The 63,574-nt window shown below is 40.9% G+C and overlaps 3 protein-coding genes across 7 annotated transcripts; all 3 read left to right on the forward strand.

The window, feature by feature from the left end:
- Nucleotides 1-6,608: 6,608 nt before the first annotated feature.
- RB195_008252 (uncharacterized protein) lies at nucleotides 6,609-12,688 on the forward strand (the record flags this gene model as incomplete). The annotated part of the gene is made up of 3 exons (XM_013437968.2): nucleotides 6,609-6,689; nucleotides 9,524-9,603; nucleotides 12,610-12,688. 3 exons carry the CDS (start codon nucleotides 6,609-6,611, stop codon nucleotides 12,686-12,688), a joined length of 240 nt encoding a protein of 79 aa, XP_013293422.2.
- A 183-nt stretch (nucleotides 12,689-12,871) lies between these two features.
- Nucleotides 12,872-31,836, forward strand: RB195_008253 (uncharacterized protein; the record flags this gene model as incomplete). Of its 2 annotated transcripts, XM_064194666.1 has the most annotated exons (11): nucleotides 12,872-12,886; nucleotides 15,076-15,182; nucleotides 24,240-24,351; nucleotides 26,640-26,790; nucleotides 26,846-26,951; nucleotides 27,443-27,539; nucleotides 28,406-28,528; nucleotides 29,644-29,767; nucleotides 29,863-29,950; nucleotides 31,602-31,668; nucleotides 31,735-31,836. In XM_064194666.1, 11 exons carry the CDS (start codon nucleotides 12,872-12,874, stop codon nucleotides 31,834-31,836), a joined length of 1,092 nt encoding a protein of 363 aa, XP_064045811.1. The 2 variants fall into 2 exon arrangements, with proteins under 2 accessions (XP_064045811.1, XP_064045812.1); XM_064194667.1 differs by lacking the exons at nucleotides 12,872-12,886; nucleotides 15,076-15,182 and having other exon boundaries at nucleotides 24,244-24,351.
- A 2,732-nt stretch (nucleotides 31,837-34,568) lies between these two features.
- RB195_008254 (uncharacterized protein) lies at nucleotides 34,569-51,584 on the forward strand (the record flags this gene model as incomplete). Of its 4 annotated transcripts, XM_064194670.1 has the most annotated exons (24): nucleotides 34,569-34,580; nucleotides 34,696-34,752; nucleotides 34,825-34,893; nucleotides 34,997-35,104; nucleotides 37,589-37,641; nucleotides 37,774-37,879; nucleotides 38,040-38,082; nucleotides 38,238-38,281; nucleotides 41,494-41,648; nucleotides 41,954-41,969; nucleotides 42,026-42,065; nucleotides 42,152-42,215; nucleotides 44,152-44,244; nucleotides 46,369-46,375; nucleotides 48,432-48,482; nucleotides 49,101-49,171; nucleotides 49,243-49,349; nucleotides 49,411-49,529; nucleotides 49,866-49,958; nucleotides 50,019-50,304; nucleotides 50,918-51,027; nucleotides 51,083-51,247; nucleotides 51,299-51,397; nucleotides 51,468-51,584. In XM_064194670.1, the coding sequence occupies 24 exons, from the start codon at nucleotides 34,569-34,571 to the stop codon at nucleotides 51,582-51,584; spliced, it is 2,085 nt and encodes a 694-aa protein (XP_064045813.1). The 4 variants fall into 4 exon arrangements, with proteins under 4 accessions (XP_064045813.1, XP_064045814.1, XP_064045815.1 ...); XM_064194671.1 differs by lacking the exons at nucleotides 46,369-46,375; nucleotides 48,432-48,482; nucleotides 49,101-49,171; ... (6 more) ...; nucleotides 51,299-51,397; nucleotides 51,468-51,584 and adding an exon at nucleotides 46,802-46,926 and having other exon boundaries at nucleotides 44,152-44,231; XM_064194669.1 differs by lacking the exons at nucleotides 34,569-34,580; nucleotides 34,696-34,752; nucleotides 34,825-34,893; ... (9 more) ...; nucleotides 44,152-44,244; nucleotides 46,369-46,375 and adding an exon at nucleotides 47,581-47,640.
- Between the last annotated feature and the right edge of the window lie 11,990 nt (nucleotides 51,585-63,574).

Raw genomic sequence — 63,574 nt, forward strand, 5'->3', positions numbered from 1 at the left:
GGGGAATAGATTGTTCCGATACTCTCCGATCTCACCCACCGATCCAGTCAGTGTAGGTTGTGAGGCGTTAGGAAATCCCTCATAGATGCTGCTAAGACTCGAAATTCTCCTGTTTGAATTGGTGTGTGATGTAATCGATGTTCATGTATTGCAGTTAAATCTAAGGGGCTCGAATTAGCGGCAGAGGATATCGATGTTTTTTGAGGAACCCGTATGTTGTATACGAGGTATTTTTGGGGGCAACCACCTTATCCTGGCATCAATCTATAAAATTCGTTGTTTTACACTGCTCGCTTTGTTGTGTTACCTTGTATGGATTTTTTTCGGACAATACAATGTTTGTTACATAGAGCTACTCGATACATTGTTTTACTCACACAAATTCATTCACATGCTATTCTTGGATGAGAGTTGAGACCAACGAATCACCACTACCTGTTGCGAACAATTGCTATATAATCAGCGAGAACACTGTAGATTGACATGGGATCCACAATGTCCATTCTATTCCTACGGGTGTTTTTTTCTTGTTAATGCTATTGTTTACCATTTGATAGGGTGTGAATTGTGGATGTGGCTGCCGATGACAACAATTTCATTTAAAATCGTTTTTGGCGTGGATGTCAGGCTGTAAAATTTTTATGGTGTTGATTTCAGACTATTTGTGTCTCAGTAGCACTGAATATGGTAGCTGTTGCAGAATCCTCTGATTCTGATCCCCAATACCGCAGTGTTGGTCCTTGGAAAGATGATTTAAATTACTTTGATTATGTTACAGCTTATTTGATTGATGTAGTCTCTATATATAAATACAGTTCTGCAGTTTTTGAAGCGGAAGACATTCACAGTAGTGCTCGGCGTTTTTATTATAACATTTGTTGTCAGTTGTGACAACCGACAACAATAGAAAGACGACAACGGTTGTCATAATTATCAAAATCTATGCGGAAAAAATAGCAAAAATCTAGAACTGCTCGAAGAGTTTGTACTATTGTTTCTAGCTATCAGGTTTCATCCGGCATCCACCAAAATGAAAAGTCCTGCACTTTGTTGGTAGTAAGATGTAATAGAGTAATAGAACGAGAGTTAAGTTAGTCGGAGCCCCGAAAGCTAAGCATTAGTGTTCGACGCGTAGAGGCTAAAGCTACTAAGAGAAAAGAGGAAGATAGAACTGGAATTACTAAAGCTTTGACATTACCAAACAAGCTTACTGGAAGTGTATAACTAAGTCGGGACACAAAAACCTAAGCATTAATCTTAGAAGATCTGTGACATCGAGGCTAAAGCTACTAAGAGAAAAAATAAGATAGAGCTGGATAGCTACTAATGGTTTGACTTTTTTTGCGCACCAAGTACAATTTAATTGAAGCAGGGTTGAGTGCTCCTCCCAACTACTTTCATACCTATGCTCGAGTAGTACAACCTCAGTCAACCGGCTGAATATTCAAGATATAGTGTGTGGAAACAAACAAGTTCAACCACAGTATTTTATTTTGCTCTCCTCATACCCAACACTATCTCGCCGAAGCGGTACTGTCTTCGGTTAGTGTTGACTTACACGTTTCAGGCGTAACAATATGTAACATTCCATGAGTCTGGCGTGGTCACTTAAATAGGGCAGTGAGAAGACACTAGTGATCTTTGACCGCTCGCGCCAGGGCGCGGCGCGTGTACGAGGGTGGCGCGTTTTAAGTGAAATCGTCGTGAAGAACGCAAGTTCCGTTTTTTACGACGATTAAGGTGAGATGAGAGGAACTCTCGCTTGCCCCGCAATCTACAACCCCAACTATAGATTTTCCCAAAAATTTCTTCAACACTTCAGACTCGTGGTATGCTCCCTTTAAGGGCCGATTTTGGGCTCCTATCACAACAAAAGCCAATCATGCACAATTATTCACGTGACAGGAATTGAATCTAATACTAATTAATGCCTTGGGGGTGGGTGGGGGTGCAAAAGAGCAAAACAAACGATAAAACTAAAGAAAAAGGACTCTGCTAAGGCTACGAAGTCGTATTCGTGACTATTGTACAAAATAAGAGTGAAAAACTGGTAGTTTTGTACTACTAGGCGCCTTGTATTCTGTGTGCTATCTTATGAGCTCTTCCTCGCCAATGTCTTCATAGTTTAATAAAAGGTGAAAGTGGTGAAAGTCGAAGTGGTGGTAGCAGTCATTGCAGAGTAGTCTCTGTCAAATTGTCTTTTTTTTTCGAAAAATTTTATACCTTGATGAGTAAAGCTTTCAAAAAGCGAAGAATCCAGTACTCGGTGAGCACAATCGCACGAATTCTTTCTGTCTACTGGATCACGGGATTTAATGTGGATTTGTCTGTTTTATTTTTGCTTTCCTTGATGTTCCTCTATTGCTCAACTACTTGGAATGTAAAAGCTAAAAGAATTGCATCTAATTCGCCCTTTCACTAGTGTTTCAACTAGGGCTTAATTTGCTGCTTGAGTCCTTTATTTTCTCCTTGTTCTTTTTCCATCTCACTGGAGCCGGTTTCCCTCTTTATTTTTTTTTACCATTCTTCCAGCAAAGGAATTTGCTCAGGATTGTCAGGTTGTCGATATATTATGCGCGTTAGAATCTATCATATTTTTTGAGTCATGAGCAAGTACGAAGAGTCACGCAATCCTGACCGCGTGTCGTTTTTGGTTACATGTATACAGATCATCAGTCAAGGTTATGGTGATATACCAGCATGAGTCTACTTGTTTAAAAACACTGGAGCCGCGTATACAAGTCTGATTGTTACCTGCAAGAGGTGGCTCTGCCTTTACTGATTGCAATCAGGCACTTGCGTATACGCATTGGGAACGTACGAGCTATATAACCTGCACTGTTATGTGGAAGAAGTTCTCATACAATGCAAAAAGGTGCTGTCTTCAGGCACATCGGCAAAGCCCATAATCTGAAAGTTCCACTGCCTGAAGGGAGCATAGAATCTTTGGCAGCAAACATTCGTTTCGTCACACTGAACTGCCGAGCACTGTCGAGTCTCGTAATATAGAACTGCCGGTGAACTCCAGAGCTCTGTCTAGACTTCAGCGAGTGCCTTCTGCATGCACCGTTTGCTGCTTTGCAGAAAACACGCATAAGGGATCCCCCTCTCATCAGTATCGAGAACTACATCATCTACTGTGGAAAGGAATGGAAAGGAAAAAAGAAAAAGAAAACAGAAATGAAAGAGAAGGAGGCTGCCCAATAGCTGTTAGGAACGATTACAGCAACCTGGTCGAGGAGTTTGATTCAACGTTGTCAAGATGCGATGATTCAACGTTGTCAAGATCCTTATACGATTGCGGGATCGCAGAGGACTCAAACTCTAAATCGTAAGTGTTCACTCACCTACGGAGACCGCAGAGGATTAGAACAAGGACGCGTTTTATGATGAACTCAGTAAGTTTATATCCAAGATACGAAGCCAGCAGGCGGTAATTGTCGGAATTAACGCGAATGCAAAGATGGGACTGCAGCAACAGTCCGATATGCTTGAAAAATGGTTCTACCCCATAAAACAAACAGCGGACAACAGAAGTCAACTGATAGGCCTTTACGAGTAGACGAAACTCATCGTTGCATCCACGTTTAAGAGGAATCATCGACACCATTAGCTTACGTGGCAAAGGACAACCCATTAATGCCAGAAGAACAGCGAAAACAGAAGATCCTGATTCTTTAACTTTAGCTCGATTACGTTCTGAGAAACCAATTCTGGTACCAATTTATCGATGAAAGGTTTGATGAGCACTAGGGCGGATTCGAACCTCCGATCGATCGTGCAGCGGAACCTCTAACCGCTACAGTGCACCCGTCCACGATATCTATTCGATAGATAGTAAGGAAAATCATCTTTCAAAGTACAGAAGGGGACTGCAGCACAGAATTGCAGTTGCGACTTCGTTACATACAAACCTTAGAAATTTTAAAGCAGCATAGATGAATGTTTGAGCGTCAAATTCAGAGCCAGCAGAAGCTCGCAACATTCTTCTTGCCTTTAAAAGTTTGATTATAAGTTATGCGGCTATGTACCAGATCCTGTCTTGCATTCGAGAACGCAATACAGGTGAGTAGAATGGGATAAATGAGAAGAAATGGATGCCGACGTTATCCTGTAAGCAAAGGGTGTTTGCCCGGTATCTACGGACGTGCTTGGACAGTAGAGCGATACTAGGCTTTTTCAGCTACGCACATCCCACAGACCAATTTTTATGCTCTGAATGTTTGTGCTGAACACCATGTTGCTTTGTCAGTCGCAGCAGTTACCAGACCTGGATCCGTAACAAGCCATTTCGCCCGTTGGTTGTATGCAGCGCGCCGCCAGTTTAGTCAAAATGTGAGACATGGCGATTTGGAGAATCCTCGTAGTGATAATCGATTTGCAACATCCGGTGGCGGCTCTTCACCCTTTTCGCGAACGCATCAGATGGAGGGTTACGTTGCAACTTGATCACATACAACTCGATCTATTCTCCCTCGTACACAAAGTATGTAAGTTGACACTAAAACGAGATTAGATCGCTTAGGTTAGAGGCTATGTGATGTGAGGACAGCGAAATAAGTTTCCATGGAGGAACTTACCTTGCTTTGCGCTCCTCCACACACTGTTTCGCCGAAAATCTGGGAATTATCGACAGCGACAGTCGAGTTAATTCATACTCCACCATACGGACAACTTCGCAGTCTTAAATGTAAGGTCACTGCCTAGGATCGATTTAAGTCGGGATTCAAAGTTAAATCTGCGACGACGGAAAACGTATATGAAGGTGCGGTATAGAGTCATTAAGAGAATGTTGGGAACTGAATCTGATGTTGTTGATATCATGAATTTAATTGTTATTGAAATCATTACCTTTCATCACATTCGTCAAATTTCCTCAACCATTCGAGGATTGCAAAGTTAGGACTGATAAGTAGGAAGAAGTTATTTCCGCGACATCATTCAGCGATTAGTGGGGTAATAAACTGGATTATGACGGTGGACCAGGACTCTTAGTATTATACAAGTATTTCTAGGAAAGTAAAGTACTATTTGCATATTTACCACGCCGTGGTGTGCAATGGAGCGCACTACGCTGGAAACTGCTTGTCCAGTCCAGTTATGCACTTCAATATGCAGAAGAAAGAAAGTGGTGCCTTCGAGAAGTCACACTATGGCACTTAATCTGAACCTGATAAGTGCCAATGTGTTCACTCTGAGAAGACGCATAGTTTCTTCTAAACTGGAAAAGCTGAGGATTTGAAATCCCCAAAACGCTAGTTTTTTCATGTTATTGTTACCGTAATAACAACCATTCGCTGTAACTTTTTGTACATACTCAATGGGAGCTATTTATTTTAAACTTGATGTAACATAGCTTGACTGTGAAGTTCAAAAGAGCTTCAAGATGTCCGGAACTGGGATCCAGGAATTCCTACTTCCTGGAACCCATTTTCGGACATGGCTCCCATTCCTCCCGTTTGAATCCATGATCCTGAACGTCGGTCATATTCTGAACCACACTGTCTTATTCAGTTCACTTTCGCCACTCACTGGTGCTCCTTCTGGATCGGCATCGTTGGATGGTCACTATGAAAAACTACAGACTCCTAACATTTTGCTCTGATTCGGAGCCTACGTTCTTTGTTAATAGCCATAGCAAGATTCTTTTCATATTCTGCATATATGGAAAGATAATCCTAGGATGTTTCTGTGGGCATCATATAAAAATCCTTTTTATATGATGCCCACAGAAAATAACCAGTTTCGTCTTTCATTATGGCTCGAAAAGTTCACTGAGTATGTACAGTACTTACTTAATCTGACTTATGGTCGGGTCAAAACGACTTAACATTCGGTGCAATTGCTTAAGATGCACTCGAAGCGGCGCCGTGGAACGAGCAGTTGGAATCGTGCTGAGACTATCACTAGCATCAGTCGGACTGCAGTGGTGAGTTGAACAAGCCAGGAATCCACCACGGTTACACCCGCTCCTCCAAGCTTCGCTTTTGAGCGCAACCCCTTAAACAATCGCACCGAGCTCGAAATCATTCTGACCCGACTATGTGTATTAAGTAAACCATACTCTATGCAGTTAATGCTTCATGTAATAAGAACTTACATGTAAAAATTCATTAAAATGAAGAAAAAGAAGTTGTACGGCATTTCTCTGAGTGGTTCCTGCACATCTCATCTCATCTGCACACACCGGGGTTTTTTTTCCCCACAAACTTCCACAATTCGAAAAGAACTAAGTACTTTGTTCCACCTCATCATTTCCGTCATCAGCCACACTTTTATAGTGACACTTGGGTTTGTTTCCTTGTATCCTCAAATGGTAGTCGCGTCAACCAGAGTAAAAAATGTCTGAACCCTGATGTTTGATTGTGTTCTCGAACAAATAACTGCATCATCCTACTTCACGTTTAAAAATGCGGAAATTTTTCTATTTGTCGTGTATACTGTATATTTATTGGATCTTATTAAACACTAACGGGGTTATCTAGGAGTAGTGTCAAAAATTGGGCGGAACCAAGGGGCGTTGCGAGCCAATACTCGTGTGCTGTAGGGAGGCGTGGAAGAGAAACCGCTGTGGTAGAAGTCAGTCGAACTCAGTCTCTCTGACTGCTATGCAACGCTTATTGTTGGTCATCGCAACTATATTTTCGGTTTTGGCGAATTGCCAAGGAGAGCAGCAACATTCCGTGGAGGTACGGTATTAAGGTGTTTAAGCAACTCAATCCACTTTTCTATACATTTGGAATTTGACAACAACAAATTCTATATTTATAGAAGGATGTAGGAAGGAGAAACTAGCTTAGTTGGCTAAGCATAGAAGATAACTCAACTAAGCTAGTTTTTCTTACTTTCTCCACGCTTGCGCTGTACTTTCTACACATACAGTAGCTGAATACTTTTTAGTATAATAAGCGAGGTTCATAGCTAATAAGCCGTTGCTTACGACTCCAAAATTTTAGGAAAATTTAGTTAACCGAGCAAAATACTTGGGATCACTGTTCCACAGGATGCTTTTCCTCAAATACATGCATGACGGATAAATGTTTTTCTTTCGTATTGAACAACAATCAAAATCCAATAACAGTCATTGTTGTGACATTTCAATGGGCTCGTTAGCGTCTCCGTTTTGCTGCTTTTCTCGTCTTTTCGGAAGATTTTATTCATTGAAACTGTCTGACTTTCACTTGAGGGATTGATTAAAAGATGCAGCGGTATGTCAAGAAATTGTCCTTGATAAAGATGCTTAGGCAGTAAAATCCCTTTCGCTCGTCTTTTTATCGCTAAAGGATAAAGGATAGAGCGCTTCGTGTTGTCCAGTGCTTTGCTATCATCGCATTCACGATCAAATCGGAATCGTTTGAGGTTTATATCACACACAGTGACTCGCGGGAGCAGTTTATATTTCAAATCAGTGTTTTTAGCTTCCCATTTGATTGAACTCGAAAGAATAGCTTGGTTACCAGACTACTGCGGGGTAGTACGTTTATCGCAATATTTAGAATACCCTTTTGGGGTAATGTTTAGAATCGCAGTCCTTCCACTGCGTAATACCCGCCCATTTTCCTTTGGCGTAATATTAGACTTCTTTCATTAGATTTCTTTCAACAGCTGGCTTTGCACAACTGTAGTAAGAAATACTGGAACGAATATTACTGCTCCCTACGAACGAAGCCCTTTGCGAATGAAGCCCGTGAAGTTGTTGCCCATAACAATGATTTCGTAGTAGGAAGTAAAGTGAAGGATTTAAGTTGTAATTCTTTTAAAGATAGGACTGGTTTCAAAGCTGGAATCCCTCCAGAAGTGGAGAAAGGGACTGGGACGTAGCTCATAATTACATATTACAGTGAAAACGTGCAACTTGCTTTCACATCTAGAAAAAAGAGTGACTTAAATAGCGGATACGTATAACACTATCAATGTGGGGACTACCTATAAGTTTCTTGGATTTTGAAGGTTGTGCTTCTACTTCATACTTGAGGAACTAAGTCCCATCTCTGCCTAAAGGTCTGCTCCACGAGAAATCGCGTACTTAAGTAAACGAAGGACGTTCTCTCGCCCAACGTGGATATTACTGAAGGTTCCTCTACTCTGTAATTTTGGTTATTTTTGCGTAGCACGTCACGTCCCTCTTTTACTCCACCACTTCGCATTAATCCTCCTCGAGTAGCAATTCTCTTCTACTTTACACCCAATTATTGTATCTTCCTCACAGCAAATTGTAGATTCAACCTTCTTTGACTCGTGACATACAGATTTAAAGTCTTCCTAATCATTTCCTAACAATTGTTATCAACATCCAAAGTTGCTTTTTGTTGAATACAACGACTACATCGACAGTTTCCCCTTTATCAACCTGATCTGAAAGGATTTGTAAGAGAGGCGTATTCATTTTAATCCTTCGAACGTATAAGGTAGAGTAAAAGTTCTGTAGAACGTACCATGTGTCATTCATTTGTTTGTTGTTTCTCCTATATTCGAAAATGTAATGTAGATATCTTTTGAGGAGAACTTAAAGAATTAGTCTATTCCTTTTTTCCGACTTATTTGTCGCTTGTACTAGACTCGTAATAAGAAATTGTGTGGACCTACAAACACTAGTGTTACGGTATTCTTAAAATGTCCTATCCATCAATATGATTGGCACATGGTATGTTCTACAGAACTTCTACTCTACTTTATACGTTCGAAGGATTAAATTGAGTTCGCCTCCCTCCATCAGTTCCTACACAACGTGATGTTGTCCATCGTTTTAGTGAATTGCACTGCGCGCGACAATGATAATAAAATAAAAGTTTCCTTAAGTGTTATGCTCGCAAGCGTAACGCTTAATCCCGCTCGATGTCGCTCGCAAGCGTGTAATGTACAATAGTATGAAATAATGAATGTGTATTTGGTGGGCGGAAGAAAAGTGTTCGTAGGGCCGGTAGTGGTAGGTTTGGTCCAACACTTATGAATAATGCGCTATGCAATTTCGATAATTGGAAATGGTAGAGTAAAGCATTGGTCCGTAAACGCAACATAAACAATGAAAGCAATAAATCACAATGAATAAGTGTGATAAGTTCACAAAGACAGCTTTTCATCGTGAACTTATCACACTGAACACAAGCTTTCTTGATAGATAAAGGCTTTTTGATGTTTTGATTGGAAATTTCAGGAACAATCTTCTGGTAGATCTTTAATAATCTTCAATGAATATAGGAAATTTGTATGCTTTCCAGCGAAATAACGTCTTTGGACTATGAACCCAATAATGGTCTTCTTGCTTGAAAGTGATATTCACAAGTTTTTTTTCTCTGACAGTTGGTTAGTTCTGCAGCAGAAATACAAAAAAAAATTTATGGAGAGTATGAGTAGAAAAGAAAGAGAAAAATGTCTATGGCCTTCAGATCACAAATGTAAATGCAGACATGCTTTATGCCTAAGGAAAATAAGAACTTCTGTTTGTAGAAAAAAAAACTTTCATCTCACTAGACTGTCGCTGTACACTGCATTGCAACTCTGATCGATCATTTTCTGATTTCAGAACCGATACTTCACTGATGATGGGATAACCGGTGACTACATCCCCTACGATATGAAAGGATTTGTCACAAAGAGAAAACAGTAAGTGAACAGAAGGTATGCGAGCTGTGCTAGAAGAATACGAGACTTCTTTGCTCCAGAAAGGGAGCAATGTTGGGTAGACGATGACAAAATGTAATTGGTTAGTCCATCAAAAACGCAGAATAAAATTGAGAAGAATCCCACATACAACTAGGTTATTTACAACCTTCTGTAAGTGCTTAGAAAGATTTAAAAAAAAAGTTATTGGTGTTTATCAATTCCTTTTGTTTGTTTAATTCCAACTCAGAAGACTCAGAAAATGTAAGTTGTGTTGCTGTTTCACGCAAAATTAGATCGTAAAAAGGAGCAGCTGTTCTCAAAGGTGAACAAGATTCGGAAAACGAAGAGGAAAATCTAACAATTCTCAGGCAAGAGCTGATTTTGTGAACGAAGGCTTTGCTATACAGAAGCGGAAAGAGTTGTTAACCTTGTTTTTTTTTTGATAAGATCGTTTTATTCAAAAAAGAACCGGAGATTGAATGTCTTTATTCTTCATTTTGGGAAAAGTTCAAAAATGTTCCCTTTGAAGTTTGGATGTTCCAACATAAAATTACTGTGGTTGTTCAAAATATTTAAGGCATTCAACAGCCTATGGAGATTCGAATTTCGCGCGAAAATTACATGACAGTCGTTACTTAACCACCGCAGCTTTAATGTCAACCACAAACAAGCTGAAACTTTAAGTCACATACACATGAGTCTTACAGTATGCTTCTAATATGTAGCAAGAAACATTGTTTGGAAACCTATCTAGTGCATGTCCTTTTCTAGCGGCTTATTTTTTCGAAGGAACAAAGAAATCTTTGCATTTGGGACAGCTTTTTTTTTACTACAGGAGAGCTCTCCATCCAAAAAAAAAACATACATAGTCGAGTCAAAAGGACATGAAGCACGGTGTAGTTGCGGAAGCGGGTGCGCACGAAGCAGTGACGACAGCGGTTGGAATCGAGGTGGGACCATCGCGAACTGCAATGAAAATGTGGTGCCAGTAAGGGTTCCAATACGCGAGCGCACCCTCCTTCACAAATGCGCAGAACTTCATGTCGTTTTGATCCTGCTATACAATATATGTATGTACATCCTGGATGTCAGAAAGGAAAAGAATCAATCCTACGTATTGACTTAATTGAAGCGAGATCGAAAGTTATGAGAAACGACAACAGATAACGTCATTGAATTTCCTTTTTATTGACGTAACTTGTCGGTAATAAATGTGAAGCAAGAGCCAAGAGTGTCTACACTCTTTATTGCAGCCAACCTTTGGCGTCAGAGCCTGCAAAGTCATTGTATTTGTAACATATCTTCTCAAATGAACGAAAGAATTCAGAACAAGTTATCATCTTCAAAAGATCATATCCTAACAAAAACAAAAACAAGATCATATCCTAACAAACAAAAGGGCCGAAATCTTTTTCGTTACCTAACTAGCCGAATTGCCGCAATGCACCAAGTGATAGAATAGCTCCGCAAATACTGACGAACTAACTACCACCCGCAAATGACACCGTAGATCAAAATGCGCAAAGAGTCAGTTGCTTTGTCTCAGTTATTCACACTCGATTACAAATTAAAGGCATCACCCCACGAATCCGGGGTGGTGCGGGTTTCAGGTGGGTTTTTCTTAAACGGGGTAAAATTATAAAAAAAGGAGAGCCCCCCTTTTCTCTTTTTTTTTTAAAAAAAAAAAAAAAAAAAAAAAAATTCCCCCCCAAAAAAAAAAAAAAAACCCCCCCCCCCCCCCCCCCCAACAACCCCCGCAGGCACACAAAAAAAAAAAAAAACCCTTCCCAACACAACCCAATACTAAATTTTAAAAACCCCCCAAAACAAAAAAACACCCCACCCCAAAACCCCCCAAAAAAAAAACCAAAAAAAAAATCTACTATATGTCGTTTTCGAATTATAAGGTTCCTCCGTGCTCTTCCATAATCTACTTGAGAAACATGCTTAACCATCAAAAATAGGTCGTAAAGAATGAAGGATGAAGTGGGCGGTACAGATCAGTTCCTATAAGAACGCGGGTTTTGGACCATCGATTGATCGTGCAGTCACTGCCAAAACTCTTACCGACTGTGCTACATTTGCCAGAAAAAAAAGGTAGTAAATGAAAATTGGACTGAGAACTATTCGAGAGGTCTACCCATTATGGAGACATTCAGAGACTTAAAAAGGAAAGAAAATATGGTTAAAATAGACGACATAGTTCAATTCAAAGAAATTGTCTAAGGATAGAAGAAAGAAAGGATTAAAGGCAAAACGCGAAAAAATTCTCCTGCTACGGATCTCTCCACCTTCGAGAAGGTAGGTAGGGATTGTGTAAAAACCTTCCATCAGAATTACTTTAGCGCTCTCAAAAAAAATCATTATTCATATTATCATCATAACTCGTATTTGTCATTTAATCGCTTTTGCTGCCTCCAGAGAAAAAAATCGAAATTAAGCAATAGGTGGTCTGTAGTGCTACGTTATCCTGAGCCTGGTTTCGTCGGAAAAATGACAAATTACGTAAGTTGCTAGAACGTTTGTTCGTTTTTGATGCAAGTGGATTTTAAACCGTGTTGCAAGCCGCAGCTAAAAGTTGCATCTAACTCTGCAATCCGTCTGAGTGGTTTTGATTTAAGTAGGAGGCGCAGCGAAAGGTGGCAAGACGTCTTTGACACTCGATGTTTCATCTTTTCCAATTATTTCTTCAATATTTAGTCTAGCCTTGAATTAAATATCATACTATAATTCGCAGAATTTCATACACTCACCTGAGATCTCTCTGACAGAACATCATAACATGGGATCTCCTTTCATTTTAATATCCAAATCTCCAAATTTTGTCCCTGAGATACATTCCGTTGGGTACTCGCGGAACTTTTATGACTTATGTAAGAAAAAATTGAGAAGGCAAGCGAATACACACAGGAACACAGAAAGGAAGAAGAGTGTACGGAAACTTATACAGAGACAGAGGAAGTGCTAAGGAAAGTGTGTAGAAACAACAGAGAAACTTCATTTCAGATTCTATGCATGGGCTGGGAAACGCAGCGTGCCAGTGATCGATAAACGAAAGCAATTCTACGCTTGGGCCGGCAAGTAGATCACACAGATATCAATCAAATCGATACCAGCAGCATACCGACTGATAGACCGAATTCATCTGCGAATAACTCTTCTCTGCTATGTTCAGTGGTTAATGTTAAATTTTAGTTCCGTATATAGATCCTTGTGCAAATATTGGGTATCGTTATATCGAAGAGTTCCATCTGATGTATTGTTCGATATGGAAGTAAGCGTCGTATAAAGTACTTGTTGTAATTCAAGAAAAATTCAAGTTTTTGTGCGAACCTTCGCATTCATTTCAATGAGTTGAAAGAAATTACCCGGTAACCTGGGTTTGAACGTTTTGCGTTGAATTTGTTGCTTCTTGTTTGCTGACGAATGGAACAAAAATTTTGCGGCTGAGATCGCCGTCCTCTGACACACGCAAACTCCGTCCTCGCCCCGGTACATTCTGAAAACGTTATGGATCTAAGGATAGCATTTGAGTAGAACAAGTAATTTGTTAGTTCATATAGAAAATAATAATAATAAGGGGCGGGTGTGGTGTAACGGTTAGAGGTCCCGCTTCCTGCACGATCGATCGGAGGTTCGAATCCGCCCTAGTGCTCACCAAGCCCTTCATCCCTCCGGGGTCGATAAATTGGTACCACACTTTTCTGGGGTAAAACATGACTTGACTGCTGCCACCGAAGTCTTGTATAGGCAGATACACGTTCGTAAACCCAAACGATTCTAATTGAGGAACGTGGGGCATTGACTGCAGACCCTTTATCCTTTAACTTTATAGAAAATAAACAGTTACAGATGTAAAGTAAATGGCTTTTTTAATGTAGACGTGACACATAGAGAGAGTATATGGGTAAAATTTAATACTGAGTCAGTGTAAGGATGGTTCTGAAACGTATTTCAAAATTATCTTTTCAGTGCTTCGATTTGAAAGATTTTTCTTCTATAGGATACGAATGGTTCGCCCCATATTAAAAAAAAATGCACTACACGCTGTTAAGCTCAGCTTTTCCGGGAACTTGAAATTCGACAGCGTAGTTTCACTTCAATGAACTTACGGAAATGTTCCGTGCGATAATTTAATCATGAACAGTCCGCTGCTCCTGATCCATCTGTTTTCTGGATTCTTGTTTCACGTCCTTGCTGTGATACCTATTTCAATTGCGCTTTCTATTTACGGTGTTTCTATAAACTCAACCAAGGATACTTATAAAGTAGAAGGTGAGGTGAAATGTACCAGTGGATGTAGATTTTGGCAGATGGTTGCATAAAGCCACCTTCTTCTTTCTTCCTCCTGGATTACTGTTCTAGTCTTTCGTTGTTTTTCGAATGTTGCATTTTTCCCAACTTATTTCAGGAGATACCACGACGACGGTTTACCTGGCAGAAGTTTTTTGGGCGCATTTTTTCGAATGAAATGCTTCGGTAGTATCAAACGCTTACTGTGTTTTTTCACAAGTCGCTTATCTCGCCCTCCCCTCATGGCCTACCTCATGGCCTCTACCTTATGGCTCTCCCAACTCCCAGTTAAGTCATTGCAGTAAATTACGTGTAAAAATTCTTTTAGAGGCTTGACGGTGGAACTAGTGTACACGTTGTTTTGCTCCAAAATATCGAAGGATTTAGTTACTGTATTGTTACTCTAACTTTACTGAACCAGTAGTGTACAAAGCTAGAATGTATCAGCTGATAGATTATCTGTGTGAGATCATCAGTCAGGTCCAATAGACATGAATTCCTGATGTTCAATGTTTTTTTTTCCAATACTGCATCCTCCTCCAAGATCTAATCGTTTCTGAATTTTTCTACTAGGTTCTAGTAGACTGTTGATTGTTAAATGCGGTAACAGGAAGGTTGAAACGGAAATCGACGCGGTGGCCAATTTCTTGCAGGTTCATGTAGGTCTATGGTTGAATAGTCAGAACCTGCCCACTATTAGATTAATGTGTACGCTTGAATTGAAGGTATCACTCCACGAATCTGAGGTGGTACTGATTTCAGGTGGAGTATTCGTATACGGGGTAGTAGATTATAAAGAAAGGGGTGATTCCGTCCATTTCTTCCTAATTGCCGTAAGAAACGGGCCGGAAGATGCGGCTTCGAGCGTTCCATCGCCCCATTTTCTAAAAGGAGTCCGATTGGAGCTCGCCAGCCCTGTGCGGCGCCGTATCTTCCGGGCCGTTTTTTACGGCAATTAGGAAGAAATGGACGGAATCACCCCCTCTCAATAATCTACTATCCCGTATACGAATTTTTCACCTGAGATCCGTACCACCTCAGACTCGTGGGGTGATGCCTATAATAATCGGAGGTGACGTATGCGGATCAAACATAGGTGCCGCAATTGTATCACCAGTTTTGAATGTGAGATTGGTTATCGTATACTAGAACAAGGATCCTGTTATCTTCGTGTCGTAGATAGCGCTCCTTGTGTACCGTCGTGATCAACTGATCTACACCCGCGAGCCACTTGAAGAACGACCACAACTCCCGCGATCGAACATGAGCGTGGATGGATTCGATCAGTGCGATCATTTCTCAGAAATTGTCATACATCTATTCATTTTTTAGTTCATCCCTTTCTTGTTGTATCCATGTTCTTAGTCATCCTTTCGCTTGTTCATCTGCTCGTTCTACTTATTTAGCTATTTGTTATTCATTCATTCATTCATTCACTAGCTCGTCCTTCCACTCACTGTTCCCTTCACGTTCATTCATCTGTTCGTTTAATCGATTATGCCTTTTTTTCCGTTCATTCAGTAATTGTTGATCCCCATACTCGCTAGTCTTCTCTACCCTCATTCAGTTATCATTCGTTTGCTCATTCCGTTCAGTCCGCTCGTTCCTTTTCAGTCAGTTCCTCTTCAATTCATTCTTTCATTCTTATTACCACAGCATTTACTCTAAATTTACTGATTAACTATTAATTTATTAAGTTAAGTAAGTTCCAAGTTCGACCTTCTTTGAATCTTGGCATCGTAGATCAGCATTAATTTATTTATTCATCTAATCGGAGCGCTCAACTCGTCCTGCCATAGTGTGGCGGATTGTGTGTAGACTTTCGCTCGCGATATTTGTACTTGTTTGTGCTGCCATGGGAAAACCAATTCTTGTGTCTCATGCGTCCGTACAAATTGAGAACGCTAGTATTCTCCTCCGAGGTGATTATGCTCATATAAAGCTGACTAAGCGGTGTGTAAGCGATGTAGCCCTCGACAATCCAAAACTTTCCAATGGATGGCTTAAAGGCATCAACCCACGAATCTGAGGTGATGCAGATCCCAGGTGGAGTATTCTTATAAGGGATAGTAGATTATGGAGAAGAGGATGATTCCGTCCATTTCTTCCTAATTCCCGTAAAAAATGGCCCGGAAGATGCGTCGCTGCACAAGGCTGGCGCGCTCCAGTCGAACTCCTTGTAGAAAATAGTGCGCCAGAACGCCCGAAGCCGTATCTTTCGGGCCCTTTTCTGCGGCAATTAGGGAGAAATGGACGGGATCGCCCCCCCTCCATAATCTACTATCCCGTATACGAATACTCCACCTGAAATCCGCACCACCTCAGATTCGTGGAGTGATGCCTTTAAGTTGCAAAGTGTCAATGAACAGCTTCAGTTAGTAGGACTAAAAACATGGAATACGATAAAGTTCTATCTCCTATCTATTAGTTTGAAGGTGAGAAACTTACGAACTCATCGAACATCGACGGATAAATAGTGGACTTCTTCCGTCACTTGATTGATGGATGTTTCGTGGGGTTCATTGCTTTCTCAGCACTTAGGGTTAGAAAAACAAAAAGGTAACAACATGGGAGGCGACAACGGTTACCCTGAGTACAGCCACCATAGCACGACGTAGCGCTAGTTTGTCCGTCTGCTACCACGAATTCCCACATACGCTCAAAAATCAGGCACAATCTCAATCTCGGATAACCAAACCAGTATTGAAATCTTGTGTTGGTCGCTGCGCGGTGAGCCGTATCGCGTAGCCTTTTACAGGACCTCCAGTGAAGTGAATTTAAGCTTTTGCAAACATAACTGTATAACTTGTAACTTATATATAATGATCCAACTACACTGATTTTCTACAAATTATTACATTACTTATAGACGGCCGACCGTGGCGGAGTTGGTAAGAGGTTCGGCGGCTACTACACGGTCGAATCCGGCTAGGCTAGGCTCCGGTTAGGCTAACCATGACTTTCATCTCTCTGTAGTTGATAAATTAAGTTGAGGTAATAGACTTCTTCGAGAAGGATAAAAACGTTGACTTGGTACGTAGTCGCCAGTCCCATCAGGTTATTGCAGAAACCAAACACGTGCTCATAAACCTCAAACAGTTTCGAATCGAAGTCCAAGGGGTTGGCGCATTTCAGGCGGATCGATAGGCCAGACACTTCTTTGCACTTTCACCTTGGTCGCTACCGCAAAAACTGCATTGGACGGCAGTATCGGAAATTATTCCGGAAGTCAAAAATCCTGCTAGTGCAGCTACATCAAGATATTAAATATCGGCAGTGCAGACGTGTATGCGAGTCTGATTGCTGTAGTCGGGTCAAAACGACATGAAGGTCAGTGCAGTTACGTAGGTGGCTACGCGCGGAGCGTCGCAGGGTTGTCGGACTGGGACCATCGCGAACTGCAGTAGTGAGTGGTGCTAGTGAGGGTCCCACCTCGATCCTAAGCACTACATTCCACCACCGCATCATTTTAATGAGAATTAAGAACTTCATTCACTGACGAATATTTTCTTTAATATTGAGAATCCGATCATCTTTTGTGTTTATTTCATCGTGTTATTTGCACAATTGCCGTCATTTTCGTTGGATTCTTTCTTCGCCTCGTTCGCTAACACTCCAGGGTCCTTTTTCCACTTTTTTTTTGAATTTCCATTCCCTGCCATAGTGCTATCGTAGTTTCAGCAGCTATTAGTGCTACAATGTTCATATATGTATGTGAATATGTGTTTTTGTTTTTCCAAGACCAACCTATCTTAAAAATCCCTGTGTGTTGGCTTATTCCTAGAATTCATAATAAAATGATAATATGATTTAATATTAAGGAGTTTACGAAAACTATAAATTGTATCTTCCGGCCGCTTCCCGGAAGAAGTCGATGAATGAGCAAATCGCCGGAATTTTGCATGATCCAGAGAGGATCCTATGTAAGTGGACACTATTGCCACTTATCTGAGAAATTCGTGATTAACCAGTTAGTGGCCACGCTCTTTTTCATCTATCAGCCAGTAGCAGCAAACATTCCGTCCGGCATGATCCGGTTAGCTGGCGCAAGTTGCGACAGATGCGCATTAGTCAATATATAAACAAACTACGTGAAGAATGTTGACATAGTCGGCGTCAGTGTCTATACATATTACTGTCACCCAGCTGGCGAAATTAGTTGCCGGAAGTGCGACACCTACTGCTTAGTTTGTTAGAAAAATTGTTTACTGGTAAAAGAAACGGCAACGAATCAAAGATGTTCTGAATCGGTCGACGATGTTTATTTGATGCTTTGCGTTCTTGTCGGTTTGTCATTAAAATTAATTTGTTAATTGAGTTTATTATGTAAGCTACTATTAGCTATTTATTGTTGCGTAAGCTTAACACAGGCAAACCCCCTGACGTGGACGTCCGCGCACACAAAAAAAAACATGTGGACATGTGCCTCCAGCAGCAAGCTCAATGACCGGGAAATTTGCGAAAAAAAATGTCGAGATAAGAAACTGTCGAGTTAGTGGAGCGAAAGTGAGCCTGCTATTTCGAACGATGGGTGGGCAAGGAAGGACCCATATTTTTGCACCCTATTTATTTTAGCACTTTTTTTTCTGAACTATGAGTAATTCAGTATTTTCCCATGAACACTTGGCGGAGCCGTGTTGCGGTTGTGCAATCTTAAGGGGGTTAATTTCCAAGCTTCTGATGACATGATTACAAAAATATTATGGGATGAAATTTTATGGAGCAACGGCAAGAGCTTTAAATGTAAGTTGTGTTGTGTTGATAAAGGTAGTATATACATGCGCACTAAAATGATGTGTGTGTGTGGGCGGGAGGGGGTCAAAACGACATGAAACTTGTAGTTACAAGGTGTAGTTACGTAAGCGACTGCGCTCCAAGCTGCGCGGCGGAGCTAGCGGTTAGGATCGAGGTGGAACCACAAGAGTGTCACTCGGACTGCAGCGATGAGTGACTCCAGCGAGGTCCCTTCTCGATTCCACCCGCACATCCCACCGCACCACTTCGAGCGCAGCCGCTTCATGTCGTTTCGACGCGACTATATCAGCGAATGAGTAGATCGAGAGTTGAATTAGTGGGTGAAGGAGTGAGTGACTAAGTACGACTGAGTACGTAAATAAGCAGATAATGAACATAATCTCAAAACGCTTTGTCTGCTAAAAAAGTACCTTTCGCAGCAGTTGTCTGCAGCTACAGAATCATTTTATTTACACAAGATGAATAAGCTCGCTTAGACAGGCTTACCTATTCTATAAGTATATCCCTGGAGTCTACTAAGTTTTTGCATCATTTTTCTCTCCACTGGTCAAAATCTTTCTGGAATGTCACTGTCTGTGCTCCGATGAATTCCGAACCGAAAGAGAATTGCATCTTAAACTCCACCCACTTTGCGCCGATATAGTTTGCTTATTCGAAGCTCAGAGTAGGAACAAAGGGTGGTAAATCTATCCGTTCTATTCAGCGAAGGATCGCGCCTTTCCCCCCTTTGTTATCTGGAAACGGACGGTCGTCTCTTCATTAGCCTAAGCTGTTGTAGCATTTTTTGTACGGCTACCTGCTGTATTTTCTATATATTTTATTTTCTCTTTAAGAGCTAGATACTGTTTTCACCACGGAAAGAACAAGAAAGATCTAGTTCTTTCCTTAACGGCGGCTCCTATGTATGCAGTAGTGACTGGCAAACGAAGCCAGTCCAGTTTACTGGACTTTTTTGCAGGTTTCGATTTATTTCTGACGTATCGTAAGTAGCTTATTCCAATTTGTGTCGAAGAAATTCCAGGTTTTCTCACCTGCAGCCGAAATTGAGGATATGTAGATTTGAACAATTGCAGTTAAGACAGGATTTGCACCCACATTTTTAAAGTCATCACCCCTCGAATTGAATGAGGTGCAAATTTCAGGTGGAGTATTCTTATAAGGAAGAGTAGATTATGGAGAGGAGGGTGATTCCGTCCATCTCTTCCTAATTCCCGTAAAAAACGGCACGGAAGATGCGGCGCCGCACAAGGCTGGCTCGCTCCAGTCGAGCTCGTTGTAGAAAAAAATGCGCCAGTATGCCTGAAGCCGTATTTTCCGGGCCGTTTTTTAATTAGGAAGAAATGGACGGAATCACTCTCCTCCCCATAATCAACTATGAAGTATACGAATACTTCACCTGAAATCCGTACTACCTCAGATTCGTGGAGTGATGCCTTTAAGTTGTGCAGAGCCAGTCGAATGCACGTAAATAGGAGCACTTACGTAGGAACAGTTGCGTGAAGTTGTATTTCTTTTGCTGTATTTTTGTTGTCCCCCTCGTCATTCTGTAGACCCTCTTGACGTAAACAGCCCCTTACCGCTCTACTCATATTGCCCGAGATTTAAGGTAGACGCGACAAGGATTTTTCTGGGCCATCCACAGGGCTTGATTGAGGGGGAGTCGCGCTGCTCGCAAAGGACAGTTTCCGGAAGCATGACCATTGGATATTCCTGCTTTATGCTCAAGTCTTATAGACAATGTTCATATTACTACGCAATTTTTTGTAAACACTAGTGCAGGGACAGATTGCCATTGTTCTACTACACGTGAAACGTTTTCGGCGTAACCAATGGTCTTTCACACCTCTTTTTTGAGTTACCAGGAGGAATTGAAGAATAGATTACTGAATTAAATTCACATTTAGAAATTCTATCTCGAGAATAAACAATTACAGTATTGTTTTGGAAATTCAAACCTCTAAAGAGTAGTTTTTTTTTTTCAAATGTGTAACCATCAGTTCGCAGTTTGTCACATAGAAGGGTCGGGAGGCCTTGATGGATTTCTCACCAACCATTCAGTGGTTATCCAACTTTCCCCTCCCCTGTTTTCTGAAATTCTTATTAATGTACGTGTCCTGAGTCAGTCGCGTCTTTCCGGAGATCTCGCTACTCTCACAATTTTCCTAAATTCGAGTTACAAATGGACAAAGATATCTTCCAATTCTACCAATTGGTTGCTTCGATGAAAAATCAGCAGGATAGAAAAGAAAAGTTCTGGGTAGAAACTTCGTCTACATCCTATAAAATCAGAAATATTACAAAAACACTGGTTATTGAGTTGATGAGTTTCCGCCACGAAAAGGACTGCATCAGGCACCACTTACAATGAGTTTGCCGACTTTTTTTAAAATTATCCCGACATAAACAGATGTGTTTTTTTTTCTTTTTGGTGCACTATCTGTGTATGCGAATAAATAAATAAAAAATAAATAATTGATGCAACTTTTGTACACCTCAATTATTCATTGTAACAGTGGAAAAAAGAGAGAAGTGAATCACAAGCGACATACAGTTTTATTCTAACACACGACAGAGACATGCGGCCGGCCTAATTTACACCGAAGACAATCATTGTGCCGCAATCCGTAAGACTACTGGCAGCTATTTGTTAGGAATGGCTTGTTATTTACACCATTAGCACTTGTCTGCAGCGCTTCGTCAAAACTACCCGAGCGTAACTGAGAGCGCTGATGCTCACAAATACAGCCCTCCTCCCTCTTGAAAACAACGTACTTTTTTGCCATTGTACTCTCGAATATCGCGTGAGCTAGTAGTGCGGCAAGCGCTAACCGGCAGCAGCTCACTGTCGCACGCTAAAAAGTCGTCACGTGTGGGCGACACACGCGCGAAGTGTGTGTGTGTGTGAGAGCTCGTAGTGGACCACTTAGCTTTTATGTGCATTTTCCGGGTTCGAGAACCGGATGAGTCCGGCCCGCCCACTTTGCGCACGTAGCTGCTTATGTATATAAATGTGTATGCGCCGGCGCTAACGGTAACCTTGATTGGTTTCGAAATCAATGATGAGGCTGAAACCTCAACCAGATGAGTTGAGTATTGAGCTTTCGCCCTCCGTGGTTTTCTTTTGTCATTCGAAATATCTGTGTTATGAGGAGCTTTTCTTTGAACAAACTCCTCGGTCCGTGTAATTTTTCGGCTTTCCTTCATCCAATCGCTTATATAATGTGTTCCATACGTGTTAATTTTTTTAGTTTTAGTTTTTTTAATTTAATAATGTTCCATACGTTTACTGGAAGAAAATCGCTCTGATGCACTGGCCCAATGACCATTTTCAATTTTTATAATCTGTCCTTCGAAGGCAGGCAGACTGATCTTGGCCTTATGGTTGCTTGTTCTCCTTTATTATTAGTCGTTTTGGCTTTTCAGCTATATATGCTCTGCATGATTGTAAATTCACATCACTATACGTCTGCCGTGTCTTCTTCTCTCTCTCCCCCGTGTCCACTACACTTGCTATTTTTGAAACAATTTTTATGTCTACCAAATCGCTAATAAGTCTCCTATGTACTCCATTTGTTTACCTGAATTCACTGAAAATTAGTATCTTGGCATCTTCATCCCTAAACAAGAGTTTTCTCCTTTTTTATCCCGTCACTTATCCACGGTCTCCAGGTGTAATGGTGTAAAAAAGCTCGTACAAATTAGTATGGAAAAACTACGCTCAGAGCTCTTCTCATTCCCCCCGTTTTCTCATTCGCATGTTACCGCAACTTTGCCAAAGTGGGTGTGGATTCCAAAGACAAAGTAATAGATATTAGCAGAATTTTGGTAAATAACGTGCTAAGATTTCCTATCAAACTTGCGTATAGTCGAATCAAAAGGACTTGGAGCTTGAGGGCAGCATACCACGAATCTGAGGTAGTGCGGATTTCAGGTGGAGTATTCGTGCACGGTGTCGTAGATTATGGAGACGGGGGTAGTTCCGCTCATCTCTCTTTCTGTATCACTGCAAACAAACAGCCGCCTCCAGAAAGCTGTTTTGTACGACGCCATCTATTGCAACGCTCCACCCCTTGCGCCGCCTCCGCCCTACGATTCGTCGAAAATCAATTCGGACTGCTCCGATAGGCAGTAAGGGACGCTACGCGTGCACGGGTGGCGTGCTGCAATAGAAGGCATCGTACAAAACAACATTCAAGCCGGCTGCTTGCAGTGATTCCGGGAGAGACGAGCGGAACCACCCCGGTCTCCATAATCTACGACCCCGTGTACGGATACTCCACCTGAAAGCATAAAAACACGGCCTTGAAAAATATAAAACCTAGACCTGGATAAAAACACTACAAATCATTGTAGAGGTCAACGCGCGTTCTTCAGAAAAAACAACGATCCTGATGTGCAGTAGAACGCATTGGCGCATCCCAGGCGGATTGATAGGGGAGGGATTTTGTGTTTTATCATCTTTTAGTTACTTTTTCACCCTATAAGAGTTAAAGAGAAAACGCCCGACTGATTTAGTTATTTACTTCCAGGAAAAAGAACGTTTAACGTTCCACCCTACATGCGTTTTTAACAACAACAACGACAATTGAAATGTGTCTATATAATATTTCGTAACGACGAAAATTTCATGTTGAGTTCATGAAAAACTTTGGCAACATTATAGATATTCTGATGGGCGTGCAATCGCGTTAAAACGATCTGACTGGAGGTACCTGAACACCTTTCAAAGCTAATGGTAAACTATGGAAATAGGAAATTAACAAAATAATCCATAATAACAGAGTGTTACGCTCCAAAATTGACGAGCATTTCAATGTTGTTATTCTCCATGTATACAAATTCAAACTTTGATCAGGTTTATTCGTTGAAAACTATCCTCTTTTGTTTTTTAATTGATTTTCTTGAGCTGTAGCCAAGATTGGTATTGATCGTCTTTATTAAACAACGGCTAACGTTTCGGCGTTATCGCCTTCGTCAGAGCCTGGAAAATTCAAAGCCATTAGTGATTTATCCTCTCAAGCGCCTCATCACCCTACCGAAAGCATCCAAACGGTAGGCAAACTCAAAAAGCAACACATTGGCTAGTACTTACCCAATTAGCTAGACTTGGTAACGCAACAGACCACCACGTACCACAACTACGAGTCACAAGGGTTTTATATGGGCAATTCTCTTTTCCATTCATACGCCTAGGTCCGACATGGTCCGAACATTCTACAGACGCTTCGGAGAGGTTTGCTAACGCTGTTGGTTGATACTGATGTAATTGCGGATATTCACTACCAGCCGCAACCCCTTATAATATCAGCAGATTTTGAATAGCGTAGCGCTTCCTGGCGTCTGATCTCATTTGGTTGACTATCGGTCCCACTCTCTGGCGGTCGGCACTGGCGCGCGTCAGCGCAACAAAGAAATATCTGTTTTGCTCACAAATTAATTGAGTGGATTCACTAGAGAAATATCCTTAACGATTTTCCCTTGGTTAATCTATGCAGATCACTTTGCTTCAGTGTCGTTTTTTTTCTTCTTTTTTTTGCCACTGCTGTTGCATCGAGCACGTCCACTGAGAAAACCATCTCATGTTGCAGGCAAATGCCTGCGCAAGGGAACTGTTCTACGTCGGCAACGCTATGCATGCAATTTCTGACAAATGTTGCAAACATAATGATGGAGAACGCATTGAAAGGTGGTGCGACAACGGTATGTCATAGACAAGTTGTTATGTTTATACTTTCTGCTTCTCTTTCATCATCTAATCTTTCCCTCCAGCTGACTTATTCTGCATTGTTATTATTTGTATTTCGATGTTTCGATTATTTATTATTATTTGTATTTCGATGTTTCGATTATTTATTATTATTTGTATTTCGATGTTAAAGTGCTTCCACGCAAGTGTCGCTGCCTCATCTAGCTTGGACACACAAAAATCAACTGCTTCCCAGACATCTGCGATGAACACGCTACATATCCATATCACTGGAATATGAGCTTGAGCAGAATCTGCACGCACAATCATAGAAACTACTCTTCGTCCTTACAGATATAATGCGAGTGCTAGTTAAAGCTATCTGTAGTCCGTGCTCGCTCTTAAAGGTATGAAATTTGGCTATTTTGAGACCTCTCCACGAATAGATAGAAGCGGATATATATTTCGCGACTGAGTATTATCACACTCAACTTTACTCAGTGAAAAGCTGTCTGGAACAAGCTTGTGTGCTCCCGACTCCACAACGATGCTATTTATTACGGATGATAGAACGTGAGGCAACTCCGCAATAATCGTAGACGTGTTGGTGATTAGCACTGTTCTATTAACCCCAATAATTTGCATCGTTAATGAAATTTTTCAACCGCAGTGGTTTTTCAAACCCGACTTTTTTCACGCTTGTTTTCTTTCACTTTGTCTCTTGTGCTCAGCTGCTAATCTCTCGAACGGCTCTTACATTTCGTGCAGAAAATCGGAATCAACTACAAAATGTCAAATTTTGAGCAGTTATTTTCAAACCTTCGACTTTAGAACAGCGATAAAACACCACAAACATCTCCGCTTGGATTCATGTAATCTTTGTCGCCACGCTGATATTTACATACACCTATGAGCTCCAATCAAATACTTGAAGGAGAGGATGTGGACAAGCGGTAGCAAGACCAGGAGCCGTAGTAAACCGCGAAACTAGTTCAGCTGTCCGGACGGATAGTAAACCGAGCCACTAATGCTGATCTTAAGCCTTAAAGGCATCACCCCACGAATCTGAGGTGATGCGGATTTCAGGTGGAGTATTCGTATACGGGATAGTAGATTATGGAGTGGGGGTGATTCCGTCCGTTTCTTAATAATTGCCGTAAAAAACGGCCCGGAAGATACGGCTTCGAGCGTCCCGGCGCTGCATCTTCCGGACCGTTTTTAACGCCATTTAGCAAGAAATGGACGGAATTACCCCCCTCTCCTTAATCTACGATCCCGTATACGAATACCCCCCCCCGAAATTCGTACCACCCCAGGTTCGTGGGGCGATGCATTTATGGCTGCAGAGAAGTCTGGAAGCAAAACAAACATCGAATAAAAATAAAAGAAAAGAATAAGAAAACTACTAGCAAAGACTTCGTAGTCCTATTAATGCACTATTCTACGAAAACAATACTGGAGATTTATAAAGAGCAAAAAGAAAAGAGATCCGAAGAGTCTTCCGCCTATCATTATCGCAATTACCTGTTACTTGTCTGTTACTGCACAAGCTGCTATTTTAGTCCTTTCTCACTGTGTAGTTCTGATACATGTAATTCGTCCTTTTGTTTCCATCAGCTCTCTTCCAAATAAAAATGATGCCGTTGTGATATCTCCTCAAATGTCACGTTCTAATACAGTAACTGGACTGGCTGCACGCAACCAAGTCAGGGAGGAGGGCCCATGTCGCAGCGGTGCATGCAATGTCACAAATGAATGTAGCAGACCTTTTATGAAGAAATTGCTACTCATGTTCACATCCTACACTTGTTTTGCTATTCCTAGGTGTCAATTAGTCTTAATTCGTTATGAATGTGCTATGTATAGAGGTTTCTATACAAATACGGATGGGCATGCAAGCATCCATGTTTGGGGCGTGCCGTCGTGTTGAAAGATGACACCTTTTGGAAATTCGGACACTGCATACGTTGCTCACGAATTCGAACTTAGCAAGCTACAGAACACACTGGACTTTCCTCTATACGGTCCAAATCTCGACTGGCTTGGACAGGAGCTGATGCGCTGCTGAGAAGGTCGTGGTGTTGCGTCATCATCTGCGTTCGCGCACGCTTGCGCATCATACTACAGAAACTTGGAAGGCTTTCATTTTATTTGGTCAAGATTTTACATTTCTATCTTGTTCCGTTGCTTTCTTGTGGCCGGTCAAAAGTGCACCATCACCTTAATGAGACCACTTATATTGCAAAATGTGAAAACATTCGAGAAAACGTGCAAATGAGTGTTCATGCTCAAACCGTTCCAGGAGCCGATGTATTCGACTGAACCAGCAGTCGTCCAAATGCACTCACCGATGTCGTCATGGCCAAGTTCAGCAGCGTTGCCCAACAAATTCAGCTCCTATTCTGAAGTTGGCAGCAATGTAAAAGGGCTGAATTCACCCACCTTACATCCAGGTACTGGCTAATCCTGAAATGAAGCAGGTTTTTTTATCGTTGCGAATTTGTTCAGGATCCTACGAACCCTATTTGGCACCTAATACGTATCGCCTATATACAATGCGTTTCTGCCCGTATGCTCAACGAATGGTTATCTATGTAGCAAAGAAGAATCTACCGTGAGTCTTGCAAACACCAAGAATAGGAAGCTAAAACAAATTTGTAGCTGAAAAAATTCGGCTTTACGGTTCCCTATGAAGAAGTAAGGTTTACAAGTTTTTACATTTTTCTAAAATTCAGCCATTTTCAGTGCATAATTATATCAGGACGTTCAGTAATCACCCAATTTTCAAATAGACCTAAATAAACAGCTTTTGAAGTTCTTTGTCGGGTCAAAACGACCTTAAGCTCGAAGCAGTCGAGTGAGTGACTGCGTTCGAAGCGATCCGGTGGAGGTGGCGGTTGTCATCGAGCTGGCACCACTGCTGGCTATACTCAAATTGCAGCGATGAATGCTGCTAGCGGGGGTAACTTCTGAATTCAAGCACTGCGCCCAAAATACGCCTTGAGGGTAACCGCTTTTACAACTGCATCCAAAATCACATCGTTTTGATCCGACTACAGCGAGTCTCCTAACTGTCGACAATTATTGATCGATCCCCAGTTGCAGGATCGAGATTGTCAATGTAAATCCTGACAAGGGGCCTAGTTGGTACTTGGCGAAGTCACCTCTTGGCAGCGTTCCAGCCCTAGAGATTAATGGAAATGTGAGTTAGAAATAATTGCTGCTGAACATCTTTTTTTTTTACTATTTTATTTTCTTTACTATTAACTCCATCTGTTTTTAGTTTATTTGCAAACCAGTCACGTACATTTTGTGCTGATCGTGTTTTGACAGTACAGGGCGCTGCGCATTCGGTAGAAGCGCGCGCTGGCCCAGTCCGGGCGATATGACGGTGGCGCCGAAAAGCTGCCTGGAGCTCCATTTTGTTTTTGAAAGTTCTCTTCCTTTGTTTCGCAGGATTGCGCATGATTACGACTACGTAGTCATAGCAAAATCCTTTTTCGTTAATTTTATAATTTGTTCTGCTGCTAGTTGTCCTCTAAGATTTTAGTTTGTAGGGATCGGATTTTACTACTTACTACATCAGAGTCGTATTCGTAACAAAATACTTATTCATGCAGAACCACACGAGAAAACAAAATGTCGCAGAATTCCAACATGTGAAATCATAAGGATATGACGAGTTTCGATAGAACCACGACTACGAAAATATCGTGCTCATAATCATGTACAACTAAACGAAAATCGGGCCGGAATCAAATCAAACAAAAGATAAAGCGCATAAAAGATGATTTTAATGTGACTTTATAATTCTAGCAACGCACAATCACACGCACATTTACACGACTGCACACACGTGCACAAAAAAAGAAGTAGGAGGGGCTTGCGCACTCGATTGATCGTTATGTCGGTCAATCGTCCGGACTGGACCAGTACACTCCTTCACCGAGGATGTCGTAAACGTACATCACAGCACGTTCGACGCTGCGTGCGCTTTCAACAACCACTGCCGCTCAGCTACTTTCGTTTTTACCAGTTTCGGGCATTTTGAATCTCCAAAGTTTGCAGGTAATTTGGGAGTCCAAAGTACTGGCTGAGTATTTGGATGAGATGTTCCCGTCTACTTCAGTGCTTCCAAAGGATCCATTCGAGAAGGCGCAGCAGAAGGTTTTGACCGAGCGACTCTCTTCGGTGAGATTTGTTACCTCCATCTCATTTTAAGCTTCAGATTCTCATAGAATTCAACGTGCGATCGCGCTGTCCCATCTTCCGTCCGACTCCGTATTAGATTACCTTGAGGTTGCCGCACCATCCCTCAACTCCCGCCTCAGCAAGGTCCTTGGGATCCTGCCTATATTGCACTACTAAAATAATGGCAGATGAATTATCCTTATTACAGCAATGCTACGATGCGATTACATGGGTACACAACGACAAATACTACATACGAGTGATATCACTGGAAGTACAATATGTTTACAACGATCAAAGGATTGATTAACTGGTTATAAGGAAGCACGGTGTTCGGCTGAAGGCCGCCCTCGTACATGGTAGGGTGGTCCGGCTCTCGTTGCTTCGCGTGCGGCTGATCAACACCGACATCATTTCGAATTACCTGAATTTGCGCGAAAATTGATTCAAATTCAAATTCAAACGCAGATCCAAGTTTAGGCACAGGAAGTACAAAAAGCATGCAAAAGATGTACGAAATAGAGCCTAAATTCCGTCTGCACAGTCCCGACCCCTAAAAATTGGGCAGTCGTGAGAACGCTACAGTAGGATGAGGCAACGGTGATACTTCCGCCATCGCTCCGAATGAGAGTCGTGCGCAAAGAAGACATGAAGACATGGTTTTTTTTTTTTGAAGAACCTGTCCAATTAATTGGGAGTCGATGACTATAGGGTGTCTTCTGCTGCAGTTGGATTTATCTTTTCTTGCTTTTTGCTCTTTAAAATTATGAAGGATAAAATTACTGGCATATCAATGCAATTGGAATGCGCCAACGCGTTTTACTGGAATTCGTAATCGTTGAGGTTTTGGAACGCCTGTTGGTCTATACAACGACTTGCGTGGGCCAGTCGATGATCAACTCAGTGTTTTTATCCTCCCAGACAAGTTTGGTACCAATTTATCGAACCCGGAGGAATGAAGGGCTTGGTTTGCACCGGAGCATTCTCGTCACATCAACCAATCTCTAGCTCTATGTTCGTACAGAGACGGCCGTACCTGAAATTGTGCAGTAATCTGGTGCAACGTAAAAAGATTATTCCACACAAACATTGTATTAATAAACGAATACTTTCAGCTGATGAACGTCCTCTTCGACTTATTCAGCTCAAAAACACCTGCAGCACAACGAAAAACTGATGGCGCTCTTCACTCAGCACTCCGCGGGGCGGAAGCGTTGTTGACGGAGAGCTTTTATGGAGGTAAAAATGAAAAAATAAAACGATGCCATTAGGAGTTTTACTTACAACATCAGTTCCATCACAAACACCATGCAGGTAATCAGGAACTTTTCTAGGTCGGCAGCCAGGTTTCCCCGACTACATGCTATGGCCATTTCTGGAACGGCTCGAACTAATAACTTTGAATCCATACACTCAATTCAGGCGAGAGTTTTAAAGGTGTAAATGAATGCTACGCGTTCGACTTCAACTCAGACTTCGTTGGAGGTTTAGAATGTCTAGAATTAAATGAAGAGTCAAAGAAAGAGAAACAAAGAAAGTCTGCTGTAAGATCAGGCCCTAGAGCATAACATAAATCAACCAGCAACTGCTGCACTTCGAACACCAACCGGATATACATCGCCGTTTGAAGTGAGCTGGAGTAACTTCCTGTTCAATTTCGCAATAAATGACACAATGACAACATCACATAAAAAATAATAGATCACGTCTGATATCGTTTCAGCATCCTCGAGATGCTCCTTCACCGATCTCGAGTACGCTGACCTTGTTGTTATATTCAAGGAATGTAGAGCAAAGCTTCAACATGTTGTCATCGTTGAATCTAAGCTAGCTGCACCCAATATATTGCGGCTGTTAAATGTGAGCAGATGTGGGTCTCCTCGAGACTTTCAACGGGAGTCAGGGTAAACGGTAACGTAACCAATCGATCGAACTTGTGAACGTGACTTTTAATGTGGCCTGTACAATGAAGAACATTAGCGGCTACGAGAGTGATATACAGCAAGGATGTGCTAAGACCTGTCCGGCATTTAACATCTCGACTAAGTGTTCGTCCTCGATTTTCGTCGTCCATTAAATAAAGCTGCGAGTCTACCTATCCCCTACTCGTCTTGTCACGATGTAGGAATCAGAGACTTGTGCAGTGTATGGTACATCGTGTATGGTATAGCATGGTGATGACAATGATCAACTACACGGAAAAAAAGCCGCTTGGACGGCACTTTGTCTATTTTTGGGCTTGTGTATGCCATAGAGATCTCTAAACGGAAGTCCATTTGGTTTTCCAGGGGTTGACACGTGGAAAGCATCAGCATCTTGCATCGCCTTTTGAAGTAAACACAGGAAATCATCTTCGATTCTTCATTATTATGGGGAGATTCATCATTATTATTATGAAATTTCGCATAAGGAGAGAATTTCACATTTTGGAGACCGCCCTGTTCAACTTGTTTTTAGGAGTTTTTGGGTTTAAGTTGGAAAAAATCCTGGTTCTAGGCGAAGACAGATATTCTGGACTAAGGGCTGAAGAAACAGGGAAACCAGTACAACAAATGAGAATACCTGAGAACACTCGTCTTCGATATATAGTTGGGGCGATATATCATGCTTCCCAGGATTTGAAATAGCGACGAATGGAGTGATTCTGCGCTAGCTCTTCTTGAAAATCGAGGTAGTTAGGCAGCTGTGCTCAACGAGACATCTCGGCGAAGATGAGGTGATAATATTACTCAAGAGATTAAAGCATATGAGTGAAGTTGTAGGATCACTTCTCTACTATATAATCCCTTTGATTGTTCGTTTTGGGCAATGAATTCTGAGGCTTCTCGCCGTACAACTCCTGGGAGGCGTCATTGGATGACAAGGTGAATAAGCAAAGTAGTCAGAGAACATTTATTAAATCATCGATAGGTGTCATGAAGGGAGAAACCGTTGCAGGAAACTAGACGCTAAGCAGGCTATAGCGGATGGAAAATTGAGAGTTGGATAGGTAGCTGAAAAAGCCGAGGAAAACTAACGAAGAGAATTGTACCTTCCTAATAAAAGCTAATTAAAAAATAACATTAAGTTTCAGATACTTCCCTGGTCTACACTACCCCAAAATGGGCGCATACATCGCACGAATGCAAAGCCAACCTGAGGTAATATGAGAGTTGACCACTTTACGGCTACTTTGAAGGATCATTCATCAAAACCGTATAGTTTAGATTCGATTTGCTATGCGGCCATTGTCACATCATAAAGCTTATGTGGACAGTTTCAATAGTGGAAACCCAAACTACGACTATGGTATTTACACAGGACGATAGGAAGATCATCAACTTTCGCAGATATCTGTATATACGTAATTTCTACGACTGTTTCTTTATTAATTTCCCTCGCATCAAATACCCGGTTCTTTTCATATAACGTCTTTAAGTGCACACCAAAGTGACTGACTTGACTTCTGCAGGAATTGTCATCAGCATCGATCAATAGTCGTAGGATATCATTATTTCATTCTGTAGAAGAACTTTGTCTTTCCGTATATATATATATATATATATATATATATATATATATATATATATATATATATATATGTTTAATGTATAGCCGCCATCGAAATTCCCACCTCCACCACCTACATATACACACTGTCGAATGTGATTTCTTAAAGGCATTACTCCACAAATCTGGGGTGGTGCTGGCTGCAGGTGGGTTATGGTTATACGGGCTCGTAGATAATGGGAAGGGGTGATTGCATTCATTTCTACCTGATTGCCGTTAAAAAAATGGAAGATTCGTCACAAATGGTGCGCCGTGCTCGAAAAAAAGCCCGCAGTGCTCGATGCGGCATCTATGGTTTTTTACGAGCAATTCGTAGATAATGACTTGATTACTCTCCTCCCCATAATCAACGACCTTGTATAGGCACAATCCACTTGAAACCCGCACCACCCCAGATTCGTGGGGCGATACCTTTAAAGAGAGCATACCACGAATCTGACGTGATGAGGGAATCCATGGCAAAACCTAGAGATGGAGTTGTAGATTGCGAGATCCAGAGTGGTTGCGCTCATCTTTTCCCTAACCAATTTGAAGGACTGGAAGACACCGTTTTTTCACGATCGATTAGGCAGGGATGAGCGGAATCACCCCAGATCCCACAATCTACAGCCCCATCCCTAGCTTTTCTCGCGGATTCCTTCACCACGCCAGATTTCTGGTATGCTCCTTTTAACGGTGAAATTGTGAGAAGACGAGGGAGGGAATGTTCATTAAATAGAGAAGCATGCGTTACTGTAGCATAACACGCTAAGTCAATTTAACACATTCGAGGGCGCCTATGAATTCAGATATGTGTTTTTGAAGAGTGACATGTTGTTGCCGGTTTTCGCTAGCATTTCGGAGTAAGAATTTGAAGCCAATATTGAGCTACACCTCCAATATTGAGGGTTTCTGAAATATCAGAGAAAATTATTCATACAACATTATCTTATGTTGCATGTTTGTCTGTACATATTGTTTTGTCGAGGATCGAGATATAAATATTAAACTCTCATTGAACGGAATCCGCCTCACACAAATCAATGATAAGAAGGAATTTTTTTTGTTGATATCCATCACTGTCGGTTCTTGTGACTGACACTTCTTACAGAAAATACTACTAAATGCTACAGAAAATCATCTTCGCTTCTTTGTTCATATATAGAAGGAACCAGCAGATGGTTGCTTGTTCTACCAGTTTTGAGAAGCTAGTCGGATTCAAGCTGGAAGAGGCCACCTGATAGAAGACGAAGTTCTGGACTGAGGCGGTGAAAGGGGACCTGGGGACACTCGGCGTGGATAGGCAGTTCAGGCGAGACGTAAGCTTTCGCAGAAAATGGAATAGCGACAAATGTACTGATTCTATGCAAGCTCTCCCAGAAGATCGAGGAGGTTGGGCAGAGCTGTGTTGAAGGACGACACAACCTCAGCAAAAAAGCGGGCAACATGTCAGGCGATAATATCAGCCCGCTGACTAGGTCAAGTAAGTCAAGTATGTCATGCATGCATGCTTCTCAGCTAGCATTATTAAACTAGGAAATCTGCACATCACTAATAAGTAACAATGAACAGTAAAATAAAGTAAAAAGAAACAGAAGACTGATAAATTAGTGAACTTGTCAGCTATAATTCAGCAAGTGATGTATGTACTTATTGCTCGTAACGTCAATGGCCGGGCGTTTAACCTCACTATGAGTTCAGCTTAGAGAAACTCGTAATTAATCGAAAATCCTGTTACCCTTTCGAGCTTCATTGCTTGAACTGAGCAAAAAGTTGTAGAGACTAACCCAACCTATGATGCTTTTTCGCTTTCCCCACTGAAGATTGCTCGGCACTACCGACTGCATTAACTTACTGCAGTTGGGTCAAACCGTCTGAACCTTGGTTCAACTGTGTAAGCCGTTGTTCTCGAAGCGGCCTGGAGAATCTTTGATTAACCTCTTCACCTACTTCGCAACCATCTGTGCAGTTGTACAAGAATTCAAACAATTTAGGTTGTTTTAATGAGACTATATGTATGTTCTCAAGGAAATTGAAGAATCTGCTGATCCTTCTTTCACCTACTTGGGAATCCCAGTGGCAAATAAGTGGAGAAGAGGCGACTTACCCGGCTGCCGTCGTGTGTCCGTATCTCCAAGGCCCGCCAAGGTCCCGCTTTTCGTCGTCAGTGTGCAACCGCGCCAGCGGTGCGTTCCCGCGTTTTCGCTAGTTTGGGGTATGGCGCCCTAAACCAAATTTGGCGGGAAAGGCAAATGATTTTATAAACAGGACTCCCTTGTCAAAGTTTCATTCTATGATGAAGTGATGGCTCTCTGTTCACGCATAAATGTCTATTATGTTTTTTTCTGTTTGTGTCTGTGTGGGTCCTTTTTTGCCACATTTTTCTTGCCTCCTTCACCACCATTCATACTGTTGCCAGTACTGAGATGATCGTGTAGTCGTTAATTATTCTTCACAATTCCCTTTCCAGCAATTACCCTTCTACAACGCGCTCTTCAGCCGCTATATCAGGATGCAGCACTCGGTTTGGATCTCCTTTTACATTTTTAAGTATTGGGTTTTTTTTTTATCAGTTGGAGTTATGTATTTGGACAACGTTTTTCCTCTTTAAATTTGATATAAATTATGCTATTTCTTAGGAAAATGTGACTAAAAGCGTTAGCACCAAATTTCTCAGACAAACATTTATTGCGCAGGTTTGTGTTCATTACCTTGTTTTCCTCTAGCAGTAGAACTGATGTGTCACATGACATTTCATATTGTTTAAGATCATCCAGAGAAAAAAGTTCCCTTTTCAATTCGTTGAAGTAAGACGCAGCTCTCGTCTCGCTGATAAAGTAAGTGGTTACTTGTCTCTTCGACCAGCTGTTTTCCACTATAATACGCCACTGTTCTAGCTACTTCTTCTATTTGATTCTAGCATCAACTGTGTTTGCTTAGGTGGTCGACTACCGGCCAATGTTAGGAATGCGCATTCCAAAAAAGAAACCCACGAGTAAACGTCGGAAAGAGACCCGCAAAACGCAAAAAGTGACCGTTATGGCGAAGGTTTGTGAAGAGTTCAGTCACGGATTGAGCACGTTATTACATAAATGGTTGAATAAACCGTGACAGAGTAAGCCCGTTAATAGTTAACGTGATAAAGATTAAAGTGAACAATCTTCACCACCCGGAGGGATGAAGGGCTTGAGAGACACCAGCGTGGATTCGAACCTCCGACCGTACAGTTGAACAGACACTGTGGAACCTCTTGCCCCTGTAGCATGATGCTCCACGATTATCGTGCATGTCAAACAATTCTATTGTTATACATTTGTGCTATTTATGTTATAATATGCTTGAGAAGAATGAGATACAGGCACACCCTGATACGAAGCATTGAGCTCAATCTAGACGAGATTTCTGTGCTTTCTGAGATACCGAGGAGGCCCAGATTCATGAGAACTCCTAGCTTAGAAAATTTTGTTCACTATTCCACTGTCAGAATTACTTAGTAAGTACGCTTAGTTTTGAACGTAGAACGTATGAACAAGCGCCGTACTAGTCGCCGCGTAGTACTCCGCAGTAGTAATTGTGATTGTGTGTAAAAGCTGTTTTCGAAGAAATCTTTATCAAGAACTGAACAGTTTTCTTTTCGAAGTAATTCGAAAATCGCTATACTTGTATTTATTCCAGTGGTTTTGGACACATTGCTAAGTTTCTTCGCTTGGTTTCTTGGTTACTTGTTTTCTTTTTGGCAGCTGTATGACATGTAGTGTGTAAGTCCTTATTGTTATCACTGTGCGGCAGAAATGATATGATTGGTAAGGATCACGGTCAAGCGTACGTTTAGATTTTTCCAATAGGAAGTCGTAAGAGGGGGAAAGAAGCAAGAAGAGGCCGTGAAGGCTCTTACTCAATACTTGGCCGCCGGGTTTCCTTCATTGTCTCAAATCGTGGAAAATCGTATCGTATTTCTGATGCATTATGAAATTAAAAAAAAAATTATGTGAAAGGACAAAGACAATGACTTGACACAACTCGAACTTTTCTTCATTCACTTTATACAAGAGAAATGGAGCAAATCGCTTGGTGACTTCATAATGTGTACTAAGAAAACGTTTTAGGCGAACCTTATTTACTTCATAGCTTTGCAGTGCTCTGCCAATCTACATTGCGCCAGATTCAGTATGTTGAAAATCCGTCCATTTATTAAGATGGCTAGTGTGTACTCTGCCGAAAAGTGGATGCTTCATGTTTGTGGGTGGCGCAACGTGGTGTGGCTACATTTTTGTGAAAACGATCAGGGATCAATCCCTGACAGAACGAGGAATTTTGCAATTAACGTGAAAAAGTCAACTGAGCATACTTCTCACCCATCAAAGAAGGCTTTTCATATTATCTCTCAGAAAAAGGAATTTTGATGTCATTACTATGCCGAAAAAACGAATGTACAATTGGAAATAGGGAAAACCCATGCAACTTAGTGTGCGCGAGCTGTTGAATGATGACGTGTCCAGGAAATTTCATGCAGCACATTTTGAAATTCTTAGAAGCAGATTATGCCTATACTTCTGCAGAACTTGTTCCTTACTTTCCTAGTTTTTTTTCTTTTTCGAAACCTAGTTAAGAAGAATGGTGAATTCTTCCTTTTTTAAGATTTTTTTGCAACTTGGGGCCCAAGACACCCACGAAGACAACATCAATGATTAAGGGCTTTCCTTGATGCTGCATAAAAAGATAGCTTTTAATAGTGCTTGCTCGCGCGACGAGGAAGAGTGCGAGGATTTTGAAAGAAAGAATTTTTGAGTATTCGTCAAAATGTGCGTGGCTTCGGAAAAAGTTTAGTGACTCTATTCATATCTAATAAAAAAATAACTACTCTGTTTTAGATATGTCATAAAGGAAAGGCTTTTTTCTATTACATTCCCTTTTTTTCCTTCTCTCAAAAGTTAGTTAAGAAGAAGCTGGGAAAGTTCCTGAAATCCCCAATTTTTCTCAAGTAACGTTCAAAAGAACCAAAGAACCTCTTAGAGCGGTAATTTAATTCTTTTACAACGCAAACTTTTCTCTATTCAAAATCATACTCACTTATTTTTCTAGTTTTGCTCTGCGCAAAGTTATGAATGTTTATTTTAACCTACATAAATTCGCATCAGTCCTGCACTCATTCCCAATTGTGGTTGTTGTTCATCTCTAAACGTTTGTTGTTTGTGATTTTGGGAAGTCCAACTATACTCTTGATCCCGATAAGAACAGTTGTGATTGTGCTTCTATAAATTTTATTGATCACTCAAAGCGGGCGAAACAAACATGGCAGTCCAGTGTTACCCGGAAGTTTGGACCAATCGAATGATAGTCGTCAAGAAATTTGCATCAACCTATTACACTTAGTCCTGGATGAGGAAACAGGTTGCTTGTTGCCGCAATCACAGCTAACTGGTCACCGCTGGCCTTGCGTGTCTTGTGGCGGTAATACTGTACATTGCGAGTTGACAGAGCTAGTAAGATCCGTGTGATTTGAATGTTTTTAATTAAAAAGACTCGTTTAAGGAGACGAACACAAAATGGATCGGTCGGATTCCGAAACATCAACGATGGAGCAAGTCTGTCGAAATTCAGTCTTTGGAAAAACCGAAGCAAAACTCAAAAACGAGTCCAAAAGAGATTACACCCATAGTTTTGTCGCAGAACTCCACACTAGAGCCAGATTGTACAGAAACAGTAAATGCTTCTAGAAGTAGCAGTGATAATGTGTTGCCAGGAATAGATGTTGAAAATGTGGCATCCGCTTCGATGAGTGTGACGGTTGCAGAACAGACTCCACAGCAACACGCCACGGATGTGAGTTTATATGAAGATTAAGATTTATTTTTCATGTTTTCTCCAGTTACCTCCAATTACCTAGCCTCCGTGCCTTAGAATAATAAAAATTTCCTTGGTGCTGCTAGCGGAGTTTATGAGCAGGCACAATTCGAGAGATCGTTATAAATACTTTTTTCAGAACGATAGGCTCTTTCTGGTGAGGACGACAAGGTCTCTTGCTTGTGAGTGCTTTCTTCTCTGACAGAACCTAGCTCTTCTCGTTATAACACTCATTTTCATTCGGTTCCTTTTGTACATGCAAAAGGTTACTTTGAAAACTGGAAACTTATCAGATTCACTGAGCGATGTTGCCCTCTCAATTTAATAGATATTCCAGGCAACCATCGCAACATGACACGCTACCAGATCATGGGCTCAAGAGTAAGTTTTTTGGCCGAGTTTTTTTTTCGTTTTCTTCTTTTTTCTAAAGATCACAGGTGCGATAGGAAGGAGCAGGACCTTCCTTAGATGAAGGGGGTTTACTTCATGTGGTGTAGCTCAAGCGATGAGGATCCCTTTCCCTACCGTCGAAAAAATGAAGAGAGTCGGAGCACCGGTTCCTCCTATCGCATCTGTGCTAAACATTTTTGGGTGATCGTGATAGCGATACACCCATAGTTTCTGCTGGAGTTATAAATGCTAAAGAACAGCTTAAAATTTATCTGAGTAACAACGTTTCTTAACATTTCGACTGTTCATAGAAGTTGAGGAAAGAGTAGAAATACGCTGTGATGAACTGAAAAGTGTTGCTTGGAAACGGACCCGTGGAGCGACCTGTACTGCTTTGTTTTGTGTTCCTTGATTGTTTCACATCTAGATTCTATACAGACATAGAAACTTGGAAATGTCTATCGAAGAGCTAGGCGAAACTTTTCCTTTATATTTTCTCTAATTGGTTTTTTTAGATCATTCTTATTACATGGTGATCAGGAAGTGCGTGATAACCTAACAATCTTGGATCTCCTTTTGCGGCTCGAGACTTGCAGTCTTTTGTAGCCTCTTTTTGTTGTTAGAGCATCACTGAAGCTGCTTTTCTCGCCGATTGGTGCCCGCTCACCAATCTTACTTTTCGGATGGGCTGCAGAACAGTTGGGACCCGCAAAAATCAGCTGACAATCGTCACCGCGCATCCCGGTGTATTTACAGCTACGGCTACACCAGCTCCACTACGACTCTCCACGACTACCTGGGATAATTCAAGCTCCATCCCCACCCCTGCTGACCCCAAAGCAATGTCACGGAAGCTACGCGAATTACGGAAGGCATTTTCGGTTAACAAGAAGCAATGAGAAAAGTTCTTCAATCCAGTTCAAGAACGGGATATCAAAAATTGATATGTGAGAGAAACGGCGATAAAAAGTTTTGCCGTAGGTACCGCTACGTAACTAAAGAATCTAATTAGATTAATGTTTGGTTCAATTTTTATATAAATATAGTGTCTGCTAAGAACAAATGTAAAATACCTTAATGGTTGCTTGTACTTACATTTCTTTGAATAAAATTAACATAAAGTAATCCCCCTCCTCATTCTCCACAGCGTTTTATCACTTCACTTCTTTCTATTCTACATAGATGCTGAAAGGTATGCTTGAAACCAAGATGACCAGTGAAGTACCTGGGAAGGGGATACGCTTATCAGGACATGCCTTCTAGCATTTTAGTGCAGTGAGTGCCGCCGAGGCTTCCTTCATGCCAAATCAGACGTTGCAGGCCAACTTTGTTAGTGCTTGTGCAAGAAACATCGAGATTAAATTACGTTATCAGTATAGTAGATCAGGATTTTCTGAGTCATTCTTGTTATCCCATAAGTAAGTTACTGGCCTCCTAAAGCGTTACGTGGATGAAATCAACATTTAATGATTGAGCGCAAGATAATAACTAAATGATAAATGATAATTCTAAATGATATTTCTGTAACCTAAACTTTCTCTTCGTTTAGAATGTTCTAATCAGCTCTTGTCACCATGCACCTTTGTTAGTTTTTTTCGAGTCAAGCAGCGCGTTCTGGCAGCAAAATAGGTATGACATCTATATAGCGGAGCGCAAAAGGTTCGGTGAGACTGTGGCGATAATAACGCTGTCACGAGTCGCGCAGCCCGATTATCGACGCTGGTTAACTTTCTGAATGTGTAGCGGCAGATCAAATTGGTTCCACTTTGACAACCCCTCCCCCTTCTTTACATCTCCTCGCTGGTTCTGAGCTTTCGCAGACTATCAGATCCACCTCTTGTTCCTTTTTTTGATCCAATGCAGATTAGGACCGTACAGTTATCGATTGATGATGATATTTTTGACTGGCAATTGTAGTTGCTTTCACAGTAGTGTAATTATAGATACGATACAATGGGTATATTCATAAGTATGAATAAGCTTAGTGCTCTTTTTTCATCATATTTTGTTTTTCTTCCTTACTTTTTGTCTCCACGTTGCATTTCTCTTTACCTTCTTGGTTTCACAATGGATACGTAAATTTATTCGTGCCAAAATACTAGAAATATCGAAAAAGGAAAGATGGGATCTTCTCGACGCAATCCTGATACCGGTCAGTCGACGTATCAACCAGAGAAGCGGCTCCTAACCGCCGGTACCGAGAACCTAAGACTCCCAGCAGAGTTAACAGATAAGAATAATGGTTGCATTACTCATTTTTTCTCGTGGATTCTGAATATCGCCGCACAGCCATAGAAGTGCGGGCGCTATCCCATCGCGTTTGTGCTCTGCTGCGAAGTTAACGCGCCGTGCTGGCCATGCACGTACACGTACAAACGTACTATCCAAATGCATATACGAACACATATACGCACAAATAAATACCTCTGTTAACTCCGTTTTAGGAATCCTCAAGATTTCCGCTCATTGTTTTTCCCTGCACTAACTGTTTGCTCACGTCTACCGCTTCTTAAAAGCAGCACACCACGAATCTGTGGTGGTACTGATATCAGGTGGTGTATCCGTATACGGGGTCGTAGATTATGGAGACCGGGGTGGTTCCGCTGATTCTTTCCCTCAATCACTGCTAGCAGCCGACCCCTGAATGCTGTTTTGTACGATGCCTTCTATTGCCACCCTCGCACGCTTAGCGTCCCTTACTGCTTATCGGGGTAGTCCGAATTGATTTTCGACGAATCGCAGGGCGGAGGCGGGGTGGAGCGTTGCAATAGATGGCGTCGTACAAAACAGCATTCTGGAGGCGGCTGTTTGCAGTGAGGCAGGGGTAGATGAGCGGAACTATCCCCGTCTCCATAATCTACGACCCCCTATATGCCGTTTTTTCAGGAAGACTAAGTGGAATTGGGCTGAACTCGCTCACACTCGTAATCTTCACCCTTAGCCTTATCTTTTCTTGCAGAGATCCCAATATCGTCAATTTCGTATACCCAATTCAATATTCTATATCAATGATCCAAAAAACAAGAATGAACAAAATTAAACATCAAGACAACTGTCCTGCTGAGCGACGGGTTTGCTATCAAATTAACCATATTTGGCCAATATTTTTTTATTTCATGTGAAAGTTGGAAAAGCGCTCATAACTTATTCCTCATCGCAGTAGTTTAGATATCCTCATAAATTCCCAATACTTTCTTTTGTAGAATTGTGTAATCGATGGAGATTGGGTTACAAGAATTCGCTCTGCATTCTCTCGCTTGATCAGTTGGAGAAGACCATACACTACACAAGATATTGGAAATGCTGTTAGTCAGACTTTCCTTGAAATGAGTCCATATCAGTTTGATGAAGCGGTACGGTGAGTGTAATGTTTCCATCCATCTTTTCTACTCGTCGGGGTCGGTTATCCGATTTCATAGACTTAGTATATTGTTAATTTCTTGGTCTGGGTTTTGAATTTTGGTCCCTGATGCTAACACTTCACGTGACATATTGTCTTACAACGAATATGTTGTTGAAAAAATAAGGACGGTCTCGTCTGCTACGCTTATCCTGTAAAATCTAGACTCTCAAAGCACCAAAAATTAAATTCGTCACTTCATAGACAGTTTCGTATGACTCCTAAAGGAGCCGTCGTGTCCGTCTAAAACTGGTTTCGTAAAGGCAGCTCACTCATCGTGTGACTGAACGACTTGGCTTCGAAGCGATCCACTTTGCTCCGGACTCGCCTGATAGAAGACGTGTCTCGGCGGAGCTTTTACCTGCTGCATGAGTAGTAAGTACTTAATATATGTGTACAATGTAAATCCTGTAATTGTAACTTCTGTTATGGTAAGATTTGAAGACGGCTAATCTTTTCAGATGTTGTGGATCTGATTAGTTCACATATGGTGGGAATCTTAAAATCTCCGATGACGTGCCGCCCGTAAGTTTTGTTCAAACCTTGCGCTGATAAAAGAGCTCGTAAGATTAGATTACGGACAGGAGCAGGGCAGTCGGTAGGAGGTCCGGCCGCGACCTTACGAACCATCATTGATTCGAAAGCCCCCTGGAGCCAACCAAGTATTTTGTTCCTCCGATAATTTTTTTTTAAAGTCAATAGATTAGTACCATACTCTTCTGGGAGCAAGAACAGTGACTTTATACATGGGCTAGCCCCCGCAATTGACTGTAACGGTGAAGCGTTCATAAACTTCAAACAGTTCTGAATTAAAAGACGAACGCGTAGGCGCATCCACGTAGGCATTGATCAACCCCACATCTACACTCCATCGTTTAAGATTAGGTTGGAAATAAGGTGACATGTCTTCATTGTGTTATTTGTTGTGTAGCGTGTTATATCTCCTCATTCAGTAGATCGATCATTAAAATTTAAACAAGATTCGGTCAGAGTAGCTATCTGCGAACCTGAAAAAGCAGCTTTTCCGCAATCGTGCCGTTGATAGACTTTGTGAGACCCCTGACTGCGTCGCTTGTTTGAATGGAGGGCAAGGAGATTGCGTGGTGTCGGGAGTTATATATCTGATCACCTGTCAATTATGTGTGGCTGAATACATTGGGAAAACATGAATAGCACTATGTACCTCTAGTCAAGGAGCACATAAGTGCGCTCGTAAAATCAAAGCCATCAACCCCTTTAAGTTCTCATCGCAGACAGTGTCATGACAGCACCTCTTGCAAGCAGCTAACGTGGAACCACTGGAAGCGTTATATTAGGCTGGACAGAAAGTCTTGTCACCAGTTGTCATTTTTTCCTGCGTTATTTTTTTTTTACTTAACTTACAATATAGCCGGGAGAATAGAGGGAGTGGAGCACCGTGTTCCAGCCTAACTGCTCTAGTTATTCGTGAACCTCCTTAGCTACATGGCGCCTATCGTTGTCGTGGAAGCTCGTCTCAGCCGTTTCTCTCTAACAACCGATGCGAGATTTTAGAGCTGACTAGCGTATATGGAACAGGTTACGGTGTGGCCTTGTTGGAGTAGCTCAAGAACAGCATTCCCCTCGAGTCTCAGAAGCAACAAAGGAGACATGTCTTGGGATGGTGTCCGATTTGACTTGCGTCGGCGGGTTTTCTCCTCGAGGGAGCTAAACGCCCACAGGGTGCGCGTTAGAGTCGTAGAGGACCAAACTCTCATCTCCTCTCGTTTCTAAACCCCTTTTGTGGAGGAAGGGGTATTAAAAGAGAGAAACCCGGGAAAACCGGGTCCCCTCCCTTAAGGGGGGGGGAACCACCCAACCACCCCTTTTTCCCCGGGGGGGGGAAGAAAAAATCTTTTTTTGGGCCCCCCCTTTTAAAATTATTTTATTTTAATTTTTTTTTTTAATAAATAAAAAAAAAGAAAAACACCAAATAACATTTTTTAGAAAAATTTGGAAAAATATTAAAAAAAAAAAAAATAAAAAAAATAAAAAAAAAAATATAATTAAAACAAGGTTTTCTGTCTGTTCTAATATATAACAGCCAAATATCATTGACCCCGATGATAGATAAGGGGTATGGTATACAGTACCGTTTCCTGTTATTGGTATTTTCATGGCATAACCACTTGTACCGTCCAGCAGTGCGGGGAACAACGTCCAGTCCCACCACCCTTTTATTCGATCACATTGCTTGCAACTATTCTGTCTACCTGCATTCATGCAACAAATACATTCCGCTGAACAACCGTCGCGGTCATTTCAATTGGGGTAATGAATGCCTCAGAGTTCTATGTTCGACGCCCGGAGTCACCTCCACGCCAGTAGGCGGCAAACCGTTGAGAGGTGTGCGCAGAATATGAGCTTTGTTGGTCATTGATTTCCATTGAATTCACTTTTAAATAGATGAAAACTACTCATTATTAAATTCTTCATTTTTCAGAAGTGGTTTCAAGTTTCTAACTCTTTTGCAAAAATTTGACTCAGTGGAGAGTCGAACCTGCGTTGTTCCACTGTCATATTGTAGGAACAAAATGTTGATTTTTTTTTCTCGTTTTTTTCTCGTCGTTCCTCAAGCTATGCACCTGACTCCTCTCTTTTTTTTGTCGTATTTCATTCTTTAGTCAGTATTTAAAGATATTTCATAGAAATATAACAGAATAAAGATGAAAATATTTCAGTACCAATATTTCAACAGCATTTCAGCAAAATTACTTCTTCTGGAACTTGGTGTTTCTTTGCTTGTGTCAGCTACCAATTTTTTCATTTGTTCCTCAACTAATTTTTTATTCGTATTCGATTCGTATTTGGTGCCTTCATCACCTCAGGTCTTCGATGGATAACTCGTAATAGTGGTGCGAAAGATAGTGGACAGCCTGTAACACATGATTAACTGACTTTCTGAAGTGCAGAACAAAGTTCGAACAGCTAGAAACGGAGAGAGAGGAAGTTTTGTAAATTCTAGTCTCCTTTCGGTGCCATTCTTTTCTGGTTAAGCCACAACATCCCGATACTCGAGTTCATGCCATGTTCCGCCTATTCACCACATCACTTTTCTTTACTTCAAAACTCTTATCGAGAAAGCATCCTATCAGCAGTAGCACACCCGTACTGCGGTCGACGTTAGATATCCTAGCTAATCATTTGAAAATCTCAGTCAGCGTTGTGGGGAGAGTTTGTAGTCATATCACGTGAATTATGACATGGTTATCACTCAACAACACCCGGATGATGTGACACTACTACTCTTCGTGACGTGAAGTGCTTACAAAACATCCTCTCACTTGAATGTGTCCGAAATTGGAGGTGGCACCCTTTTTGGAAGGATCCGGCGCCACTCTATCACATCTATGAATTAGGCACAAACCGGTGGGTCGAAGTTGTTTTTTCGTTCCAAATGTTGATCTGACTTGTTTTGTTTTGTTATATCCGTATACCATCGCTTCACTTTTTTCTCAGTCACAGATTTAAGAAAGGTGACAGTCACAGACCGAAAAAAGTGAGAGCGGTGCGGATTTTAGGCTTTAAGGAGAAAGAATTGGTACCTGCAAGCTTGGTTTGAATAATTGGAGGTGGTGGCTAGAAGCTTCTATCTTCTTGTTTGGCATACGGTGTGGGAACGATTTTTCACTTCAAAATTGAAATTAAGGGACGTTCATGTTTTCGTTGGGACCTTACTAGCAAATGTTCCACGTTGATGATTACAGATTACGTTGATTCAGATGCTTTGAAGAAGATAACTTAAAATCTTCGTACTTCCATTATTCCAACTTCTACCTTCACTTGTATCTGATTGAATCAATCCTCCATCAATTTCTTCTTTGAAATCACTCTGATCTGAAATAGCTGAATCGTGGATCTCACGTGCCGTTTCCTTGTCATCATTTTGTTTTACTCTGCCTTGAATTTTTGTGTGTACATTGCGCCTGGTTTTTCACTTCGTTAGTTCACTGTTTCTCCTAAGCGGGACGCTCTTCAATTGCTTTTGTTTTTAGCTACGTAGCTTGACCTTTTTCTCGTAATCCCTGGCAATTTAAAATCTGATCTGGAATTGAACGACTCCACTTCTCTGGAAACGACCTTAGCGAATTCTTTTTTCAAGGCGTGAACTGTAAGCGATGTGGTACCATAATCAAGTTGGAATCACATCTCACCCCATTTTCGCAACTGTTTCTTCCGTTTCCTGTTCGTGAGCAGCTATATTGATTTTCCTATTCTCTTTGTTTTTCTTGTTTTAGTTTATTTAGACGTATCCGGTTTTGTATATATGACGTGATTTCTGCAAATTTCAATGAATTATGTCCATTATGTAGTATTCGTCATACTTAGATCTGTACCCGGTTGATAGTATGTCTAAAGGAAATAAAGTATTATACTTAACCGTAACTGTCGTTGGTTTGTAAATATACTCAACGGTTGGAACCTTTTATCTGGTGGATCAAAAAGTACCCTCAATTTGTCATTTATTTTTGTAGTCCTGATATAGTTTGTTTATGTATGGTTCATTTAACTTGATTTTGATCATGCGTTTTATTTCATCAGTCTGTTACTATATTTTAGGACAAACTTGTCGTCGTCTCACTTTTGAGTTAATCTGTGATTGACACGGGATTGACTGCATTTTCGCCGTGTGGCAACATAATTCTGACCTATATTGAAGATCTTCAGTAAGGGCTAGCATAAAATTGATCTAATTGTCAATTAATCGGAATCTTCACTCACCGTTTCATATCCTGCGTTGTCTGGACTGTCCTTCGACGCCAGTTATCCTCACGCACTCCCTCATGACCTCAGTCCAGAATCTACTTCTTTCCTCTAAGCTTTTCAAAGAGTCTTCCAAGGATCAGGTTTGAAAACCTGATCCTTGGAAGTCTCTTTAATTACTTCGGACGAAGCGGCCTTTTCGTCTCTATATAATGTGTCCGGTAACGTGAAGACGCTTTCCTGTGATGGATTTTGCAAGATGTTGATGCTTTCAACGAGTCATCCGCCGGTGAACTATCTCCAGTTTTCCTGAAGATTTTCGTTGTAGCATACCTTAATTCCAAAACAGCCAAGCAAGCAGGTACCTAAGTATCCTCGTTCTCGTTCAGCTGAGTTTCATTCACAGTCCAAAGTAGGCGGTGCTGCCCAAGTTTCCGATCCGTGCCATCTTTGCCGAGTGCCATTCTTGGCTGGAGTCCTTCTTCGGCATGTTATAGTTTTGATACGAAATTGACAATTTGTTGTAGTTTCGTACTGCTTTCTGCGAATGTAACACTGTATTCGAAATCGATCGAGAGACACTCTGATGATGCTAAGACGATATTGACAGAACAATAAGTGAACTGTTCTTCGTAATATGCTTTCAATGGCGAAATAGGACAGAAAAATTTCTAGCACTGCCCTTCTCTTACTTCTGTTTCTAGCGATGACTTACATTTCGATGCTATTCGAACCGCGGAAGTGGATTCATGTTCTTAACTGAATAAATTCGTCGCGAAATCCGAGAAGGGGACCGCGATAAGAAGAGTAAGATGAGATAAGAAGCGGTTTCAAGTCCAATAAGGCTAGCTATATTTTGTTCGGGTCACGTTTCCATACTTTGATCATTGACGATTCCCACTAGCAACACTTGATCACTCCTAGACCGGCAGGGACGAGACCAGGGTTGCTTTCCGCCCGTTGTTAGCTGCTTTGCTTCACTATGTTGGATAAGACGGTCCCATAATCCTACCCAGGATCCTGGAAAATCACAAGTGTCAATAAGATCACTAGATAGTTTTTGGGATTCATCTATAACTATAGAAGGGAACTGTTGTAGCTTGTCTTCACGAGTCCGTTACCGTTTCACCAGTTCATATTGGACGAATGATCTAACGAATCGCAGGCGATGAAAGACAGACCTACAGCTCTCGTGTACGCGGTGGAGTTCTACCCAGTTCTCCTCCAGGTATGGAATCATTCACGGGCGGCCCAACTGCAAATCGCATTGCGGATCAACTGCAGTGTAAGGCTGTGCTCAACCGCTGTCGAAAGTTGTTTTTTTTTCTTGCTGATTGTTGATTTGCGAAATACGCCTGTTGTGTCTGAACATTTGTGTTAATTAAATCTTTTGAAAATCATGTGTACACAAGGAATTTTAAATTTTACCTGAAGGGCCTGTGCATTTCGGAAAAAGATTTAAAGGCAGTGCATCACGAAACTGATGATGTTGGCGGATCTATGGGCAAATAAAGAGTTTAGAGAGTGAGCATGACTGCCCTCAATTTCCGCTTGTCGTCCTGAAAAACAAGGTGAGAAACGGCGTTTGATCCCAAAAGGTGTGAAAACGTGCCACACTTGTGCACTCCCCGCATCCACGAGCAGTCGAAAATCAATAAGGTTTCCTCAGCACACTATTCAAATAGAACCAATAAATAAACTATTAAGGGAACCGGAGCGTGTACAAGGATCGTAGGAACTAAGGCGTTTCACACGCAGTTTTTCAGGAGGATTAGCGGGAAATGAGCACCTGTACCCTAATACTCGTAATCTACGCCCTGAACTCTATAGTTGCCCAAAAAGACTGGAACATTATCACTTTCGCGATGCGCTGCCTTTAAGTTATAGATGAGTTATACATCCTGAAATCCCATAGGAGTTGGGAAAGAGCCGCTGATTACGCTTTAATTTGAATAACGTCATTTTTCTTATTAGATCGCGCACCAGAATTCTTTTTTAATGGAAAAGCTATTTTTCTAGAAGTGGAAACAAAAAGGTCGAAGGTCTATAAGTGGAATGCATAATTACGAAGTAAGTATTCTTTGAAAATATGTTTTAATTCCATATTTCATTGTTATGTTAGGTAAGATGGACACTTAGGTAGTCCGTTTTGGAACCATGTTGACGTCGTCTCAAGCTGGGTCTTTTGAAAGCCAAACCACCCTCTTAAATGTGAAGAAAGGAAAAAAAGGAGACGACGATAGAATGTTCCAAGGCTGTTCTGCGGCCGCTGCTTCCGACTGTGAAATGGTTTGTAGTCGGGCCAAAACGACATGAAGAACGGTGCAGTTGCGTAGGAGGTTGCGCTCGAAACGGCGCGGTGGAGATAGCGATTGAATGGAGGGGTCCTCACTCGATCTTAACTGCTGCCATTCACCACACCGCTTCGAGAGCACCGCTTAAGCAACTGCACCATCCTTCATGCCGTTTTGATTATTGTATGTGGTCTCTCTTCGCATCAAAAATTGTTTGTGCAGAAAGTATAGTCTTGAACTCTTCTGAAGAATCTGAAAGCTTTGGCTTGTGCTTTTCGTATCCGTTCCTTAGCTGTTGGTTTCATTCTTTCTTGTTCTCGCTTCGAATGTAAAACTAAAATTTTTAACTGGTTGACTGATACCACCGATTCGTTTCGACTAACCCTATTTCTAGAGTGTTCGAATTCCCACTAATCATTTGAAGCCTTCTAGTTGGGAACGGTTGTGCTGGCATTGGGACACTTTGTGAGGATTCAACCTGTTTTTTTTTCATGAGCAGAACATATTGTTCCAAGAAAGAGACATTAGTAGTTTAGGCTTTTTCATGCATCACTGTTGTGGTCGCGGTGGCTGTGGTTCCTCACGCCTGGTAATATAAGTCGCATGGGCTTCTTCTTAGTTGCTATTGCTGTGTTCAAACAAGGTTACAAACATTTGCAGTCCAGAAAACTATCCTGCATGCTAATTTTTTTCCTTACTTCAAGCGATGACTAATGACACATTGCCTATGGGTGAGCTGGTTCGTCATGAAATCACTATGGATTCTACGGAGATGATTGAATCACGTCTTGAACGATTTGAGAAGCAACAGCAGATGTGGAAGGTGCGAATGTATTAACAAATTTCATTCCCCGGTCCTCTCAACATCATCTTTGTTTAAAACTGGATTTCCAAGAAGGATTTTCCTTTCGCCTATAGCACTTTGTACTTCACCACGTAGAAAACTGCAAACTTTCCCGTAGAACAGGCAAGAAATACCCGCCTTACGACTGATCTGCAACACGCAACAAAATCTTGTTCCTTTGAGTGTTGTTAGTGCTGTATATATCGGTTTCGAGAAGTAGACCAACTCTCCATGGGTATGTGTTCCCTTTTCGTCTATAATGACTGAAGAGCATCTGAGAAGGATGTGTTCTATCTGGATAACTTTCCTTTTCAGCATGTTTATCAAGAAAAAATGCAAGAAATAGAAAACACTTTGAAAGTCTCCGTATCGGAAGTTCGTAAAGAAATGGAGAAGGCGATTTCGGAAGTGAGACTAGTGGCTTCATTGATTTTGTTGAGCTATCACAACTGATGAAGTTTTTTTCAGCTGTATGGAGAAATGAACAAGCATCAAAGAAAATGTGAACTTGTGAGGAAGACTACCGCTCACGATTTTTTGTCGTTTCGCCGCCGCAACTCTGAGAAACTGATGACGTTGGAGAACGAACTGACCAGTCAACTGGCTGATGTAAAATCTCGGATTTTAACAGTGACTGAGAGCATTCGAACAATAATTGACTCTCCGGTTATGAAATCTGCAAATAATAGCACTAAAGCGACCTTAACTGAAGGAAGGAAGAGACAAGCGGTGAACCTAGCCAGCAGATCACACGGTTTGTTCACTCATTATAAAATTACGTTCCACATCTATATTTCTCTTTTGGAATTTTAGTGTTCTTTTATTATCTAATTTGCTGATGAAAACAGTTGGACGTTGGAACAATTAGATGAAGCGCGCAGATTTAGAAAAAAACATACATGTGTTTAACGGAGAATCAAAATAATCCTCATTTCGTCTTCTTCCCTTTCTTCAAGTTGCTTTTTAAAACTTTGTATTGTTCCAATCAATTTGAGCAAAGTGTATGTCACGCAAATAATCAACTTCTAGAAGTAAGAATTTACAATTTGTTTTGCTTCTGGAAGATTTACGGAATGCCTGGTCGGTATTAAACCGATACTCTGGACCGCTTCTTGCTTGGGAAGTCCGAACTCAGCTATCACATTGGCTCCATAACTTCTGCCGCTGAGTAACACCATTTTTCTCTTAACATTTTTACTGACTTTACTCTCCGCAAAAACCGCACTTAGAGGGCCACTGGTTCCAACATTCCGACAAACAGTTGAGGTTTTCGGCGATAAATCGTCATTCCCATGGAATCAAAATCTGCTTTTAATTTGATTTCGAAATTTCAAGGAAACAGATTTTACACAACCTTCATGTTTTAGGAGCTTACGTGGTGTCACATCTGATCTCTAAAGCAACCTCATCGAAATCTGTGCTGTTGAATTTGGTTGATTTGTTTTTTCCTTTGGAAACGTACAACTTTGCAATCACTGTAGGTTATCTTCTTTCATTGCAATTTTCCCTTTGAAATGATGTATCACTCCTAGGAACGAACTCACATCACCCCTTCAGAGGCATATTGCTTTGATGGTTCTGAAGGAACGTTAACGATAAGACTTTGGGCGAACGCAAGCGTGGAAGCAGTGGAATACGAACACGACTACTGGCGCGATGTTGTCCCGATTAGCGCTCCTTATCGATATGATGTTATGGTGGGTCGTCTGTTAACTTTTTGAAGCTTTATCACAGTCCGAATAAATCAGGCATGTATGGACCATGAATGTGAAAAAAGAACCCTGTTGGGTGAATGTCAATATCCTTTGGATGGGGATGCCGGCCCTGCGCAGATTTGTGAGATGAAGGTATGATGTGTTAGATTGATTTTTTTCTTTTATTCAGGCAGGTATTTTGCCAATATTGCTGTGCTTTCAGAATAGGTCAATAACTACGGATCAAATCCAGATCGTTTTTCGAGCAAATCATGGCCAGGAGTACACATGCATTTACCTGCTGAGGGTTCTTAATTGGACGTATGCTGTGAATACATAAGCGACAGACGTACACTATAAATAGATGTAGATACTAGTGCTAAGCTTACCACATTAGTCGATCTCTCCGCCATCGTATTTTTCCACTTTTCTCTTGATTGTTTCAAAGTTTAACTACCTGTTTCTTCTTTTCTCCTCCTTTCTCCTAAAGAAAGCTGCGTGAACGTTGAATATTCCATGGTAACGGTATTTGTTGTTTCCTTATCGGTATCTGTTTCTTTAGACTCCGTTCCATTTTGAGGTTCACTCCCTTACACAATATACAGTAATTTTTGTAGTTGATCTGCGGACTTTATTTACTGAAGTGGTTTTCTCGTGTAATAATGCGTTCATCTGGAAATTATTACTTTTTTAGTCGAATGTGAATTGAATCAAAGGAATTGGAACGATGTGTAATTAAGGCAATGTAGATGTTCTCAATCAGTATTCCTCCACTTTTCTATTAACTTTTGCTTCAGCGTTTGCCAGACATACGAGTGGATTGCTGCTTGCTCACGATGGTCCCCTCATACTAAATCCAGTCAGAAATCTGAGGGATTCACTCAGGAATATTACACCCATCCATATTCAAACGTCTGATTGCAATTGATATAAGCGGGTCCCCGGCGAGCAAGACTTCAGTTCAGTTTCTGGTCTATAAAATGCATCTAGACTTGTGGGATGTCAGCCAGCGGTTCCAGACAGCATCTGCTGTTGTCGTTAGGTCGGATATTGTTTGAAATTTTTTTATTATGAAACCTATTCGAAATTTAATGAATTATGTAGACGTTTCCACATTATCACGGTGTCACGGGATAATACAGCTGAGGCATTGGAACGCTCGGATTGAAAAGGCTAGTCAGGTGCTCATTTACAATTCCACAACACATTTTCTATTAACTGTGACTTGAACAACAAAACACAGACGCTTTCTACTTGATGTAATCTGATTTCTTTCTCCTTAATATACTAAGTTCTATTTTTCTTTCTTCGCTTTATTTTGAGACATTGAGAATAAAACACTTTTATTCAAAATATGATATGTTGACCACTTCTGGATATGTAACACTCTTAGTTAAAATCTTATGGTCAGAACTTATGAATTCGGTTTATTTTTATTTGTAATATACGGAAAAATAGCGCTGCTCAGAATACTACAACAACATACCAGTTAAAGACGAGATGATTAAATAAACTGACAATTAAAGAAGAAGATAAATGTGAAATCACTTTGGAAAAGGAACTACCTCTTCCTAAAACGTGTAATTCTCAGAAAAAGACAAGTATTCCATTAACATTAGGTAATCAAAATGGTAGACTCAGTAAAAGTCTTACTTAAAAGTCTCTACATTTGCAGCAGCTTTGAACTGATGTGTGTTACTAAGTCTTTTTAAAAAATGAGGAGATTTGTTGAGACTCCCGTGAAAAAACACCATAAGATGAAAGAAAAAATCATATTCTATTTCTATATATAGCGGAGAATGTTACAGTATCTGGTTTTTTTTTTGGATTTTTCACAAACTTTTTCCTATTTGTTGGATTGAGTAGTCGATAGCTGTTCAATTCAATACCGGGTATAACAATAATGTAGTGCTGGGAAACCTAGTACTATGTAAAGTCCACAACTGCCTGATTCAGGCAATAACGCGAACTAATAAGATAGTGAATGTAGTTTTTCATAGTTAGTGGTTTTTAATTTTCATTAATTAATTAATAATTTCATAGTTAATTATAATAATGTTATTCAAGGAAGAGGATTTTCATAATTATATACTTCATTTCTTTTTTCATTAATCGTTTTCTAAAAGGTCTGAATTTGATAATGCTGTTTTTTTTTAAGCGGAAAGCTGAGCTTTAGAATGTCAACGCCACTTCTCAACATTTGCATGACATCATTTTGCGTTTCCGTATTCCACGTGATAGGTAATTACCTGAGTTTGTTTCGTTACATATGCAGAAATTCTAAATTGACTTGCCAATCACGCCAATAGCCGCCACCTGATACTGCGCTGTACGACAAAGTAGCAATCTAATTTAATTCAGCGATGAAAAATCTATTTTAATCGTCAATATAGGCAGATGAAAGATCATCGAAGATTTTTTTTTTTGGTTTAGGCTTGTATACGAACATTTGTGGATTTTATACTATCAAATGCTACTCAAAAACTACTAGCAAACATTAACAATTACATTTAATTTTCTCCTAAGCGTGGTGAAGAAAAAAATTACGATTAAGTTGTGGAGCTGCGGGAATCGAAGTATGTAGATTAATTTTTCTTTTTGACGTTGTTTCTCGTTGCCATCGTGTGGTGCATTGAGTTTGATACCAGGCGACCCATCCGTTGTCCGAATCTAAAATCCTTCCTTCAATAATGTTACATTCTATCTTTTAGTTGTTACCCGACTAGCGTCTGATGTCTGGTGTGTATGAAACGTTTTTTCTTAAAAATATAGTAAACAGTACTTTTGGACTTTATTATGACATTGTTGACAACAGTTGTTGTCCGTTTCATACTGATTTTCCATCAGCACTTACTCAAAATGACGCTGTATCTCTCATGTACTTCCGCGTGCTTGCGTAATTTCCTTCATTTGAAGTGACGTTAGGTTTAGTTCATGTAATTTTTCAAGTCAATTATTTGTTGGATATTTCTCACTCGTCCAGTATCAGAGCAGGGTATGAATTCATTTCCGACGCGACATTAGGAAATAGAAGCTAATTTTGTTGGAAAACACCAAGTAAATAGAAATCCTCCTCGTATTTCCTTTACTTGGTGCTGCTTGCATTTTATTTATTGGGAAATAGTGGTCATTCGTGAAAGAATAAGAGTGTTGTTATGCTTTTTGAAGGTTATAGTACCCTTCAACCATGAACCACAAGCGATGAGCAAGTATTCTCTGCCTTTTTATATAAGCACTTCATAGTGATGATGAATATTTTCATGATAAGTGGAATTGCAATCGTGAACAGTAATCAGCGCTTAAAGGCATCACTCCAGAATCTGAGATGGTACGGATTTCAGGTGGAGTATTCGTAAACGGGATAGTAGATTATGGAGAGAGGGGTGATTCCGTCCATTTCTTCCTAATTCCCGTAAAAAACGGCCCGGAAGATATGGCTTCAGGCGTTTTGGCGCACTTTTTTCTACAAGGAGTTCTACTGGAGCGCGCCAGCCTTGTGCACGCGTCGCATCTTCCGGATCGTTTTTTTACGGTTATTAGGAAGAAATGGACGGAATGACCTCCCTCTCCGTAGTCTCCCATCCCGTATACGAATACTCCACCTGAAATCTGCACCGGCTAAGATTCGTGGGGTGAAGCTTTTAATGTGTTACCTGTGAGAAGCAAGGAATCATCAACAACAAAAATCGTAACGAAATCTCGGCAACGGCTGCCGCCCACTGTCAGAAGACGTATCGAAAATCAGATCACAATCACTAATGTTTTTCAACATTTTCAGTGAGCGAACGACATGGAACAAAATTTGTTCAGTTTCAGAATAATCTACGTTCGAATATAAAGTCATCCAGAAACATAAAAGATTCCACCTTTGTATAATTGTATTTACTCGTCTGAATTTAGCAGTGACTCGAAATCTCTTGATATCCGATAACGGCTGCGGTCAGCCAGAAATTGAAGGATTAAGTGTTCGCATTTTCAAGAGAAATTTTTTGGTCAAACACATATGACGCGAGCTATGATTTCCCATTTATTGCATTGGGAAATAATTCGTGGGCGCTTCTTTAAGATTTGAAAATACAAATAAAAATTTGAAGTATTAGCAAAGTACCATCCTTCTTTGATAGAAGATCCTATCTCGAACAGGACGTTTGTGTTTTTGTTTTACTTTATTGGTTCTTGTTTTCTAAAATCGTTATCATGTAATAGATACCCTCTTTGTTCTTTTTTTCTGATTTTTTCATGCATTATTCGTTGCCATCTAGTCATAGGAAGCACATCACGGGCAGCTCCACTGTCCTAACCACCTCGATTCACCCCACGAATCTGAGGTGGTACGGATTTCAGGTGGAGTATTCGTATACGGGGTCGTAGATTATGGAGAGGGGAGTGATTCCGTCCATTTCTTCCTAATTGCCGTAAAATACGGCCCGGAAGATGCTGCGCCACACAAGGCTGGCGCGCTCCAGTCGAACTCCCTGTAGAAAATAGCCGGAAACGCTCGAAGCCGTATATTCCGGGCCGTTTTTTTACGGTAATTAGGAAGAAATGGACGGAATCACCTCTCTCTCCATAATCTACGATCCCGTATACGAATACTCCACCGGAAATCCATACCACTTCAGATTCGTGGGTTGATGCCTTTAAGCGCTAATGTGAGGATCCACAGTTCGATAAATCTTGCTTCAAAATCTCCACAGTGATGCATCTCCGATAGACTTGAACGTTCCAAGAAATGTTACCGTAATAACGAGTTTTTAGAAATATCCCATTATTCAACGTAACAATGAGTGAACACGAAGTTAATTATGATTGTCTGTTGCATTAAATGTCAGTTAAAGGGCATCAGAAGATAGTCATTGGTTCGCTAAGTTTCGTACTCTGAACCATATATGCTGAAGGAAAATTCGTCGCTACACTTTTTGATTTATTTTTGATTTATTTATTTCGGAATTACCGAACATTTAGCGAATGTAAACTAAAAATCTGTCGCCGCGAAGGATATGAGTAGTTTCATGCGTATTTATTACCGCTTCCCCCATTTATATCCATTCTTATAACTTTAATAATCATTTCAAAACAGTGTCTCCAGAGAGAGAGAACATACAAAGACGACAAATTGAGATACTCATTCTAACGTAGCAAAGGGTGCAATTAATATCTCAACAAGTAAGAAAAAAGAACTAAAAACTAAAGAAAAAAAACTTAAACTAGCTCTGGGATTAAATCTGAAGATGATATCTTCATTTTGCAGTCATCTTATCCAGTTTTCATCTGGTTAGCGCCTGTTTTCTTCCTTCATTCCTCTGATTCATCTTCGATTTGCTCGACGTCAATGAATTGTAAGAGAATCGCCACCTTTTTTTTCTTCGAAATATTTCGGTAACAGTAACACAAGTTAGATGGGCGGTCGTATTCCGCCCATCCAACTTGTTCTACCTCTTTTCGCGAATACGACAACGCCCCTTAACTCCGACCGTTCCCGTAGGCTAAAATTTCGGGTGCTTTGTAGCGTCCCCGACAGTTAGACGGGGCTTTCTGTGATACTCAACGCTTTCTCTTCTTCCCCTGCAAAGTTTCCAGATTTTTTAATTTCAAAAAGCAGGAAGCAAAAACATGGACAGCAAATCCGAAGTTTCATTGTTTTCTCCGCTGCATTCACGGTGGTGTTGTATGTTCCTCACATATGCACTGCACGTAAAATACGCACTCTTTTTTTCTATGAACATTATCTTTTCCGGTTTTTGCGTCGGAAATTCCATATTTCATCGAATTCAGTTAGCATTAATTCCTTCTGGCCGACATTTGATCTTATGAAAACAATGTCGTCAGCGAGAACGACGATGTTACAGCCGTCGTCTACCAACTTTCAATTTCAATTACTACTCGACTCCCATTTTTGCTCTCTTGGGCTCTCGATAATGGGAGTGAATACTTTGGATGAGACTACAGTACTATGCATGAGCATTGAAAAAACGACGGTGAGTGACGATGCGGCACTGTCGGCCACCGTCGCTTGCACATATGTAACTGCTCGTAAAATGGAAACTTCAGGACAACTCATATATCATTAGACTCCTCTCTTTCAGGATCTATGCAAAAACCGACATGGTCTTGAGAAATGAGCAAGATAACCCCAAATATGCGCCAAAAAGCAATAATTTGAGCCCAACATCCTAAGGTTACAGTTGAAAAAGCTTCGACTTTCCTTGAATCTTGGCATAGGGACTGTAACTTGTTGAGCGGAGCGATTGCACCAGAGGCTCTGACGAAGGCGACAAAGCCCAAACGTTAGCCGTAACAAAGTTTGTTAACAATCTTGGCTGTTGCTTGAATTCGACTATCAACAAGTTGCAATCTCTATGCCGAGATTCAAGGAAAGTCGAACTTTCGCATTTCTGGAAGTTGAAAAAGCGTTTGCAGACTCAACTTTTCACATTCGGTCAGAACACCAAGAAACTAGCTACACTTAGGTATAAACTAGCCATAGCTATAGCTAACTAGGCATCTCTTGACACCTCTTGAGGATGCGAACAGCGGTTTTTTTGGCTGTGGATTTATTGCATAATTTTCGATGTATTTTCAAATGATGAGTTAGAGAGTTACGTCTTGTTTGCAAAGTTCACTATAACCGCTTCCACTTTGACAGAATCTAGCGTCTTTTTGAAGATCGTGAAAGTGAGACACAATGTCATTCCGTACTCTCAAGTTCGCTCTCTCTCAATATTGGTCTTCATCTAAAGCATGTAAGAAATTATAGGACTACTCGTCTGAAGAGTGCGTAGAAAAGACGGGAACTGTTGAACTGTGTTATACTGTGTTCTGTTGAAGTGATAAGGTTATAACAGTAAAGCTTCATGTTTTGTGATAGTGTGCCTGCGAGGTCTTTGGATGGAACCTTTTTATTTGCCTGACATTTCGGCTTTTTCGCCGTCTTCAAAGGCCTAAATAGAGGATGACTGGAGCAGTGCTACGTTTATCGAAACTTTGACCCAGAGTGGTGTGGTACTTGACGGGATAAAGGTAGCATTGCTTCAGTCATCCTCTATTTAGGCCTCTGAAAACGGCGAAAAAACCGAAACATTAGGCAAATAAAGAGTTCCATCTAAAAACCTCACAGGCACACTATCACAAAACATAGACAGAATATGCCGAGGTTTCAAGACAAGAGAACATTCGAACTACTACCGCTTCAATTTGTCTGTTCCCGCTGCATCTGCTCCCTAGAATTTTGACACTTGATTCCAGCTGTATATCTTCTTAGTTTTTTGGAACGTACGCATCGGATTATTACACGGTGTCAAACGAAATTCTCAAAGTCGTAATTCTTGCTTCTTATCACACATGTAATCACAGTCACAGTTACTACAGTATATAATGTCGCTATGTTCTTCAAACAGTTGAATTTAGTTCTGACGAGAACGGTAGACATCACACTTTTCGAGTTAGAACCTCTCAGACTACATATCCATTTTCCGTCAATCGGCGAAGTCACCGGCGTCAAAAAGATGAGAACAAGAGCTCTTTGCCTTGCAAGTAACGCATCGGCAGACGTAACGAGAATTGTTCCCCAATTTTGTAGGTTCAGCTGAAGGCGCTGCTTTTCTTTCTTTTCTCCTCATCACATTCTAACCACCTTTTTTCTTTTTTTCTCGAGTTGCCATGGACGCATCGGATGGGCTCAAAATGCGAACTGTGTTTTCTATCTTCTCGAGAATCGGCCCGTGTAATAGTGCAAGAGGTTCCAGATGATGAGCGGACTCCAGAACTCCACTTTGTGAATTTCGGGGGTTTCTACGTTCCTATTCGGCAAAAAAAAAACAATGTACCAATCCTGCGTAGTTTCGGTAAAAGGACAGTATCATTCAGATCAATACCGATCGATTTGATTGCTGATTATGTGTCTGATTTCATTGGAGTCGTGGCGTTCTCCACGACTCCAACGTCCAATCTGAGGACGCTTCTGGGATCGTGAGTTTTCAGCCGCATCCTTTTGATTGTGAATCCACGTAGATCCTACGTCTGTTCCATTTCTCATCATTTTCATCAGGATTTCTCATCAGGATTTTTGTAGTCAGTGCCAATTAATGTTCTCGAGGCACCGTGACTTGATGTTATGATCTTCTATGAAGAATCCCTCCAACGCCACATAATTTGCTTCTATTTCCTCTTTGCCGTGGCCTGATCTCACCAAAATCCAAAGCTGACATCGGTTCTCTCAGGGTCAAGCGTGTAGTTGGTTTTAAAAAAACCCCTGAAAACTCGTTGGCATAACAAGAAAACATAAATGTATTTAAAGCACTATTCGCCGCATATAGGTCTTATTTAAATTTACTCATTCTAGCGATTAGCTCGGACCCCTGATTAGAAATTACTGTTGGGCTGGTCGGACTTTGTTAGCTTGAAATAAACATGAACAACGGCCTGCAGAAGAAACGAAGGAGGACAACTTTTAATTCTGATTGACAATTGTGTCTGCTTTTGTGGAGGAAGACTTGCGCTATACGAGCACTAAGACATCCTTTTCAGGGATTTTCCGGTTTTTTTTTTCTCAACTAACTTTTAAGAGAATGAAAACTATCGGGAAGAAATTAAAAATGGATTCTGATTACAAAAATCCTCCTCTGCAACGTGTTTCAAACCGAATTCATTTTTGTAGACCACGAGCTGGGTTATTGTACTCTGTATGACTTTGTTCGAAGTCATACAGAGTATGACTTTTTTCGAAGTCATACAGAGTACAATACAATAATCTAATCTGGAATTTTCCTCGTTGCGAAATTACGGTAGCGCGGTTGCAAAAAGTCTGTCCCAGTCGGTATTTTCATCGAGCATCAAGGTACTGCAAATTCTCGTCCCTGTAGGTGCTGTGGTTCTCCCAAAACCCAGTTGAGAAAAACTCGAGAATCTGAGGAAAAAATTTAGAATCTCTCTCAACTACATAGATTTCAAAAGATTGGGGAAGCTAGGAGCACAAAACTTTGTACGGATGTAGAAGAAATCTCTGTCTACAAAAGTGAAAGAAGTGAAAGTGTCTGTATAGCAAGAAATTCACTTTGACCGTCGTTATTCAGAAACTCCTGCAGCCTACTTTGCACAAATTTTATCCAAAATTTCGGCTGCAAACGTTTTTTTTTTCGTTCAGTGACGTCATCGAAATTACTTTTTCTAGTGATATTTAGAGATTTGTCACTGTCGGATGAGAAATGTGCTCTTTAATATCTTAATTGCTAAATGCAAAAATAATACTTGTAGTAAATATCAATATAATAAATGTAATATAATAATATTAATTAATATTAATATAATAAATATAATTTAATAATAATAAATTAATAGTGAATATTTAATCAGTTGCAATAAAGTGGTGCCGAAGCAACGTTTAAGCTATGAAAGAAATAATGTAATGCCTCTTGCGGCCTCTTAGTACTCAATACGAAGTTAAATTTGCTTAGTTTCATTTCTTTTATATAAAATAATAAGGCCATCTTCTTTCCTAACACATTCCATCTCCATCCATTGCAGTTCTGTTCTTCTAATACCATAAGCGGATTCAGCTGAGTCATGTTTTCTTTTCTTCGTCGGTCTGGTGACGTCCCACTTTTTTTTTTGGGTGACATCATCATGAAGGCAATAACTTCCAGCGCTAAGACATGTAGATTATATTCGTGGATATGCCCCTTAATAGAAGGTGAATGACAATTATGAAGAGAACCACTAAACAGGTACGCGAATATCCGTCTTGGATCTCCCAAAACAGAGGTACCCATAGCGGCTGGTGCATAATTCGAAAAGAAACCTTAAAGGCATCACTCCACGAATCTGAGGTGGTTTCATTCCAGGTGGAGTATTCGTATACGGGATCGTAGATTGTGGAGAGGGGGTGATTCCGTTCACTTCTTCCTAATTGCCGTAAAAAACGGGCCCGCAGATGCGGCGCGTGCACAAGGCTTGCGCGCTCCAGTCGAACTCGTTGTAGAAAGTAGCGCGTCGGAACCCTCGAAGCCGTATCTTCCGGGCCGTTTTCCACAAAATGGAAAAAGAACTGGACGGAATCACCCCCCTCGCCATAATCTACTATCCCGTATACGAATACTCCACCTGAAATCCGTACCATCTCAGATTTCAGGTGGAGTATTCGTATACGGGATGGGAGACTACGGAGAGGGAGGTAATTCCGTCCATTTCTTCCTAATTGCCGTAAAAAACGGCCCGGAAGATGCGGCGCCGCACAAGACGTGATATTTCTCTTTTTCTGCTACCATACCCAGCACTGATTAAAAGCAACAGATTTCCGTCTTTTTTTTTCTGGATACGCTAAAATTACATATATTCCTCAGTTACCACGAACTCTTTTACGTATCATCTAAGGTTACCCATCACTAAGTTGGAATTTCCATTAAGTGTCCTTTGATTTAACATATTTTTCTTTCTATTCTCAATCTTTCCGCTAGTATCATGGGACGCAAACTGGTCTCAGGATCGTCAAGAACTTCCATAACAGGAAAAAGTAGAAAAAAACACAAGAATTAGCCTCAGAACAACGGCTGGGATTTAACGTGAAAAATTCTGAATTCAGTTTGAGTTTGTTCAAACTTTTTACATTTTTACTACTGTGTTATCCTTATAACATCCTCAGAACTCAGCATGAGATGACGAGACAGCACTTGTGACAACGACACCAAGTTGGTATGCACTAACTAAAGTTCTGAACTGCGAGTTTTTTTTTCCCCGACTACGCATTGAATTGTGGGGTACTTACTCTAACTTTTTTTTCAATTCTACAAAAAATCAAAGTATTTGGTATTTGTTGAGTTGTAGAACAGTTTAGGAGAGGGCGCACAAAATATTGTAGGATATACTTTCTTTAGCGAATATGTTGCTGTTACATAACCTGTGCAGATCCTTGAACTATCACTGCATCATCCTAGTAATATTCGCTCCTTGTTTGAATAGAGAATTTGCAGACGTTTTTGACTAGTTGAAGATAGGGTTTAGAATGAAATTTTTAAGAACGGTAGCGAATTTGGAAAATAGTCCTCTACAAGCCAGCTCTACGCTCACCACTTTTCAGAGTAGGCGAGGTCGGAGTTATTAAACTTATTATTTTAATTCGATCAAGACCGCACAGTTAAGAAACGAAGCTGTTTATGTATCGAGTGCAAAGCAAATAGTTTCTAACTATTCAGTAGAGCGAAGTCAAGTGGACTAACAAACTGCATCCATACGAATAAATTTTCAGCGGAATAGTGTGCGGAGTGACGGAGACCGAAAGATTTCCTCAATGGAAGCTCATACTACTTTCTTTGCATCACTGCACACTCTCTCACCGAAGTGGTGCAGTACCGTTCAAGTATTCACTTACATGTATTCAGGATGAGAAGCGGTATGTCGAAAAATGATGACTGGTCGCATTTGAACGAGTTGCAACGAAACTCTGTGTCTAATGCGCGAGCGTTCCAAAAGGTATAACCGTCCGCAAGCTCAGCTGTTGCGCCAGGTCCTCGATTGGTGATTGCGAGGTCTTGGACTTCTCACACCCCGTATCGTAATAGTAATCTAATACAGTAGGATAAAAATAGATTAGTATATAGCTGAATATTAGTGAAATAGTTTAGAATATAGTAAAGACTTCCGTTTCGCCTCTACCCTTAGACGGAAGGAAAAGAATACAGAATAGGAAGTAGCGAATAAGCAGGAATAGTAAGTGCTATTCACTCCCGAGGCTCTTCACTAAGGAAGTCGTAAAACTGCACAGAATGAGAGAAGGAATTGAGTCCAAGAACCTTTGGAAGCCTTAGTTCACTTTCTAAAGAAACTAGTTGGATTCACAGAATTAATAAAGTGAAACCGCACGAAGAGTAGATAAGAGCAAGCATGGAGCAAGGACAAAAACCCCAAAAATAACTCCACCCTCCACTTCTCGCGAAATCGGTAAATTATAAGGAAGAAAGCCGCACCGATCAATCGAAGGTGGCAGTAACTCCGCGAGTTCGACTCCCAATAGATCAAATTTTTGCAGAAGAGCAAAAAACATAAAATTGGCAAAATAAAGGACAGACAGCACGGTGTTACGTAGTTTACTCAGATTGTTTAAATATTGTTAGGCAATAATTCAATGAGAAGAACTCTTCGAAATGTTATTTTGGGTGTGTTTCGTGGAAGGAGACTTACTTTGCAAAGCATATAAATTATTATTTTTAGGATCTCTGGGTTTTGTTTTGAAATTTGGAAGCGACACCGATGAGAGAATTAATATCTTACCCATCATCATTCCAAAAGAGGAATCAGAACCTGTGAAGCAAGAAATTTAGATAGTGATATAGAAAATCC

This window comes from Necator americanus, chromosome III, assembly GCF_031761385.1.
Source record: "Necator americanus strain Aroian chromosome III, whole genome shotgun sequence".
Taxonomy (NCBI): domain Eukaryota; kingdom Metazoa; phylum Nematoda; class Chromadorea; order Rhabditida; family Ancylostomatidae; genus Necator; species Necator americanus.